The sequence below is a fragment of the Brachyistius frenatus genome, unplaced genomic scaffold (genome assembly GCF_029030835.1).
Source record: "Brachyistius frenatus isolate BFR_SWC_R1_liver_20210118 unplaced genomic scaffold, ASM2903083v1 Contig_108, whole genome shotgun sequence".
Lineage (NCBI taxonomy): Eukaryota > Metazoa > Chordata > Actinopteri > Embiotocidae > Brachyistius > Brachyistius frenatus.
The window spans coordinates 1,242,386-1,314,474 of NW_027210707.1; the positions used below are offsets into that span (position 1 = coordinate 1,242,386).

The following is a 72,089-nucleotide window of genomic DNA, read 5'->3' on the forward strand; positions in this document are numbered from 1 at the left end:
GATCAATGCAAAGAGGGCTTGATAATTCGTACAAAAGTCCTCTATTTTTGAAGTATTTATTTAATAAGAATGACATTTCCAGCCATGACGCTGGTAAACTCTCCGTTTTATTAACAAAAATGTTTTCCTGTTGTTTACATTTCAAATAGCATTTCATTTAAAAGATGCCATTATCATTTGTTCAGGAAATGACACCCAGAAATTAGGTTTTAATCTTGCCGTTTTTTACTTGAGACTTTGGTGTTAAAACTTGACATTTACTACTTGTCTTGTAAGACAGCTGATTTAACTCCGTGCACATCCACTGAGGTCTGATCAGAACTCTGCTTACGTTGATGTTTTGGAGGAACTATACAGGAATTATGTGAGGTCAACAAAAACCGTGCAGATTTCTCCAGACTAGTCTTTTACGCATAGTGCATAGCAAAGCAGATGCCACACTGCAGAAGGAAGGGATAGTAATAATAACGTAACATTAATTTGCTACACATGTATGTAAGTAAACTGATGTAACAAGGTTTTATATTGCACGTGTATATACTTGGATTTAAGTCTAATAATCTGCAAAGAAGAGCAAACATTGGTTTTCGTTCTTCTATGGTGTGGTGATCCAGTTGCACGTTTTTGTTCAACAAGTCTTAAAAAGGAACAATTCTTTTGCAGATCCTGCACATGTCTTTCACAAGTTTCCAGTCACAGTGCTGCACCATTAAGAACGTTTTAATTCACGTCATGGAAAAGAGCCCTGCATTTTCATTCCCTTGCCGACTTGATGTGAACATGCATGACTTCTGTCCACGTTTGCGGGGGTGACCATTTAAATGCAGCCTAAAAGTCGTGATATGTCTATGTCTACAGCTCTAAAGTGTCCAAAGTGAATTGCTGTATTGCACCTTTAAGATGTTTTCAAAGTGTTTTCAAGAAATACGACATCAAAATGTCACGGCCTGCATTTGTTTGCGCACAGTATTATATGGTTAACGCCCATTTGACACAGTTTGCTGTCCTTTTCAACACAGAGTGACTCATCTTGCTCGATAGAAGATCTTTGTTACTACCGCTTACTACCCCTCTCCCTCCTCCCCCCGACACACACACACACACCTCCCTCCCTCCCTCCCTCTCCTCTCTCCCCTCCTACTCCCTGCTCCTCTCTGAGCTCGAGCCGCTCTTCCCCCTGTGAGCCTTCGCGAGTTCTCCTCCCCGAAAACCTGCGCGAGGCGGTCAACTGAGGCGCGAGGCGAACTTACCCCCCTCTCTCCCCTTCACTTCAGTCAACATGGCTACAATTGTGACCTCGACCAGGTTCACAGACGAATATCAGCTGTACGAGGAACTCGGAAAGTAAGCGACCGTCAGCGGCGCCGCTGCTGCTCTTGTTGCGTTCAGTCTGTGTGCGTTGGTGTGTGCGTGTTTGCACGTTTTTCCCTCCTCTGCTGCTGCTGCTGCTGCTGCCATTGTGCGCGATTGCTTCAGTGTTGACAAGGCAGGAGAGGGGCTGTCAAAAGACGGGGAAGGGCAGGCAACCTCCTGAGCAACAATAAGCCGTCGGCAGGTTCACGCTGGCGGCTGCATAAAGGCTTGCGTTTAATCCCGAACGTGCGTTTGACAGGCGTACGGCGCCGCCACGGCTCGCTTTTGTAACCCCGAAGGTGGCAAACATCCGCCTGCAAGGAGCAACTTGTGGGTCAATTTATCCGCAGGTACTGTCGCGCGCGCGTCGAAAACTCGATTTTTTTTTTAATTTTTTTAAAAAAAAATTTACGCGTTGTCTGCTGGCATCTCCGGTGTCCTGTTCAGCTCTGCTTTTGTGCATTTCTGAGCAGGCTGCAGGGCTGCTGTGTATGACAGAAATATTAAAGAAGAATAAGACTGTGGCGGTTGCATTTTTTTTTTTTTTTTTTTTGGCAGAGGCGCAGCAGGCTTACAAACACGAAAGGGACGCATAGGTTAGATCCTGGCTACAAAGCCACTTTGTAATATCTAATCTCTGCGTGCGGCTAATGGAGCTGCTCCACCGACCAATACAGTCAGCAGCGTGACTTTTAAAGGAGGCGTCTGTGCCAAAATGCAGCCAGGCTCAGGAGATACATGTAAATTCAACCTTTCAGCTCTACTCGTGTTTCTCCCCGCCAGCTAATGACTGGGTCCTTTCACAATGAGCCGTCCCCCGTCACGGACTAGTAGCCAGGACCTCTTCTCATCCTCTAAAAAACATTAGGCTGTATTAATTATAAATTCACTTCCTTCACCCTCTCTTTAAGTGTATGTGATTCACACATGCCCTTAGTGTGTGTGTGTGTGTGTGTGTGACACAAAGTTCAGTGCACAGCCGCACACTTTCCTCTGTGACACACACCCAATGTTCGAAGAGCTTTCACTGATCTGTCATCTGTGTTGTCGATTTCTCCCTCTCCAGGGGTGCCTTCTCCATCGTCCGCCGATGTGTCAAGAAGTCCACCGGCCAGGAGTATGCTGCAAAAATCATCAACACCAAAAAGCTCTCGGCTAGAGGTGAGTGCAGCAGATATCCGCGGTGTAGCTCGGCGTTGCAGTCAGCATGAATCTATGCAAACTGAAGGCTGACAACCGTGGGCTGCTGGAGCTGCCCGGTGAAGTCAGTTTATTTCCTTAAGAGCGCAGCGAGCCAGGCGCCATGTCCTGCCCTTGTCAGTGGAGATTCCTGAAAAGCTGGAGGCCACTTGGCAGAGCTGGGCTGCTGCTGCTGCTGCTGCTGCTGCTGCAGTTTAAAGTCGTACAGAGAGCTTCAGCGGGCTTTGGCAGTCGTCTGCAACCATTTTTGGTTTGTTATAGTTACTGTTGGTCTCCAGCAAAGGTTTGCACGTGTGCCAGCTTGAGCCTAAAATATCCTGCGCTGTTCCTGCAGCTCGTAGGATGAGATGGAGGATAGCTCGGGGTTTCTTTTAATAGTTTTAACCTCTATCAGTTGTGATAACATTGCACTCGCACAGTTGATTGCTTGAAAGAAGTCAAAACAGAGCGCGAAACGTGAGCAGTCATATGACCAAACAGGTTTTAAACAAACCTGCAGGTTAACACGATTTACAGACTGACCTGGTTCGACTTCGACCTGTTGTACTTACACGGGTGTCATTAGCGCCGTGTCTGCACCTCTCCCGTATCATCGTACATTTAAGTCACAGAGCTAAACCTTCATTTTTCCAGCGGTGCGAGTAATATTCAGATCCTTAACTGAAGTAAAAGTACAAATACAGCATTGTGAGAATACTCCAATACAAGTAAAGGTCCAGCATGGTAATCCTTCTAAAGTAAAAGTGCACAAGTACAAGCAACAAACTGTCGTTAAAGTATGAAAGTAAACGTACTGGTTATGTCTGTCTGTCTGATATTGTTATATATGACATCTAAAACATCAGCAGCATGTTACTGTTTGAACTTCTTTGTGCACGGTTAGCCTGATTCGTCCAATGGTTCCCAAACTCGGGATCCGGCCGCTCCAAAGGGTCACTAGATAAATCTGAGGTGTCGTCAGATGATTATTGGGTGAGGAAGGAAGCAAATAAACAAAGTTTTGATGCACAAATCTGTTTTCAGTTTCTGGACTTTCCCTTCAATCTTTGCCTTTTGGGGAGATATTGGATCATTTGAACATTTATTAAAATGAAATCATGTTTGTAAACAAGTTATTAATAACTAAATATAAGTATCAGGTCGTACAAATCGAGCTAGTTATCCACCACAACCTGGGAAGAGGCTTTTAAATATTTCTTATCGGAAATTGGATTCAAAATGTTGAATCAGATGTATAGTCTTTGTCATTTTATTTGATATCTTTCTTAAATAAAAAAAAAAAAAAGTGGGTTTAAGAAATTATTACCAATCGCAGCCACAATCAAGTTTGATCGAATTGAAACCGATACATAATCCTTTCAGACTGCGACAGTTGAGCACATGTTGGAAATACCAACACCTTTCACCAGTGGATTTGTGGCAGATTTGTTGACATCGTGTCTGCCTGTTGCGCTTCGCGTGTGTCACAGCGTTTCATCTGCCATGTCGCTGAATCCCAGCATCTTTTTGTCTCTCGGTTGTTTTGGTCACCACATGCGTTTGTGTTTGCTCATGTATCTCCGTATGGCTCGGTGTGTGTGTGTGTGTGTGTGTGTGTGTGTGTGTGTGTGTGTGTGTGTGTGTGTGTGTGCGCGCACGCGCGTGCGTGTGCTTGTTGCAGACTGTTGTGTGTGCGTGCGTGCGTGCGCTGCATGTTTGTCCAAGTAAATGTCAGACCATGCCACCAGACGTTGAGTGATGATGTGAGCTGCAGATCAGGGCCGGTTCTGGACCGATTGGGCTGCTCTTTTCTCAGGGGATGCAGGCTGAATTGCTTTCTCTCTGTCTGTGTCTCTCTAACGCCCCCACCCATGTCATCATGTTCCTTCATTTTTATGTTTTTTTTTTTCCAGTCCCCTCCCTCACTTCTCTGTAAACAAAAGATTGATTTGAGCATAGATCTTAAAAACCCTTTTCACCAGCCGAATTGATGCAGTGTGTGTGTGTGTGTGTGTGTGTGTGTGTGTGTGTGTGTGTGTGTGTGTGTGTGTGTGTGTGTGTGTGTGTGTGTGTGTGTTGTGTGGAGGGCTGCGTTGGCAGTGGTCCAGAGCTAGTAACCCGGCAACAGCAGGGGTGAAACTCCTCATCCCATAGGCTGTCTGGCAGAGACCAATTTCTCTCTCTCTCTCTCTCTCTCTCTCTCTCTCTCTCTCTCTCTCTCTCTCTCTCTCTCTCTCTCTCTCTCTCTCTCTCTCTGTGTGTGTGTGTGTGTGTGTGTGTGTGTGTGTGTGCCTTTTCATCGTGGCCACGGTTACCACACAAACACACATACAGACGACTGCTCTTTTCTCACTTACAACACAAACACAGTTGCACACATTGTTTGTGTGCAACACTTTACTGCATGCACGACGAAGCCTGTCTGTTCACAGTGTCACGTTGTGAAACGCAAGCGCACATTAGTCTCTCCTTCAGTGCACAATGTCCCTAATCAGAGCTGAAATGTGCTGCGAGGGTGTTTTTCCACACAAGAACCCTGGTATGTGTGTGTCTGAACCTCACAAACAAAGTAAATTCCGGTTTGTTCTTACAACTTATTTTAATACTTTAGGCCACTTTTTTTTTTTTTAGGTCATTGCAACGTTGTACTCACCAAGGTAACTACCGAATTCTGGGAATGCAGAGAAGTTGCGGTCGGAAAGACGAGTAATCGGACAGCTTGTGAACAAACCCCGAGGTTCGCCAAATGGGTTTGAAATGTAAAACAAAGGCAAATGGTACAATTATCACTGAAACCATTGTTGTCGACACAATTTACAGACCGACTTCATGGTTCAACTTTGACCCGCCATGTTTCCCACCTTTAGTTATCTGCACATACTCAGGTTTTGTCAGTCGTCCTCAGTATGTTCCTCCATTACGTTTGAGACACCGAGATAAGCCTACAACATAATAGATGAACTGTCAGTTGCAAACATGCATGGCGGTCTCGTTGGTTAACGTCAGCCTCGTGTCTGAACAGCAGAGCGGTTGAGCTCTTTGCCTCGACATTCCCCAAAGGTGCAACAAGATCGCCGTGTGCTTCTCAATGGCAGAAATGTCATAACATTTGCATGCAACTCCTTTCTTGTTGTTTTTGACACCTTCACAGCTTCAAACCAAAACTAGCAATGTACTTGTGCACGAGCGTGCGCGAGCCCTCAAGAATTTGCGATTTTATCAACACTTTGCAAGCAACGATGATCTGTGAAATGGGAAGTTGCACATATGATCTTGAATTAAAGAAGAGCTAAGAAAAATTTCAGGCCCCTGAGCTATTATTTTGACCTGACCGATATTTCATCAGAATTGATGCACTTTGTCTCATTATCAATTCAGCTAAATGGCGGCATTTTAAATGATCACCTAAATCACTGACTCCGTGATGGTTGCTGTGTTCTGTCTCAGATGTTTTACCTCAAAATGAAATGGTTTACATGATGTGGCTTTTACTGTGCCCTTGTTTACAACATTGCCCAGTAATCTGATTGCTTGTCCCTTTCCCTATCAAACATAGTTTAAGCGATGTCCCCCGTGTTCTCAGACCTCAGCAGTATCTTTTAGCATAGTTTCCTAATGAATTCATGGCCAAAAACATGGAATCTAAAACTTGTCTGCATTTACAGTAAATCTTTCCACGCGCACAAACATCAAAACATCTACGTAGCCCTACACATACATCATCCTGATAGTAACTGCAGTGCCGCAGCTGGAGGTCCAGTAACTCGCTGTTTTCATCTCCCGGCAGCTGCAAATGAACTGTACATGTAGTCTGATGTCTGCTTGTGAGCTTGTTGTTGTTTACAACAGCACATCAGTTTTGGTGGTTTGATGTCAGGGAGACTTTGGAGTAACGTCTGTACTTACGAGGTGTGTGTGTGTGTGTGTGTGTGTGTGTGTGTGTGTGTGTGTGTGTGTGTGTGTGTGTGTGTGTGTGTGTGTGTGTGTGTGTGTGTGTGTGTGTGTGTGTGTGTGTGTGTGTGTGTGTGTGTGCGTGGGTGGGATTAATCCCCATTCTCTGTGGCTCAGGCAGGGCACGTTGGCGGTGAGGTCAGCGATTACAGCTAGGTCATGTGGCATCACTTGCGTGCGCACAGTCACTCAAGCGAAACAAATGAGCCGCCACGTGTGAATTAGTGAATTTAGAGGTGCTGGCAGGGGGATTTTTCTCACCCTTGGACAGAGCCAGACTAGCTGTTTCCCCTTCCTGTCTTCATTCTATCAAGATTTTTTCCATCAGCCCGGGTCGGTCCGCCGTAGCCACATTATGTTAAGCCAAACCGCAGTGACATGCGTTTCCACTACAGCCTGACAGCAGGGGACGCCTGCTGCCGCTGTGGCTGAGCCTGGTAGCGGTGCCGATGTGTGTTGTTGAGTAATGTTTGTCGAAGTGAAATTAGTGAAAACTTGCTCCACAGATGTGTAAATGCTGCTGCAGCCTGCGGCGCCTGATACTGAACGCTGCTATTACTGTATTTCTCAAGATAAGAGGTGGTCACTCGAGCATCAGTTTACAGAAGTAGATAACGGCGATTATTGTTAGCCCGAGGCGACTGTGACTACCTGATAAAAATCATAGGAAGCCGAAGCCAATACGGGAAGTGTGTTTATGCTTATGTTACTTTGAGTTTAATGGCGGAGGGCTCCCGCATGCTTTTGTGATGAAAGGGGGAGAAAGAGTGGTCTCATTTCTGCGGCTTTGTGACGAGCCATGATTTATGTGCATCATTTTGCACCATGATAAAGTACCAAAGGTCAGTGGGTAAACTTTAAAAGTACAACAGCAAGAACGATGACAAGATATTTCCATATCTCTTTTTTGACAGAGGCTTCGTTACAGTGTGAAAACCAAACCTTTCATATCTCAGTATTGCACACACAGTATGAGGAAGTGAGCATCTGCTTTAGCCTGCTTAACTTTCATCTGCAGCTTTCCATTTATGGAGCCCTCACGAGTCTCCTTTTTTTTTTTTTTTGTACTGCTATCAGGCTGTCTAATGTATTAATATGTTTATTACACTAAATCTCACTTTGATGATACATTTGTCATATCATAAATAGGGTTGTATACCGAATCTTGATACTCTGATAGCACAGACCAAAATGCTTCAATACTAAGTAGCATACGCTACAGTAACGGGGGATCAGAGGCTTCTTTGTGACCAGCTAGTGTCTACCAACAGCCGGCATGTGAGGCATTTAGGGAACATCTCCATATATTAAAAAACAAAAAAACAAACCTGTGTCACACTCTCCCCCTCTAAACTGCATGACAAGTCCAAATTTGAACTGTAATGTAATGTCATTTTCTTTTTGTAAAAATGGGTTTATAATATTGATATGAAAAAAAAAGTGTTGTTTTGGAGCTGGTGCCCAAGTCCAGGTATCGGTACAGGTTATCAAAAATTGTCGAGTGATATCCAGCCCTAATTGCGTAACACACTAAATGCGAGTCGCTCCTCACCCAGAGATGGCACCAACACCAGACCTGCACAGCAGCGCGTCAGAAGAGCAGTAGCTTCGTTGCTCTGTCCGTATCTACGCAGGATGCGTTCAGGAGCAGTGTTGAATGTAGGTCAACCACGTTTTAGCAGACCCCAACACAGCCACTGTAGCCGCACGCGTAGAACTGAAGAAAACAGATGTGGAGCGTAAAAAAAAAAAAAAAACTAGCCTCAGGTCGCATTCGTGCAACTGTTCAAAAGAGCGGCGGAGGTTTTCCATCAAATTAAACGTTTTCTGTGTTGACACGCTGAACCACACAAAGGAAACACTGTTCAGAGTTTAATCTATCTCGACAGTGTTTTATGTTATTTTTAGCTACAATTATGTGTCTCATATTGTGTGGAACTGTGAAGTGAGTGTATTTTTACACTGTTATTAGGTAAGGCCTTGTGATGTCAGGGAAAGAGGAGGGGGGTCGGGGGGGGGGGGACGAGGGAGAGGCTGGCGGCACTCGTCCTGCTGTTGAATTATTGAGGTACAAGGCTGCTCTGCTCCCGCTGAACACGGACCGGAGCTGAGGAGTGGACCCTCAGACTCCTTTTTCGGTGCTCCCTTTCTTCATCTGATTTCCTTTCATGTGTCTCATTTCTCCCTTCAGACACCATTTCCTTCTCCTTCTTTCCCCCTTTCGCGACTTCTTCCTCCCTTTTTCTAGTCATCTCCTCCCATCTCTCAAGGCTGCCGCATCGCGGGCCACGCAGGCAGACGACGTGTGTGCGTGCGTGTGCGTGCGTGCGTGCGTGCGTTTTAGTTTTCAGGCTTTTGGTGGGCTTCTGGTGCGCTCGCTGCAGGCTGATTGGCGCAGGGCAGATAAACGTAGCAGCGCTGCGTGGTGAATGTTTAATAGGACCAACTGTGAATATTTGATGAGACGGAGAGAGCGATAGAGTCATGTATGGAACGAGATGGATGTGGATATGGAAATAGCGAGTGAGACGGTGAGGGTTACACGCTCCAGAGCAGGAATAGTTCATGGTGTTAGTCTGCCCACAGCATGCAAACCTTCCTCTTGTCTTATCGAGGCTTTGACACCAGTGCTGTGTGTCCTGAGGTTCAGTGTGTTTTTCCAAGACTCTCCTTCTGTCATATTCATGTTGCCCTCTTTTTCCCTCTTATCTGCTCATCATTATCCCCCCTGTCCGAATGGCATATGGCATCATGTGGGAGCCAACGTGAATAAACATTTTATTTGCCATATAGTGCTGGACGCGGACACAGACGGAGGATGCTGACTGAGATTGTTACTTTTGAAGAGGTTGATTTCTCACCAGAAAGTAAATCTACAAGTTACTATTAAAGATATGAAGCTAATGACTGTTTTCACGATCTGTTATGCTGTACTTTGTTTTATTGTTTGGTCCATAAAATGCCAGAAGAAGTCAAGCAGGGGTGAGCTAGTAGCTGAGTGGTTAGTGTGCATACTGTATGGGTGCCAATGTGGTCCGATTCCTGGTTGGTTTAACTTTTACTGCATGTCATTACTCTCCTCAATTTCCCTACATTTCCCTCTACTGCTCCAATCTAATAAAGGCAAAATGCCAAAAGAATAATGGGAAGACAAAAAGCCCAGGCGGGCATTTTCAGATTTCTGGTTTCGTGTAACTATCCAAACTTGCAGTTTAATCGGTGTAATATCATATAAGCCAAACGTCATCTTATTTCCACTGAGAATTTGGTAATTTTTGCTTAAATTTTTTTAATTCAAATAGCAAAACTCTATGACTCAATCTGCAGCTATTTTGTAAACTGATTAACGGTTTTATAATTTTTCAAGAAAAAATGCCAAACAATGTCTGAATCCCAGTTTATTAAATGTGGCTATTTGTCGCTTTTTGTAGTCGTACGCCACAATTCTTGGAATGGAATTTGAAGACGACTATTGACGTCCTATACACTTATTCATCAATAAAATGAGCGAGCAAGCAGGAAATGAATTGAAAATAAAATGATTATTCATGGCAGCCCTACTGTGCTCATATCTGTTCTTCCTTTGGTCAGCTCTCCAGTGTGTTTCAAAGGCAACGCTCCCTGCCAACACTTCAGTAGATTACATTACAGTAGAGAATCTCGTGTGTGTGTGTGTGTGTGTGTGTGTGTGTGTGGGGTCACCTGCGTGCATGTGTGTGTGTGTGTGTGTGCCTGCCTCCTTGTCAGTTGCTGTCACGTCAGTGTGTGTGAGTCATGGAGGAGGTATTGTTCATAAGTCCCTGTTCCAACAGTGGCAGCAGATTTGTTCATATATGGAGGGTGGAGCAGGCCCTTGACTAAAAGCATTCCATATACATTTATACATATACCTCCAACGCTTGGTGATTTTTGTAAAAGATAGAAGCTTCTTAAGTAGATGAAGCACCAAAGTTTGTTGAATGTACTCTGTCTCTTGTCTGTTTATCACACACACACACACATACACGCACACGCACACATACATCTCTGACTTATGTTTAGTAGTGAGACGGGTGCAGTAATTGAACTTTATAGGTGAGCAAAGTTACCAACAGTGAAATAATGCTGTTTCCTAAATAGAGAGGTTTTTTATTGAGATTATTTACTGCGACAGTTGGAAGACTGCGAAGGCAATAAAGCAGGTTGCACACATGGGAGAGGCATCCAGCAATAATGTGTGTGTGACTGTGTTAGTGCGTGTGTCTCTGCATGTGTGTGACAATGAGATCACATCGTACTGGCAATGTTCTCTCATGCATTTGACTTTTCTTGTCTCTTTATTGCTTGTTTCTTCTTCTCTGCCTCTACAAATTCAGACCACGTTACCACGTTTCACAAAAATGTACTGCATACTGTGTTAGCGACGCATTTATGCAAGAAGTTTGTTCGTTGTTACCAACACAACTGAAATTCTGTTATTCTTGACACAAAATTAAATACAAATATTAATAAATCAATCAAATGAATGTACTTTAGCATCAGCTGCAGCATCTAAAATATACATGTTCTATTTTGACAGATAATGATAATTACAACACTATGGCATTATTTGTGTGTGTCTGTGTGTGTGCGTGTGTATACTGTAAGTGTGTCAACTTGTGTGTCCACGGCTCTCCAGGGATAATCCATTCCTGATCACACACTCGCTGTCAATCAAACGGCTTGTCGCCATGGTAACAGCTAGCTTACATTTCATACAATCCTTCACACCTGACAGCCAAGATTACATAATATTGGTCACCACATTCACAGGGAATAGTGACAGTGCAATCACATGAAAGTCTGAGCTCTTCAAGCGTGAGGAAGACGAATCAGAATCAGGCTATCAATCAGAAACATTGATGTTTTTTCTTTTTCTTTTATTAATCCGAGAGCAGCGATTGAAATAAATGCTTTTAAACTTCCACGTGAGGGGAAACAAAATCTTACCAGACCTCAAATCCTTAGACAATTAATTGAGACAGAGGATTAATCATCTACTTTGGTAATTGATTAATTATTAGAGTAAAATTTCAACCAAAGATGTAAAAAGTTTTCTGTTTTCCTGCTCGTCCAATGTGAGGACAGAACAAGACATTTGAAGGACTTCGACTTTGAGAAACTGTGATGCACATTATCCATCATTTCTGACATTTTAGAAACCGAGCAACCTTTTCAATTAGACCAGAAAATGATCAGCAGATGAATCAACAATGCAATGAAATTGTTAATTGAAGCCCTGTGTGAGTGTGATCAATAGGAAAACACAGCCAGCCTCGATGTGTGTCAGCTATCAATGTTTTGGCGAGCTACAATATGTTGTGTTTCAATTGCTACAAAATCTTTTGCCAAACTAGCAGCATCTGTCGGTCCACCAGCTTGGTCCAAACTGAAATATCTCAGCTGTTTAGTGCATTTTTATGACATTCATGGTCCGCAGAGGAATAATTTATATGAATTGAATCCTGAAATAAAAATGGTTAACAGTTATGCCTGCGTTAGCATTTATTCCTGTTAAAAATGACCATTAATCAGCTAAGCACTCTAGTTTTCAGTGAACATTATCCAAACAAAAATAAAATGGTTTCAGTCTTTTCATGGGACAATAAGAAAAAAGTAAAAGTCCCGACTGATAAACTGCACTGAAGAGGTTGGTAAGTGAGATTGGAGATGGTGTTAGACTGGTAATGATGAACATGGAAACCCTTTGCAGTGGTGGTATCAATTTAGGAATGAAGTCGACTCAGAAGTTTTTTAGATATGGCACAGAGTGGAGGTTTTAAATACTTCAGTCAGTTATGGTTGCCTTCATGTATTTATTTTAATGCGCTTATGCTCTGTAATGAGCTGCCTATTTCTAAACACTTGTTTCATTCATTCTCTTGCTTTCATTTTGCTTAGTCATCTCCTTTTTATAGTTTGTTATTATTTCTCCAGGCAACAGACAGTTCTGTCCACAACATGTCACTTTGCATGTCTGATTATTTTATTGGCGAATGCTTTTGACTGTTTACTTTACGAGACACAAACCAGGTTTAACCTGGAAACCACACCGACATCCCAATGTGGCTTTAAATGCAAAGGAACACTCTCTCTCTCTCTCTCTCTCTCTCTCTCTCTCTCTCTCTCTCTCTCTCTCTCTCTCTCTCTCTCTCTCTCTCTCTCACACACACACACACACACACACACACACACACACACACACACACACACACACACACACACACACACACACACACACACACACAGGGATCTGTGTAAATATTTGTTCACCTTTTGTTGTCGTTATCTCCATTTACACTAAAGGTTCTCTGCACAAGGCTGCTATTTTCCCAAGAGGAGGATGTTTGACCAGCCACACACACTCCCACAGTCGATCACGCATTCACACAGTTTATTGTTCTGTTTTCCCGGCGATACTTTCTCAGTGATGTCTGCTTAATAGCAACAAATGTCTGCTTAATAGCAACAAATGACACCAGCCCGTAGGCTCCTGGCCAACTTAAAATCATTTGATAATCACCACTTAAGTCTGCTCTGTAGTTTGTAGTACTCCAATGAATGCGTTTAGTGGAGTCGAGTGTGCGTTTGGTTGAAGTGCGTACTCCTGATGAATGCCACACCACCTGCACAGTTGGTGCATTTGTGTCTGCTTCCAAGGTTACAATCAAAACAGCCTTTCACAATAAAGGTCCTGCTGCCTTGACATACTTTTGTGCCAGCGTTAGCGATGCAGGCTTTGTTCAGACTTTTGTAGAATTGAGCACAACCTCCACTTGATCGACGGTGGATTATAATCACAAAATTAGTTGCCTCAATATCAGGGGAGTTTGATGTCAGGACTTTTTTTTACATTTATTCGATAAAACAGGCTACATTTAGATTAAAACATTGTAACTTCCATAATATTGTTCTTTTTAATGGGCTGAAATGAGACAAATTTTATAGTGAAGTTGGAATGCAAGTCTTTTACTTTTACCCCACAGTAAGTATTTGATATTTAAGTTTTTAATCATGGCAACAGGTTCAACAGCTGAGCAATAATTGTATATGGTAATACAAATAAACAATAATTATTTCAGTCACTGGGAAGAAGCCTTGATATACTGCGCATGTAAGCAGAATTATATTTTCCAACCTGTGCAGCTTTTAAAAACCCTACTCCCCCGCAGGGAAGTGTAAACTTATTGTTTACAGAACACATTTGAAGCCTGCAGTGTTGAGCGCATGCACTGTCTAATGGTTTGCATTAAAACCGGTCTCTCCAACATACAATGAACTGGACCTGTTCCACAAACTCCAACTTAAATATCTTAACACCTCAGTTTTTCCTTAATAGGAATAGTAGCACATTCATTTCCTTTGTACATGACCTATTTGAGCCATCAGTACTTACACAACTCTCCTGGTTGCGTTATATTATTGTGGAGGTGCTTTCATGTGTGTCCCTTCATGTGTTACGACATGCCAGCCTCAAGACTCAAAGAGGTCGTTATCCCTTCTCTCAGGGAATAACCAAAAGATAAGTCAGTGTCAGTCAGAGCTGGTCATTGTCAGGGTTGAAGTATGTCTCCTTGGAATAGCCTTTCATCAGTGATTTGTTATCACCAAGGCTACACATCAAGGCTGGAAACCTGCGTAGTGTTATTTATGCGCTGGAATAAAGGTGCCAGGATTTTGCCTCCAGATCTTTTCTTCGTCCTTATTTGGGTGCCGTCATGTTGCATTATTAAGCATTCGTCTAGTCAGTACGGTGTCCCAACTGCAACATTAAAGCGCAGCAAGCTGATATTCAAATATGGCTGGCTCAAACAAATAATGACTGCCTGTTAATAAAAACCAGATAAAGCAAACATTGACGAGGGTAAAGATGTCTGCACTAAAATAGCTCACATTTCCACTACACTAAAATAGCATTACATTCTTGTACCATTCGGACAACAGATGTCATTGTAACTGTTCACAACTTTGACCCCACGCATCATACAAATCATACAGTGTTTGGGAAATATTGAGCAGTTAATATTATGTCATTTAAACATTTTGCTTAAATAATCTTGTGTCTCTGGCTACAGTGAGAGGTTAATACTCAGCTTAAAGATAATATGCCACTTAATTTAGTGAAAAATGTATGAGCTCTGTGCCTGAAAGGTGTATTCACATTTTCTTGACCTCATGAATTCTGCATAGTCTCGCAGTAAGGTCGGGCTCTCAGCTCACACAACTCTAATGCTGATAAGCTTCAACATGTACTTATTGATATGTGGCATTGTGAGCTGGCAGAGTATTTGGGAGGAATCTAATTTACCTATTAATCTCTTGTTGTATTTGCTTAGCTACAGCACAGTGTTGTTGAGATAACAGGACTTGCCACTGTTTATATTTAGACGTGTCATTACTTTCGTGGATGACGAGGCGTTTATGTTTTCACTCCCACCATTGAAATGGACGGTCAAACTTTTACATGCTGGATAGCTTTTCTGCTCTCTTCTATTATTTTAAAAGACCAGTAAAATTACTTTTTGGACCTTTGACCCATTGGCTTGATGCATGAATTAATTTTGACATCCAGCAAGTACTTTACTTTGAAATGAGTAGGCATAGTGTGCCTTTACACATCTGTCAGTTCATACGTTTTCATACTTTTTGACACTGTGAGCCACATTTTACAGGATCTTAATTTTACGGAACCAACCAAATGTTCAGTGGAAGATAATAATGCTGTTTGCTGCTAGCCTTTGGTAAAAGGAAAGGTTTACCGCATATATTTGGATGAATGAGCCTCCTTCCCCCGCCGATGCGAACCCATTTTCATGTAACGGTGTTCCTTAGTATTTATGAGCTTGTCCTGACCTTTGCTTTGCATTTTGTCAAAGCTTTGTGCAGCTTCTTTATCTCCACTGCGAAATCTCTCACGCGTGCCTTGTCTTCAAAACATCATTCAAATTTAGATTGTTGTGGCCCTGTGACTGCGCACGTTGGTTTAAATTTTTCTCCTTACACAAGTCGTCTGTTTACATTTAGAAATATCCTTAAGCTGAAGTTAAACTTACATTTATGAGAACAGGACTTACTCAGTCTTTTCTGGCATCAAATTTAGGATTAAAAAACAACAACTGCAGTCGTCTTTATGTTGGTTTGTGTGTGGAGTGATCGGAGAGGAATCAGTAGCTCTGCCAAAACTTGCGGTGACACACTGTATATCTTTCTTTCACTCATTTTGTGTTTCACTACGATGTCTGTTCTGTATCATGTTCTTCTTGTGAATAAAAAAACATCTTAAGGGAGTGTGTGTGGCTTACTGGGTGTATTAAGTTGAGCCAACAAATGAAGCTTAAACCGACCTCAGCTGACCTGCTAGGAGAGACCATTACCATCAGGTTGGTGTGCAGCACTGTGAATAGAGTCTGTGTCTCCCTGCCAGGACCCTTTACAGCGTTCAGTTCAAAAAGTTCTCTCGGATCAACGGGATAACAAATATGACCACAGCTTCAACTCCTTTAAACTTCCTCCTGTGGGGAACTGGCAGAAGAAAGTGTAGACTCTCCTTTATGATCCGAAAAGCTGGAGGAGTTCAGCACCGTAGGAAGGGAGGCGGCACACTGATCGGACATACAGTAATACGCTGCGCTGCAAGAGTTTGAAAAAAAAAAAAACCTTTCAGACAAAGGTGACGACCCCACCTTTGTCTGAAAGGCTTTTTAAAAAAATTTTTTTATAGCAATTTTAAAGAACAACTTATATAAGCAAACGAAAAATATCTGTAAAGACCTTGCTAACTGTCAGTTGTCTTTTACTGAAGCGCTAAAAGTCAGTTTATGTCAGTTAGTGGAAAGCTGGCTAACCGTTAGTTAGCTTTAGCGAAGAGCTTCCTAATGGTCAGTTACTGTTTCCTCTGTTGTGTAAAGACCAAACGTGAAGGGAATTATTCCCGTGGAGCGATTACATACAAGTCAATGCAAAGAAAGATAATGAATGTCTGAAAATTTGCGCTGGGTGATGCAAAAGGATGCAAATATGTGTCTCCACAAGTTGAAAATGTTTAACTTAAGCGGCCGTACTTACAGGCAAAAAAATGTCTTTGCGTTCGGCCTGAACACAACATTAGTAGAACATTTGCCAACTTAATGGAAGACTGGCTAACTGTCAGTTTTCAAGCAAAACACTTCCTTATTGTTAGTTACTGTCCTGTAGTGAAGAGCTTGTTAATGGTCAGTTAATGTCCTGAGGTGAAGACCTAACTGTCCGTGACAGTCATTTAGTGAGAAACTTGCTGACTGTCAGGTAATGTCCTTCAGCACTTGGCCACTTAAGAGTGTTAAAAGTTGTTTTGAAATCATCAATTATCATAAAGACAATTGCACGTGCTGCTAATTAACAACAGTAATGACTTTAGACGTGAATTGGTTATTTTTAAGAAAAAGGTCGTTTCAGAGTATTTACTTGGAACAACAGAACCACGAATACTCATATTTAAGGTTAAAGTCTGATTAAAGCCTGCATGTTCAACAGTCTTGAACAGCCTTGCCATTGATCCATGCTAAATTTCTATTTTTTGGAAGGTAACACGCTGACATGAGCATTCATCCCAAAGCGCCTCTGTGCTTAAGTACAACATATCTGGAGCTACTTGCGTGGCTGTAAACTCGTATGCGTGTTTCTCTCTTCTCTTTTGGCCTTTTCTTCCCCTTGGCTGAGCTGTGACTGCACTAGGTCCGTCTCTGGGGTCCAGTAGAGCAGAACTGGTGTCTTGTCTCTTTCTCATTAGCATGCTGCAGGGGGGCGGATGAAAAAAAAAAAAGAAAAGTGGCTGGTCGTGGGTGGAGAAAATGAAGGGTTTTGAGGATTGGGTGTTAGTTCTGACTGCCCACGAGTAGTTGAAAAAGAGAAGAGCATCAAAGAAGTGCCAGATTGTTGTTTAATGGTGAAAGCCTCAAGTATCATATTTTAGGTTTCAGTGCCAGCATTGGCAACATCACCACTATTTCTACACCATCTTTCTTTCTCCATCACTGAGCTCCTTGTCATGTTTACATCATTACGCTGTTGAACAGCGACAAGATCCTTGGCGTTTGCCCACTGACCCAACTGTGACCTCTCACAGCGACGGGGGGGTCTGACTAGGCTCGGTTGTTGACGGGGAAGCGAAGAGAGATCTTCCAAAATCAGTGTCAGAAACTCGCCTCCGCCTTTCTCATTTCTCTCTCCGTCTCCATCTGTCAGTCTGCCTCTGTTTTTGTTTCTCTGTCTCTCACTTTATGTCTCATTGTGTTTCTGTCTCTCAAGCTAGGTGATGCAGAGCGGGCCAGGTCAGTGTGATTCAGGGCTGTAAGCCGGAGGAGGATTGGATCTATTTATAGTCTTGTCTGCTCTGGGCCACATTGACCTGAAGTCTTTGTCTGTTTTTCTTTCCTTTGCTTGTTTTGTTTCTGTCAATCTGACATTCATTCAGCCTATCGTCATGGGGGTCTTCATTTATCTCCTCTTACGCTCAAATATATCAAGACGCTACCTGCCGGTGTTTAGAAAGCTCAGTCTCTCTGCTTTGAGATGCTCACACTCTAATCTCTGTAAAATGTTGTTCCAGTTTTTTCTACTTTCTTTAGGATGAGATATTAACCACATTGGCCCATTTCCCTATGAATCTTAATTTTGCCATTAATCAGCTATTTGACATGTCTAAAAATGCAAAACATACAGACAAATCCCAGTCTCAAATTACTTGAGCTCAAGGTAATGACTTAATTATTCCTTAATTAGTCTGTTTAGCTGTCAAACATCTAACAAGTATTTAATGGTTTTCCTTGATGAATAAATTCATTAATTGGTTATCCAAGTTGTTTGCATTGTTGATTAGTCCTGAAATACTACATTTGATTAATTAGATCACTTTTTTTTTTTATTGCATTTATCAGAAAATGCATGTAAATGAATGTTTGGGCTTTTGACAGCTGGTTGGTTTGAAGACATCAACTAGGGAAGCTGTAATTGATACTCTTAGTACTTTCTGAAATGTTTACAAAGTGATTGATCAATGGAGGACACAAAACAAATTTTGATATCCTGTTTAAAACCGATTTTATTCATTTATTTATTACCATTTTTAAAACAACTTTTAAGTTTGTGTTACATAGTTTTTTTTAAATTTTATATCACATGGCTCTATTATTTTTTAAGAGGTTAGTTTGGTGATACCATCCTCCATGACAGCAGCTACATATCGCACATGAATAAATATGGGAGTTTTCTACCATTTTGAGCAACAAAGAATGCGTCTTTGGTTTGAGACACGCCCAGTATCATCCAGTTTGTTTGTTTCAGGAAGGGACCCGTGAACTCAAAGCACCCCAGAGTGGTCTGCGTGCATTTGGGTTGTGCTGTTTTGTGCGCGCGTGTGTTCGATGAGGCAACAGTGCTAAGAGCAAAGCTTTTAGTCATGCTCACAGCGCTGTTTTCATTGACTTGACTGCAACGTTGCTAAAGGCTTCCAACGGAACTGCTAAGTTATCTAATGGATTTTTCCAGTGAAAAAGATGTGAGGTACAACAGCGAACACACACACACACACACACACACACACACACACACACACACACACACACACACACACACACACACACACACACACACACACACACACACACACACACACACGCGCACACACACACACACACACACACACACACACACACACACACACACACACACACACACATACATACTGTAGGTGCACTGCAGCACAAAACACTACTTGAAGTGTAAGTACGTCAAAAAGCAAACGTTGAAAATCTGTCCGATGTTTTCCCATTAAGTTTTAGCTATTGTTACTCTCTGTGACAATAGTCGATATTCACTTGCATTACCTCTGAAGAGATCTATCCCTCCTTTCCTGCAGGCATGTTAAGGGCAACACTAGTCTGTTGGCGAGTCCCTAAATCATGTATACTTAAATGTTTGCCAGCGCATTAAGTTATTTATTCTGAAGTCCTGGGCAGAAATAGTTTTACACTCTTCGCTGTGCCGCATTAAAATCAGTTAGTATAGATTTGTTAATGTTAAATCCATCACAGCCAGCCGCACGTCTACATACACATTGGTCAGTTTTACATCAAGCTGAGTGATTTATGGAAAATATCTAATTGCAGCTTTTCTGACTACTATTGCATTTTGAATGAGGACATTGTTGACATTATATCATGATACACTGTGGACTTTATATATACTTGAATATAAAACCAGGGGAGTGTATCTCAACTATGTTGTACGTCTATTTGTCGTACATGCACTGACTTCAGAACAGTGTAGGAGTGTCTTCGTGATGAAGTTGGAGAAGCTGCTGCGTGTGTGCTGGTGGTGTCCAATCAGTGGCTCATCATGCTAACATCCAGCTCTGCTCAGGGAGCGGGTTGCCAGGTTCGCTCCAATCAGAAGATGAAGAACAGTTCATGGCAACCGTGATCTTTGTTGACTCAGGCTGCTCGGTCTCTGACAGTCTGGTCCCCGAGGAGAAGGGACCTCGGCAGAGCTGCAAACTCACGCTGCATATTTCAAGACTGGTCGTGACAGACCGGTTTGATGCTCAAACTTCTCACTCACTGTGATTAAATATTGGGATGCTACATGGATGATAGATTCGTTAACAGTCAGACAGACAGAGCAGAACAAAGAGTCAGAATCAAAGTGGTTCTTGGCTCTAGTTATTGTTTATTTGAAAGTATTATGTGTCTGCCTCCCTGCAGGCAGAAGTTAATTGATGCACATGGTGGATGTGGGCTGAAAGAAGCCATCTATCCATCCATCCATCCATCCATCTATCTATCCATCCATCCATCCATCCATTCATCCATTCATCCACTGCTCCAGTCTGTTCAGAGCTTCAAGATGAGATAGTAATAAGCAGAGGCTTGGATGGATAAATGAATACGATGATGTGCCACGCCGTTGGTCATCACTCAGTCCAATTGGGCTAAGTGCTGTGTGCTCTTCTCTTTGGAGCAGACACTATGATATCACAGAGTGTCTCTGGAAAGGAGTGTTTGTGTGTGTGTAGGAGGGTTTGACTCTTTCACTTCACTTCAGCTCAAATCCTACAAAGAAGAAGTTGCCCACCAGTTCGTCCCCCCCAGCCCGCCTCCCACCATTTAACATTGCAACTTTCGTATTCATATTGTAACTTTTCAATAAGAATATGTAATCTAACAGAATTGGACTATTTTCAGATCCCTACTTTAAAGTTGTTCAAATGTTTTTACATGGTAGTCTGAGTTTATGTTGTTATTAAAAACCCAACCCTCAGTCATTTTTGCTTGTTGAGTGTTGCACATTCAGTGAAGAGGCAGTCTAGTGCTTCTGTGAATAAAATGGATTCAGCAGCATTGTTGTACACCGGTGTTCACTGACTCGTTCTTGCGAGACTGTTATTAGCTCTAATTTAAAGTTTTGATTTGGAGAAAGTATGATGTTTCTGGGCTATACTTTCCATATTTTAATGCAGATCAGCAGAAATTCAATGATTACTTCACGTGCGCAGAACAAAACTACAGCTCTTGTTAAAAAAAAAAAAAAAGCATTGTAAACTTGTTTCCTTTGTTATTCTGCCTTTTTGTTTCATACGGCTGTGTCTGAAAGACTGCGTGAGAGCAGTGCAGGGGTGGCGAGTTGATTGCTCCTGTGAGATAAAATATAAGGAGATTGGTTTGTTGTTAGTTTTTTATTTTAATTTTATTTTTTTATCATCTTTCTTTTTATAGATTTGTTATTTTTGGCTTAATTCTCGCTCCATCAATTGAAAAATAAAGACAGTGACAGTCAATCCCATGATCCTTTTCTGTGTCTGTTTGGGACCTGGCATAGGTGGGTCACTTTCATGTTGTGTGACAGGACATGACTCTCTCCTTAAACCGTTTTTCCCTATTTAGCGATAAGCTCGGCTGTTTTAAAACATCTGCAGCGTTCAGTCCTCTCTGTTCTGCTGCTATTGCAGACCTGTCTGAATTAACCGCCACTCTGCGACTTGCTCATGGACTCCAGTTTAGGCTTGTAGGAACAAGTCTTTGTTTAAGGATATTTAAAAAAAATAAAATAATGATTAACACTGATATTAGATTGTTTTTCAAGCATATGGAGTGAAACACACAACATACTGTTGAGAGGGTTTCAGTTCCAAGCTGGATTTTTCAGTCACTCGTGCCACTAGGATTCTGAACCCCGGAACTTCCACTTTTACTTCAGCTCTCTGTTATCAAATAAGATTAAATGCCCGAGGCAAATGTGCAAAATAGAATACCAGCATTTTGAAAAACCTTAACACAGTCTAATTGTATAAAGGTTCACTGAAGAGCTGCAAGTGTCATGACTTTGTAGTTCTCTCAGTCTGTAAATGGCCTTTTCAACTTCTAATTACTCTCCGCTGGTTGTGTTGGTTCTTGAAACAGCCTGCAGTTACCTGCTGTGTTTGACAGTGATCAGCTTTTGTTCAGCTGCAGTCAGCGTCTCTTGTTTGAGTTCTTTTCGATACAATTTGTCCTTTTGAAGCCCGTACTTGTCTTTCAGCTGAAAACTCCTCAGTCAGTTTGTAGTGGTTCTTAGCAGCCAGCTGCCAAGACTGTCTGCCGTCACAAGCATAATAAACTCCGTCATCTCAGGCGAGCATTGAAAAATAGTCCTATTTTTACAGGCAGATCCAACTTCTAAGAATACAAGCAGCCAAAATAGCCCATTATGACTGTGAGAAGAAAGTTGTGGAATGTCTGCAGTGTGCTTTGATTTCTCATCCACTGAACACACTGCTCTGAACACGACCTGTGTGTGTCTGTGAGGCCTGAACAAAAGCGTGGATATTGAACGGGCTCACGTGTACACGCATCTGTAGACAGAAACATGCGGGAGAAAAGCTGCAGCTGATTGGTTAAGCGGGTCAGACTCAGGGTTCCATCTCATCCCTCCCTGTGTTTTCCTGCAGGAGCTTGTTTGTGGTGAGGACAACGGATTTAATAGGAAATCAATGGCCAGAACTTTATGCTACTCAGCAAGAAGTGACACGGGTCAAACCTTTAGATTATCAGCAGCTGGTGGTGAACATGGAACAACTGTTTCTTTTTCCCTTTCTCTTATCCAGGCAGATATGACCAAGCCTGCATGTATTGTGCTTTTCCAGCATGTTGATGAAGTTTAACTCATCACATTGATTCAGGAAGCACAGGGATAGTTGAAGAATCTAAAAAACTATTAGCATGGAAAAACAATTAATTGAAAAACATATGTGCATTAACAATTTAAAGTGTGTGGAAAGAGGACTCGCCTGGTCACCTTTTTGTCGAGACTTTATAGGTAGACTTAAAGGTTAAAGGTGATTTTAAGCTAAAGCAATTGAGTGATTTCAATTTTTCTCTTTTTTTCCCAGCTCCCTAAATATGATATGTTGCTTTTCTCTCTCGTTATATCTTGTTAGATTAAATATCATTTGGTTTTGGTCTGACTAATTGTTATTTGCAGCCCTCGTTGAGTTATTGCTTCACCATTTTTTTTTTTTTTTTGGTCTTTGAAATTTGGAATTACAAAACATTTTTGCTAGATGAATAATTTTTTTACATTTACTCAATTATCAGAATTCTCAACAACTTATGTTCCTTTTAATTCGGGTTTTTATTGGGTTTCTATATAATGTTGTAACGTTCTGTTGCAAAGACTTTACCATGTTACGTGCCCTACGATGAATTATGTTGTGATTTGGAACTATATAAATAGAATATAATTGAATTGATTTGTCAAATAATTGAGTAATCAATTTAGCACTGATTGACTTACCTCCTGTTCAGAAACAGTAGATTGTAGATTTTTTGATAAATACTGAGGTCTGGTGAATTAGGATACAGATATAGTATTAGCTGTGTGCATGTAACACTAGCTTTCAACAGTGACTACACTTTGAATAAAATAGGATTGAATCATTGCTGCTATCAGTCGTCTACTGCCGCAAGTGCCCAGTCAAATACAGATATGTAATTTAAGTGTCATAATATTTTGTATGCACACAAGACCACAAATTACATATTTACATGGTAGTCATGGAATTGCTTTTCCAATGCCTCTGCAGGCCCCTCGGGTGTTTGCTGTGGAGGAAGGAAGTATTTCCTATTCACTTTTGCTGACAGTGTTTTTCCAGCCACTTGGGTGATTCGAGCTGAAGCCCTCTCTACTTTCTTACTTACTTACTTAGAGGACAACTCCACGAGATGGACAGCTTTATCAGAACTGCTAATGACTGAAGTTTCTGTTCATAATTAACTCTCCCGATCAAGGAGTGATGCTTTCTTTAGTTGTCGGACTTTATCGGGGTTGAACTTGGTCACCATAAATATTTTCTCTATTTCTTCATATTTTTTTTATTTTTCTTCTTAGTTTTCTTCTTCATCTTCTTGGTCTCTTTGCTTCCTTTATTTTATTTTTTATTTCTCTTAGCTACATTTCTCATATCCAAAAAGTCATGGAAATAAAGTGCAAATTGGTGCTTGTTTCCATCGTCTACTGTTATGAGAATACATTCTTAATTTTCCTCATATTTTTCCAAGTTGTTTATCTTTCTGTTCTCTTGTTCGTCTTTTGTCTTTGCTACATCTCTTATTTACAAAAAGTAATAGAAATAAAATGTAAATCAGTGCTTGTTTCCATCAGGTGCTGTTATGATAATATGATCGAGGACATGACGAGATTAGATAATTCCTCAAGTAACAAAAACAATTACCTCCCATGGTGCTTTCCATCTTAGATATTTTAACTCGTGATTTGTCACCTTATTCACTTGTAACTGTGCATTTTTAATGCGTTGTGGATAAAGAAGGGTTTGAAGGGGTTTTGTGGTAAGGTGTGTGTCCCACGCTGCCGTGACAACCTGATGCAGTTGTTTTTCTTTTTTTCTTTCTGGTGCAGTGGTGTCATGTAACATCTTGGCAGCAAACTACTGGTTCTTTGTGCTGTACAGTAGAAAACGATGCAGGTGATGAAATGTTTGCATTCAAGCACCTGTCTATGCAGATGTGGTTACGCTGTGAATGAAGATACTGACGCATGAGGGTGCAAGAAACGGCAGGTATCTATACACTTGAGCACTGCCCAAAGCCTTGGATGGGATCGGGGATTAAAACAGCCCATTGGGACTAAAAAAAAATATTACAGTGAACCCTCGCTATAACGCGGTTCACCTTTCATGGTCTCGCTGCTTCACGGATTTGCATCGTGCATTGTGTTCTGCATTCTGATTGGCTAAACAGTCTCTCCGCTTCTTCCCTACCTGTTTGTCAATAACGTTGCGGTTTAATATATATATGAAGCCTTCAGTTCGTATCGATGATTAAAATTATTATTTTACAGTACAGTAGTTATTTGTAAAAAAACACATTTATACAGTACTTTTATTTGTTAAACAAATGCTTGGGCCTGTAAAAAGGTTTTGTTCTTTGGTTTCAATGTATTATGGAGTATTTCATTGTATAATAATTGTAAAAAAAAATAAAGGTTACTACTTCACGGATTTTGCCTATCACGGTTTCTATTTGGAACGTAACCCCCGCGAAAAACGAGGGTTCACTGTATATATAATATTATAAATATATTGGTCATATCAGTCCAATCCCCACATCCCATCATATACCTGTCAGTACATTTTTGGGGGCATTTTGCTTTATTGGTTAGTGAGTATAGATTTAAAGATAGGAAGGATGCGCAGACCAGAATTGAACAAGGAACAATGTAAATATAATATCTACGACTTAATCAAATTCACCAGTTTTCATAATTTTCATTGATAATAATTGAATAGTGTTGGAAAAAACAGGCAGTTTGAATGACAAAATTTTGCAAAATTTTCCACTTTATTCTGACATTTTATAAACTAATAACAAATAGATTAATCAAGAAAATGATCCCCAAGAACATATTTTGAAATTGGTCGCGGCACTAATGTTCTTGGTTATGTAGACACCATGATGAAGCCCAAAGCCTCGGCATGGGACAGGGGATTAGGGATGTCCAGTGTCTTTCCCCCTCTGTCACACACACACAAACAAACAAAACAAACAAACACACAAAGGCGTGGACACCCACGTAAGCAACCCATCTGTCCCCGGAGACCGGCAGCTGGTTGGTGGCAGGAAAACCCAGGATGAACTTGACCTCTGACACCCTGCAACAGGAGATGTCATCCACTGTATCTATATACTGTATCTGCCTTACAACCAATCTGTCTGTCCCACACACACACACACACACACACACACACACACACACACACACACACACACACACACACACACACACACACACACACACACACACACACACACACACACACACACACACACGGACATCCTCACCTCGCCATTAAAATCATTATCTGGACACTGATTATATTAAGGCCGGACCCAGAGACTAATTTCACTAAGTGCAAAAAGCTTGTGCTTATTTTGTATGTCTGCGAGTGTGTATACTATATAGCCCTCTGTCTGCTCTCTCTTATGACCTCTTACATGTATCAGCTCTTCTGCTAGGAACTATTTTGTTTTCTGTTACAGTTCAAGTCAGTTTGATTTTGGTGGTAAAAGGGCAGGTTCAAAAGAAAACTATTGTTCTGAGTGGAGGACGAGGAGGAGCAGAAGAGGATTTGGAAGGGAGTGTACGTTTGTGTGTTTACATTATACACACATTTACAGTTAAAAGAACATTTTTAATGAAGTCACAAAGGCGCAAGTGCAGGCGTCTCTGAAACACTCCCAATCAAGATATCAAGTTTTAATGGCTGCAAAAATCTTTGCCTTAGAAAAACTAAACAAATTATTCATTATTTATTATTTATCTTGAACATCTGTAGCAAAACTGTGCAGAAGCAGTCGTTGGTGTGCTGTTGCAAAAGTGATAATGAACTACATGAACTGCCGTCAGATTTAGTGACCGTAATTCTGCCTTTGTTGTACACTTGAACGGCTGGCCTTGTGCCCTTTTGTGTCCGCTCACTCAGTGGGTTTCCGAGAAGTGTTTCTTTTGTTGTTGGTGTTCTGGTCGCCGCAGCTCGTCCGCTGGACAAAAACAAAGACCCTCAATTGCTTCTCTTCCCGGTACCGATTGTGTGTCCTTACCGTTTCCTCTCTCTCTCCTCTTGTCTGCCCATAGATCACCAGAAACTGGAACGTGAGGCGAGGATCTGCCGTCTGCTGAAACATCCTAACATAGGTGAGTCACCTGTGAGAGCCAGCAGACTAAAGGATTCGTGGAACAGCTTTGATGATACAGATAAATTCTTTAAAGATGTTAAGAGGTAGAAATGTTCAGCCACTCCAACAGACTTCTTCAGTTTGGATTTCAGTCAGACAGGGAACTCAGATTATCGTAGATCCACAATGTCTGTGCCATCTTTTGTGTATCCTGTGTGTTTTGCTGAAATTGGAAACCCACAGCAGAACCACAGACCACACAGCTGTAGAAAAGAATGACAGTAACTGAAAAATCAATGCATATTTTCCTTCAAATACTTTTTTATTTTTTGTCTGACCCTAAAAAAAACAAGTATAAAAGAAGGTATTGAAGTGAGCGTTTGATAAATCAAATAAATCACTTAGGCCCTCGAGGTGGTATGACTCTCCGTCTGACAAATTTGTATTAAATCCAAATAACTCTAAATAAATCTTAAAAGGCTCATCTGGAATCTGGATGTTTTAATGCTCCATTAAAAACTGTCAACACCAATCAACTCCATTGTATTCAACCACATTTTGCAACTGAGTCAAGTCAAACAGAAGTAATGCATCGTTTTTTTCCCCAGACATCAGTTCAGGTCAAGTTTATAAGTATCTCTAATAAAATTAGGACAAGTCATCAAGTATCAAGCTTATAAAAGGATGTAGACAGTCTCCAGGACCCCAGAACACAAGGTTAGTGTTACCTTAACCTTTTTAAACCTATATCTGCACGATAAGGCAGATTCTGTAGGCAACAGGACCCGATTTTGGTGCCAGAAGTGTTCTGGTTTGGTAGTTTGAGCAGTTTTCGGGTGCGGGCGGGTAAACATTCCATGTGGAGAGTGAAAGAGCTGGAACGCATTGGCTGATATGCAATCTTATAACCGCTTCGGTTGTTCTCTGATGACAGTTTAGCATTTTTTTTTTTTTTTTTTTGTGTTTTTAAACTGTTAACTGAGTGTAAACTGCCTACTTCTATGACAATCTAGTTGTATATGTTGTTTCAATTGCATTCTCGCAATTTAAATTGCTAATCAGGCTGCAAACAACAAGCAGCGCACAGAAGAGGAAGTCTTGGGCTGGGTATCCGCTAGCGACACCGGGACTCCTGAAATAATGGCTGCTGTCCCCGGAGGCTAAATGTTGTCAGACTGAGAGCCGACGGGTTTACGAGATTGGTGTTCACTATACCTACACAAATGCAAGAGTGAAGTTCCTCCATCATATTTCTGAACTACAAATATTTAACCATTTAAAGAACCATTGTAGAAGAAAACCTACCTCCCTGCATTCATTCTGATCGAGCCCATTGGGACGTTAAATGCAAAGTCAGAGTACTGCAGTATTTCACTCAGCATTATTGCTTAGTTACAAGTTAAATAGGTACAACTATCCAAAACTAATGCAGCCAAATGCACCGGGCCTGCTATAAATTCTGTCTTTTTGAAGGTTGTAACAATCAGCTTTTGAAAAACAGGTTTTAGGGAGGTGTTAATTCAACTTTATGATCATCGTGGAGGCTGTAGTTTGTGATGCTGCAGAATTGCACTGTCATAATGACAGGTGTTTATATAATCTTATTGAGCCCATTTATATCGAGGAGGAGAGGCTTACAAAAACAGAAACAACTTTTACGTCTTTTACCACAGTTGCTAGCTTCTTTCTCAGCGATGCTCTGCCAGATCTAAATTGCAGCTACTTTCACTTTTGCATTCAATCTGCCTTTCGTGAAGTGAAACGCAGTCAGACAACAGACTTGTCTGTAAAGTCTCTTTGGTTGCCATTGTCCTGCTGCAGAACGGAGCTACACCGTTTTCCCAATATGGATGTGAAAACGCTCGGTTTCCCTTAAACTTAAGGTTTCATCTCAGTATTGTTCAGTTTAATAATAACTCCGAAGTAAAAGGCCTCAGACGATAGTCAAACCATCCAGTTACCGCATGTGTCACTGTGACATTTGCATGGTGCCTCCGGCTAGCAGCCAGGGAGGCGAAGTGAGTCTGAACACATGTACAGTCAGCCAGTCGCATTAACACGGTCAACACTGTGTTTACGCTGTGTGACTTTGTAGCTGTGTGACTCTGTGCGTGTGTGAAGCTGGATGATCAAAATTACAAGCATATCTAATGTCAGTTTAAGTAAGTGGAGAGCAGACAGACACTTTGATCATTTTTTTCTTCATTTCACCTTTACAAACAGCTGTATCAGCACTTTATTTCACATTTCAGATGATTGTCTGTAAGCCTGAAGGTCCTCATAATCAGCAACCTTGGAAATAAAGGAAATAAATAAATAGATAAATAAATCTTCAGCAGAAAAAAGATAGGGGTGGGGGACATATTTTCATTACAACAGGTTTTTATGACACTATTCATCAGCATGTCTGCTTGACAATCCTATTTTACCGCAATACAAATGACTGAAGTGAGACGAAGAGGCTGACAACTTTATTTAATTAAATAAAACAGATGTTGATTTTGAGGTTTCTTTCAGAAAAATGGTTTGCCGTTCAAAAAAAGATAGCTGCAACACATCACAATAGTTTAGTGCATATTGCAGAATGTTTGGAAATTGCAATATTATCTTATGTTGTGATTCCCACCCCGAGTGGCAAAAAGCCTCTGTCCCAAAGAGCCCAACTGCCATGTTTAATTTCTGTAGGAGAAAACTATTCGGTAGACAGGAAGATTATTGTGGCTGTAAATGTCTTTGAGCGTCGTGGATCTGTGTTAAGTCTCACACAACTTCATCACATCACACAAGAGTGACTGTGTGTCAAATCCAGACCAAAGGCAGCGGCCCCTTGGAAAGGAAGGAAATGGCAAGGAAATATCTCTGTGGCGGAACTGCCAAGTGTCTTATCATAACATGCCGTCCAGTGCAAACCACACACACACGCACACACACACGCACACGCACACGCTCACGCTCGCACGCAGAGTATGATAACAACTTAATAGGCCCGGTTTCATGGTCTCTCTCTCTCTTATTCCCACCTGATTTCTGCCTCCCCATCGTCCCACTCTTCCTTTCTTCCCCTCCCTCTGCTTCTCTTTTCTTGTCCCGTTCTCAAGGGGAGACCTTGTCAACTTTGCTTTTTTCAAAATATAACTTGTCTGAAAAAAGAAGAAAGAGAGTAAAATAACATATTTTAAGGCTTTATTCGGGAACTCAAGCACACTCACCCAGTTTGACACGAGCAGGTTTTTAATCAGCCTGTGAAAACCCAGTTAGCAGGTGCTGGATTTAAGACCTATTGATTCAAGTTGTTTTTTTGGCAACACCTCCTCCCTCTGCATAAGATCATGTTTCCTGTCTGGCTTTGTGCTTTTTTTTTTTTTCTTTTAAAAAACGGGAAAGCCAATAGTGAATTTTCCAGTATCAGATTAATTATAAAAGATTAAAATATGGTAACTGTTCTCTCAGTGTTTGTGTTCAAGAGCTTGTTCCTGGTTGCCAACCGGCCAGGTGGCATTCAGGCTTTAGAAACCTCCTGTCTGATCACTGCACATAGGAACTCAGTGATGCTGGAAACCCGAGAGCACCGTGTGTGTGTGTGTGTGTGTGTGTGTGTGTGTGTGTGTGTGTGTGTGTGTGTGTGTGTGTGTGTGTGTGTGTGTGTGTGTGTGTGTGTGTGTGTGTGTGTGTGTGTGTGTGTGTTTTTGTGGTCAGTGATTCATTATTATTATTATTATTATTATTATTAGGGATGCAACAATTGTCTTCAGCATCATTGATAAATAAAGCTCATCCTTTAAGTAAATCTTGGTGATGATGAAAACTTTGTGATAAAAAGAAGCAGCAGTGAAGTAGTTGTGACGTGACGCGTGCTTCAACATGTCATCACGGTAAACGGCATCTTTCCACCGAGCCCTTCCTGTCATATGAAACTGACGATGGTTGCTCGTATTACTCGAAGGTATCAAGCCGATGGGTTTGAAATCTTGGATTGCGTAAATAATGTCCTACCAACTTTGTAATTTCTCCTTTTAAGAAATTCTTAAACAATCAAATGATCAGGAGTGTTTAGTTTCTTTTTGCTAGGCATGCGGTCTCCCTGAGGTGGCGAGCTGCCGTCCCACTCATACTCAGGCTCGGGGTGTCTCAGTATGTTACTTGAACAAAAGGTTTCTAATGGTGTTGGCACCTTTCCTGACATGCTTCAATCTAAAGGTCAATTCCGCTCACCTCCTTCTTCTTTGTTTCTTTGCATTTGTTTCCGTCACAAATGGCAATAAATATTCTGACTTTAGCACTTTAACATGTTAGTAATTTAAATAAAATAAGTAAAAAGAAAAGACACACCTAACACACCCACATTCTTACGAAGAAACGTGGAGTTTCCGTATCAAAGATAATTTACATCAACAAAGTCATCTAACCTCGTGGGCTGATTTCTAACAAAAACTGTCTCTCCGTTTCCTTCCCCTTCACTAGTGCGGCTCCATGACAGCATCTCAGAGGAAGGCTTCCATTACCTGGTCTTTGACCTGTAAGTAAATCACATTAACACACACATACACTTTGCAGGTTCAGGCCAGAGTATTCCTGCAGGATGAATAGCTTCACCAAAGCAACAAGCTGACAATCATTTTCCCTTTTTATTTTCCGTGACTGTCCCCATTCAGTCATTACAGAACAGTATATCAGCTTTCTCTCTCAGCTGCCACGATTTAAAGGGTCAGGCTACTCTGGAAGGGCCATTTTAAGAATAACTTTTTATGCTTTTGTCTTTTTTTGAGTTTATGACTGCAGCTTGACAACAATAGTTATTATTATGTGTCATGGAAATGTCCCTCAATTTATGTCATTTTTATCCCACAAATAAAAATAACAGGAATCAGTAATCTTCTTTTTAATATTACTATATATCTGCCACTTGTGTCCTGTACTATATCTTTTAATGTCATATCTTCCATGCCAACTTTATATACCCCAATGTATTGAAAAACAGTCATTTCAGCCAAATAATAAAAATAAAGCATGTCTCTCAGTTAGTTACAACCACCTTGCTGCCCATTTGTCTTTGTGCCACTTAGTATACTTAGTGTTTCACCTGTTCAAATGTGATTGCGTTAGACAGTGTCAGACTTTGTCGGGTAGAATTCAACACATTGAATGTTTGTGTTAAAAAATTGAGGTGAATTAGGAGTACTGAAACTGAAGTTTACTTCCATTTGTTCAAACAGTTTGTCAGTTTTGTATCTGAGCTCCAGATAAACCAGACATAACAGTCAGTCTTGTAGAGGCTTGTATTATCAGCAACCAGTCAAGTGGCCTCTTAAAGCACCACAGCACATCTTACACTAGAACACAGGGTGTGCCACCACGAAGATAAATCACCAAAGAAACCATTAGAACAACCACTAAGAGGTATTTTCTGTAGTTTTTCATCTGTGATAGAAGTACCATCAGAGCTTTTTAGTAAAGAGAAATAACCAAGTGTCTGTTTTGTGTCTGTCTGCAGTGTCACTGGAGGAGAGCTGTTTGAGGACATTGTTGCTCGAGAGTACTACAGCGAGGCAGATGCCAGGTACAGTATGTAAACATGCCAACAAGATGTGACCAGTTTTTTTCTGCATATTAAGTTTTTGGTTGCAGCAAAGTTGGGTGACAAAACCACAAAATATTTGGCCATTTTAATCTGTGTTAATGCACTTTGTGCTTCGGTAGCAGAAGCGGTGCTTGTGGTTTCTGACAGTACCAGGATACACTTTATTTTTGTCAGGGCTTTTAGATTTAATTTTATTAATAAATAATGACAAAGCTGTCCTCACTGTTGAAACCTTGTTTTGAGTTTGTTCTCAGAAGTTGCAGTTGGTTTTTGCCCTGCCACACATTAACCCTTGTTGTAGCAGTTTTTAGTCAGCCGTGTGGCCGTTACTTAGGCTAAGGACTTAAATGTGACAATACAGCTGGATGAAAATAACTCTACACGATCAAATAAAAAAATCAAGACAATACAATTCTCTCAGTATGTTAAAATATATTTATACAGAATCTATGATTCTTTGATTTGGATTGTGTGTGTTTTATTCTGTATGCTGGTGCCAGGTGCAGAGGTGTGGGTCAGGTGGAGTATGACCCTGTCTTACCTAGTTCGCTACACAATCTGTGTGTCATAGTCATAGTGTCGTATGTAATTTGGTGAAAAGGGCGAATAGAAAACAAGTCAGGGCTGCGAGGCTTATTTCATTTTTGTTTTCTCGTGGATGAACGCAAAGATTTTTGATTATCTGTCCTCCAGCTTCAGGCTGTGCAGGTGATCCTCTGAGAAAGACTTAATTTTGAACCATAAAAAATGCAGGCAAGATGAAGGCAGTGCAATATAGAAAATGAAAGGGGATGTTTATTGTTAAAGTGAGTAAGGACAGTGCCAACATGGTCTGATGGGCATTATAGTAGCTGCCAAAACAAGGAGGTGGAAGATAAAATGGACGTAGTTACAAATTGAAATGAGTTTAAGGTGTATGAATGAGTTGAAGTGGGGAGATACTCCCTGGTACGCGATACCAGCACTTCTACATTTTACTGTTTGTTGAACTGTGACTTTTTCTTGGGTATCGTGACTTATCACAAGCTGCTTGTAGTCTGATGCCATAGACTCTATTTAAAAAGATGAATATGAGAAAGGCTGAAGTCATCCTTTGTGGATCTGTTTCAAATTAAAAGCCCTCCAGCGTTTCATACACAGTCCAGCTTTATACCATATTTTGAAATAGTCTTGTTTTTCTAAATATTGAAATGTTTGTCTCTTTGATGAGATAAATTTATGTTGTGAGCATCAGCAATATTTCCTTGTAGCTTTTATTCATTGTAGAAATTCAGAATGTAATACATTGTGCTTGATTTTCTGGTACTGACCAATACACACAGCACCATGGGAATAAGGAGAGTACTGGAACTTTTCCACTTGAAGCACTGGGAATGCTGAATAACATTTGGAGGCCATTTTATGCCTAATTTGGACACAACACCAAGAGCTTTCTTTTTATTCCGTCTAGCAGAGAAAGGCCACCACTCTCCCCAAAAAAATCTGTCTCTGCTCACCCTCCTTCTGCTGACCTCGATTTCACCCTTACTATTGTCAAGCTCAATTTATAAAAAATAAAATACTTCAGCTGAGCATCAGACCAGCAAAAATGCAGATCTGCAAGAATAGAACAGGCTTACATAAGACGCCCCCCACACACCCGACCCGCTCCACTTCCTTCCTCACATTCATTCACTTAAAAATGCACCAAATTCTTTTTCCACACACCCCCTTTGGTACAAGTACTCACAAATCGCGAAGGACGTTTTGCAAATGATTGTTGCTCGTAAATTGTTGGTACACTTACAAGGCTTTCGGGCTTATGCATGTGCCATACATTTATCAGTGCAATGTGTCAAAATGAGCGAGAGTAATTTATTTCATGTTGCAAATACCAATTATGCTGTATTTTTTTTAAAATAGTAGAAAATCCTCACTTGAAGTTTGTTCTTCCTCTACAACAGTCTCGCCATTGTCATCTAGCTCCTGTGGACTGACAGATGTGTCTGCCTTCTGTTTCTCATCCTTCTCTGTCTCCTCTAGCCACTGCATCAATCAGATCCTGGAGAGCGTCAGTCACATCCACCAGCATGATATTGTGCACAGGGACCTCAAGGTGAGCTGTCATACAGCAGTGGAGAAAATGGGAGGACCTCTTACATGTTAGCTGTACAAAAATCGATTACACAGTTTACTGCATAGCACCGTGTTGGGACTGAAAGATGAAAGACTTGTGTGGAGATTCACAACAGGTCTAAGCACACATGGACAAACTTGCACAGACGTCACGCTGTGACGTTTAAAACAACTTAAGGGATGAACGTCAGTCCTCTCCTCACCGGCTTTCTTCCCTCCTTATTTCTACATTGACATCTTTGTGTCTGCACCCCTCCTCTTTTTCATCTGCCCCCCCTCTCTTTCGTCTCCATCCTTCCCTGCTCTGTCCCTCTCCCCTCCCTCCCGCACTGCCGAGGAGTGACGAAAGCAGACCAGCTGCTATTAATAGCAGGTCGGTGGGTGAGATGACGGCCAGTGACGACTTCCCTTGCAGCAAGCTCGTTCACCCCAAGCAGAAACCAGCAGCTCTCCTCAGCTGTGTGATTTTAAATTAAATCAATTTTGATTATACAGTTAACAAACACAGCAAATCCACCTGAGATTTAAACACCTGGATAATTGCACCATATTTCTTTTAGCCGGCACTGAGTTCAGAGCCCCAAACTTTAAATGGTTTACTTAACAATCTGATCTGTTACTTTTATGTGACGGTGCAAAATCAAGCCATTACTCATTGGGAAAGTGGAGAAACATAACTGGAAAACAAACACCCGGTTTGTGGTGTAAGTGGATTTGTGTTGCTTTTCATTGATTTTTCAGCTTGCACATAGACGTTGGTATCAAAAACACTTGGAGAGGGAATACTTTTAGAGACGACAATGAGGATGGATGTCCAGTGTGGTAGACATAATTATATTACATTAGTTGTTAATGTGCAACTCTGTTATCCAAACTCCAGCTACCATTATTGAAAACACGTTTTTCTTAAATGGTTTACTCAACAACAACAACAACAAGGAATCAATATTTTTCAGATTAACCTTCTAAGCTTCATTTACCTGCTGGTGGGTCAGTTATTACAAATCTATTCTGTGCAGCCAAATACTGTTTCAAAAGCACTCAATATGTCAAGATGAATTTGGGGGAAAAAGTGTCTAAAATGATGCACAAGACCATTCCAATCAATATAAACATCATTATACATGGTATTAAATGCATTCAGCATGCTTTTGCCCAAAGCAATTTACAACAAGTGCATTGTTCCCATTGTTCCCGGACTGTCAGACAGTATACATTCTGCATCAGTTATTAAACTGATCATTCATCAGTTATTAAACTGATGCAGAATGTATACTGTCTGACAGAGTCCAGGAACAATGGGAACAATAAGATGATTTTTCCAACCACAAACCATTTTTATGCCACTTGGGCTCAAATATGATCACAATATTTATATAATATCAACTTTTAGGTTGATATGGTGTATTTGTTAGCAAATAGTTACTAATTTCCACATTTAGCAGTTACAGAGCAACATTATCATTAATTTAGAGTAATTTTTTTGGCCACCTAATAAATGTAAATCCAAAAATCTCTCTTTTAGATTTGTTTGTAATCTCCCTAAATCATCCGAAATGCTCCACTGTTTTCTCCAGCTGGTTGTTTACCGTGTCGTTTGTTGCAGAGCAGGAAGTAGACAGTGGCTTTTTAGAGCATTTTCACTGAAAAAATGAGGCTAGGAGAGCAGTGAGAGAGGACCAAACATTCAGTGACAGCTGACCTATGCACTCCTCACTTTTTCATACTGTCACATTGTTTTAATGTCATTGGACACTTTCTTCTAATGTTAATCAAAGCGGCTGCATAGCAACTTAAAAAAAAATTGATAAACTGTTTTTACTGTTGTTTGTTAGTTCACTCATCGACCTTATGGTGCTCAGCAAAACAACTCTCAAATAAACTTCCATTATACATCTTGCCTAGTACCAGAGAGACAAAATCGCCGACTACCTGGTGAACGTAGTGGAACAATTAGCAAAGCAAAGCTAAAAGGAGAGTGAATATTGGACTGCGACTCTAATTTGTCTGCTGTATATGTAAAAGGGGAACTGTTTACAAACATGTTTGCCACCACAACATTCTGAATAATAGTTTGTTCTGCTGCTCCCAAGTGGCCAAAAACATCTATCAACGTTGCTTTAAGGCATGATTTTCTATGAGAAAGATTCTTGGTAGAACAATCCCTGCAATCATCAGTCAGAATAAAACATCAGATTATATTTGATTTATAAAAATAATGCCAACAGAGTGTGCCATGGAGACGTGTGACCTCACACATGCACACACATCACATTTTTCCTGTCATCTTGGGAGGGCCACTCGCTGAAGGGAAAATAAGAATTAAAGAGAAAGAGTTGTGTGCCGGTGGCTGGTGGCAGGCTGGGTTGCCATGGTAACTATAGGGTGAGGTCACCCGGCTGCTGCAGCGCCAGTGTAGGGACTCATTATGCCACCTCCCATCTATCTGTCTGTATCTGTCCGTCTCTCTCTGTTCTCCCGTTGCTTTCTCCCCTGCTCTCTGTGCCCCCTGTTCGCTCTCTTGCCGGTTGTTTCAGCTCCGCCTGGTAGAGGGCAAAATGGTGGGAGCAAGGAGGGACGGATAACTAGGGATGGACAGAGAGGGAGACTGACAAATGACAAGAAACAGAGTAACAGCGCAAAGACAGTTTGTACAAGCAGCTGACATCCATCCGTCCGTCTGCATTCGAGGCAATGAGAACCGCTTACCAATACAAAGACTTTTGCCCTCAAACACACACACACAAACACACACTAGGTCTGCCAGTCGGGACTTGTAGTTGAGAAGGTAGAGCCACTGCACTTTGGAAGAAAAACATCCGTTTTTTTTAAACTGTTTCTCCTGTTCAAGGTCACCTGTCTGTCAGGGTTCAGTCAGACCTCAGTAACACCTGGTGTTAGCCTTCTGTTATCATTGGCCCTTGTGTTTACACATGGCTTGTTCACCTGGAGACCTGGATATGACCCTCACCTCAACAGTATTTGCATATTAAGTTCCAACCTCACTCAAGATAGATGACAAGAACCTTTGACGTGAAGGTCATGTGACAGATGGAAGACGGCTGAAGGCATCTGTTGGCTACTTTTTGGTGGCCCTACTCTCAAGGCAAACTATGCTTGTACAGTAGTAATGGATTTATTCAGGGTTTTTTCTACCATGACGAAGCTTAAGTGCACCATCCGAGCCATTTTGGGCACCACCAAAACCAAATAAATGTAGAATAATTGTGGAGAGCATCAACACTAACTCAATTTCCCAGATGTGGCTTTTCCCAGATCAAATGGATGTTAGTTGTTGCCCAGTAAACATCTTTAGCAAGTTTATCTTCAAGCTTTTGGAATGTTGTTTATTTATCATTTGCTCTTGCTTGTTCGAATTTTGGAAAATTAATACAGATGTGCTCATAATTATGGAAATTGAATATTTCGAATTGAAAAACACTGAATTTCCTTGAGGGAGGACTCCCAAAACGTCCACCAAACACATGTGCGCAAATCTTCCACAAATTTAGGGAAAAGGCTGAATTTATTACAAATGAAGAAGCGTGCACACTGTCCCTCAATAGAGAGGAGTCATCTGAGGTTTTTTGGCAGGCTAGTAGAGATAGCAGGGATTGGTGGCGTTAGTTGACCTTTCAGTTTATGAATCAGATTTCTGAGGGACAGAATCACACTGTAAAATTTGCTTTTACACCTGGCTGAAATGTAATCACAGTACAAACCAGACCATATCCAAATTACACTTTGCCTGCATTTAGACCACTATTATGGTATTATTATTATATGAGGTGATATAAAATATTGACACTCTCTTTAAAGGACAACCAAGATTCAAATGAGGAGAACGAGGAAGCAACTAAAAAGGTTAAAATGTCCTGACCTTTGCCAAGTCCTGACTTTGTGCAGAGTCCAAATGTTTTGTTAAATCCTGTGACAGCTGACTGAAAAGGTCTTTCCTTTGGGGGAAGTCTTTGTAGATGGTTTGACCACATCATGCCTCATTACTATTGTAGATGTCATCGTGCTCCTGCAGCTCGTCCAGTCATGCAGACAGAAGCAAAGGGTACATGCTTATCTCTTTGCCCTTAATTAAATGTATTTTTGTTTTCCTGTTGTTGCTGCAATTTATTTTGTGCCATGCAAAACTAAAAAACAAAAAACTAATTGACAAAGCAATTTTGTCAACCTCTCCCTGGTTTCAGCCTGAAAAATATTTAATCCCGACAAATGATTTGTCTCTGTGCGTTACAGCCAGAGAACCTACTCCTGGCCAGTAAGATGAAGGGAGCGGCGGTGAAGCTTGCAGATTTCGGTCTTGCCATCGAGGTGCAAGGCGAACAGCAGGCATGGTTTGGTAAGAAATAACACGTTTTCTTTTTTTTTTTTTTTACCTCAGTCGCTGCATGTCTTCCACCGTGTTGACATTCAGCAGCAGTATTTGCTTCTGTAAGAGAAACATCACTGCCTGAGAAAATAGGAAATGTTATTGAATTAAAGAATTAGAGTAGAGAATTGAATTAGAAAAAAATATTATGTATAATATATAGAGCATACGTTTAGGACAACGTACTAAATAATCAACATTTGTCTCAAGGGGAAAAGATCATTTAGTTTGTGCATGTGTTGAGATGTATTGAAGTATTGTTGCGGTTTAAACAATCCTTTGTTGGTATTTCTGTGGTGAATACTAACGTATCGTTGTGAATATTAGTTTTACATTAAAAACAGCTATAAATAAGGAGGCGCTGAACTCTTGTGTCAAGTTTAAAAAAAAAAAATGTATAGCAGAAGAACAAGAGAAAGGGGAGCAGAAAGGTTGATTTACATCCAGTGTGCTTATTTGTCTGTCTAAAACACACATTGAAAATATATATCTATGTTTTTGTAGTGCTGATACATAAACATAAGAAAGGCTTATGAATCCATAATCTTGCTCAAATCACGTGGTGATCAGAAGGAGTATTGTATATTATTATTGCTTCATTAGTTTTATTGTGTTTTGGACAAATTTGACACAACTATATTTGTGTTTTTGCAGGTTTTGCTGGAACTCCAGGATATCTGTCCCCAGAGGTGTTGAGAAAGGACCCGTATGGCAAGCCAGTGGACATATGGGCATGTGGTCAGTTATGCAGCTTTCGTACTGCAGACACAACCTGTTCATATTAGACTGTTGTATGTTAGTCAAACCTTAGTTTTGGGTCCAGTCTGGGTCTGCCTCAGTGTTTCCATAAAAATCACTGCCCAGCCGGGCGTCACATCTGACGTCAGCACTGTAGAGGACATATTTTGTCCTCTGGGAAATGAACATCTGTCTCATCTGTTAATTAAGATTTATGTCTATCATGCAACCACCTTATGAAGCATTGCTGCAACAAGTAAAGCTCTAAAATCGGTTTCAATCAAAGATATAATTGAGCGGTTACATCATATTTGTTTTTGTCAGTTTCCTGAATGGTAACCTGCCTCAAGGACCCGTCGGTTTGACGCAGGGTCTCGTGTTTGCCATTTATTTAGCCCCTTAGCAGGATTAACTTGCGTCACTGTGTCTGTCTGAGTGGACTGTTACCCATAATTCGCCTGTAGGTGTGTCTGCTCCTGAATTTATATTCTCACTTGTGTTACTTGAAAAACGTGAAACTATATTTTGCATACTTTTTGTACATGTCTGAATGTACAGTATGTTGATTTTGTTTTTGTGTATGTCAGGTGTGATCCTGTACATCTTGTTGGTGGGCTACCCTCCCTTCTGGGACGAGGACCAACACAAACTGTACCAACAAATCAAAGCTGGTGCATATGACGTAAGCACTTCATTCCTTTCCTCTTCTTCTCTACTCATTAGCTACAAATCTGTTGCTTGCAGCAATTTAATGCATTTGGTCCCGAAGTAAATAATAAGTTCAAGTAAAAGTTCAAATAATGACTGAATGTCAAATAATAGCCGGGTGCACGGGCGCCACAAACAACTAGAGGGAGATCCCGAATAAAGCTTCGATAAACAGACATCAAGGGGGGTGAAGTAATCTGTAACCTGCAGCACACACAGTGTTAAAGGAAAGCTGCAAGACCTTTTTTGTTATGTATCAGGACGGCAGGTAAACATGGAGGATGTTTTAAGTAGGAAATAACTCGTGAACAGGGGAATTTACAAATACACGCCTGGTTCCTCTGCCCATGTGATAAATAAAAGCCATTTAAGAAATAACATTAGTCATTTGATCCATTATCAACCTAAAAATATTCATCAGTGGAGCCTTAATAACAGCTTTATATGTATGGACTTGTCCGAGGTTTGCTCACTAAGTGTCCAATTTGCAAATTTTAGTAACTGGTCCATGAAGATGAGAACTAAGGTCCGTAAAAAAACTCCGCCCGCGTCCATGAAACTTGAACTCTAAAACAGGATGTTAATTTCCTGTTTAAAATGTAATTCATGTGAACAATGAAAGAAAATCCCAGAGTCCAGAGACGAGCCCTGCAGGACACCCTCTCTTCAAGTCGCGTCAAATAACACACCCTGAATTCTGTTGTGCAAGTAATTTAGAAATTTAATTTTAGTTTTTAATTGCTTGCTGCTTGTTATTGGATAATTTTCATTTTGCTGAAAAAAGAAGGGATATACTACGAGAGAGCAATAGGCTTATTTATCAGATCTTGTCATAGTCCTCTGGGAGATAGGAATTTATCACCCCTATTAATTTCCATAAATGGAAGCAGCCACATTTAATGAATGTGCATAATAAGAGCAATGAGATGAAGTGACTGTGACAAGCACTTGTAATATTGTGCACTTCTTGAATATCATCTTTGTCATGCAGATACTTTGCATATCATTTTTTTCTTTTTGTCAGTAATTGACAGCTGATACTTTAATGTTTTAAGTGAATGTCCGTTGACAGCTTGCCTTGATTTTTAGTTGTAAACATGTTTACTGGCACTTGGTTGGAGGGATGAGGGCGGCGGATGTGAATGACCAGGAGAGACCACACTGACTTTGGAAACTCCACTACTGTCATATCATCGAAATGGCCCATCGAATGTAGATAAATAGTTTCTCAATTTCCCATATGATTTATGTTCCAAAGCAAAATAAAAGAAAGTTAAATATCTTATAGAAAAAAAAGAACAATATAGCAATGATGAAGCTAATACACTTGAGGAGCTCTCGTCACAACTTTCTCTTAGCATCCATGCATTGTCGTGGTAATCTGACATTATGATTAAAAAAAACTTTAGCATAAATATGAATACATTAAGAAGCATTAAACACGTTCATACAAAGTTCAAATAGAGATGATGTGGTACAAGAAGATGAATCAAAGAAGCACAATTATTCACAAGCCATTCAGAAGAGACAGAGTGAGAGTTATGGATGTTATACTGTGGTAATGTCAGTCAAACGCTTGTAAATGACTTCATGAAAGAAAGAAAAGTTCATTTTCAAGTGATTTTACAGATGGTTTAATAGTCATGTTTAATTAACACAAACCAAAACTCCCGGTCTACGAATCGCTTAGTTATCAAATGTTGTGTTCGTTAATAAAAACAATTTATAATAAACTGTCATCTACAAATCCTTATGTAATGCATATTTCTCTGATCTTCAGAGGTAGAGATTATGGAGTACATAACCAACCTCTGTTGACATGTCCACACTCCCCAGAACACAGACAGTGCCGCTCTAGCATGTTAAATGTGTGGTGATGAATACAAGCTCAAAACCTGTCGTAAATCTGCTCCAGAAGCGTGACTATCGGCTACATCCTCCCTATTTGTGCACATGCATGTGTTATGAACCAGTTTTTCAGTCATAGTATGTATGTACATTCTTCCTCTTTCAGTTTCCTTCTCCAGAGTGGGACACAGTGACCCCCGAGGCCAAGAATCTGATCAATCAGATGTTAACGATTAACCCTGCCAAAAGAATCACCGCCGACCAGGCCATCAAGCATCCCTGGGTCTGCGTAAGTCACACTTGTCTTCTTCTTTGGTTTTCACATCAAGAGAAATCGTGTCCAGCATGTAAAACACTGGAGTGGCTGTTCATACCAGCTTTGGGAAAATATTGCCACATTATTGTCTGTTTTTACTTTATTAAGCAGTCATACATTGACTTAATAACTTGGCAGGACACCATGAGTAGAAGCTCTTAAACACACTCCCAGAGTTACATTGTAAAATATGTTACGCAGTTTTGATGCAGCTGTTTAAAACAAGAACACAATTCGGTCCCATAGCCGAGTTTTAAAACTATGCACACACCGACTTCAGATACCAGAGTATCTTTTTTCTACTTTTGGATCAAATAAAACCCATTCAAAGATATTTGTTCTTTTCTGTTACACTTGACTGCATTTAAGAGCTTCAAAAAACATTTGGCAACACTGAAGCTAACTCCCACTAGTTGAAAAGAACTGTGTGGGCACAATACTATATTGTCCTAACATGAAGAATAATGGACTTTGGTGAAGAAAAAGGACAATACCTAGAGTTCTTTGCCTCCATCCTGTACATTATTTAGAATCGGACAATAGGAGTGACAGCTGTGCCTTCTCGTCCACATTCAAAGGGGACTACACTGAAGTTGGGTTTATTTCTAATGTTGTTTCCTCTCTACGTACAGCAACGCTCCACCGTGGCCTCCATGATGCACCGTCAAGAGACTGTGGAATGTCTGCGCAAGTTCAATGCCAGGAGGAAACTTAAAGTGAGTGAGGACAGTTAAAGGCACACACACACACACGTAACACATATCCTTGTAATGATCGTAATGCTTAATTATTCTTTTTTTGTCCTTGTCTGTAGGGAGCTATCCTCACAACGATGCTGGTGTCCAGGAACTTTTCAGGTGAGTTTTGGCACATAGTTTAAAATTGTATACGTTTAGTAGGTAATCAGTTTGTCCTAATCTGATGTGTCTGATCAAATCAGTGTTGTTGTGCTACTCTACCTCCAGTCTGTGAACTTCTTCCTTTAACCATAAAGTTTTGATTTCGCTCGTCAGAGTTTGGCTTGGGTGGACCTCCCAATTTCTGGGCTGGACGATGGGTTTGCAAGCTAATGCGTTAATGCTATTGGGCCTGTGTTTATAGTCTTTAATGGAAGCAAGGCCATCCCCGTGGAATACGGCCAATTACTGCCTCCAGGTCAAGACTGAAGAAAGCAGACGGGCCATACCTCTGAATTGCTTTTGAACATAACCGAGTTACGTCCATGGAAATGTGATCAATATTTTGACTTGCAGGTATTTTAGTGCCATGAAGATTTTCCAGCTACAGGTTCACTAGGTATTACAGGAAATCTTGTCTTTAAAATTAAATGTCTGGTGAGCAGCTCTTCTGGTGACACTGGATCTGCAGTCTTGATCCGAATCCCTCATGTTTTGTCGTTTCTTTCTAAAAGAGATTATATCCTTAAAAAATTTGAACGAAAAAGGCTGTCAGACTTTAGTGAGGCTCTTGTCCCACCTCCGGTGCCACACTGTATCCCTCTCTGTCCAATAGTGGGACGGCAGCATACCAGCCCTGCCGCTACCACCAGCACGGCCGCAATGGCACAGGAAGGTACGTTTGCTGGAGGGGGTGTTGGAGTCGGGCACTGCCAACTTCGTACTCAGGCTATTGGCATGTGGCCTGGGCTGCTTGAACCCCTCCCCCACCCCCCCCCAACCTGCTGTCTGCACACTGATGGACCACTTTTAAATGGTCATCATTGCACTGGGGCATCTTACACAAACACACAAACATATAAAAGGCAACCACAGATGAGGCTCAGCTCTCATGACCTTTCAGTACTGCTGCGCTTCTTGATGCTCTAATGAACAGACCTCCTCTCCAGGACTGGCTGTTTAATTCCCTGTGTCGAACACAACAGCCATTTAACTGACAACCAGCATGACCCTCTGACCTCTTTCCAACTACAACGGCTGCCACCGAGCAAAGCTCTGCTTACGCATCTCTGCATTAACACAACTGTTGTAGGTCTTTTCCTCTGCATCAAAACCATTTAACCTTTTATATCACAAATACAATACAATATTCCAGCATTCAACCTCAGTAACATTCCCAGTTTTGCTTTTTTTAAATTGGTTTGTATCTACAGTCAATGCCTGCCTGTGCTCGCTGCAACCTTCCCTCCGCATGGCTCTGGCACTAACAGCCAGCCAAGCATGTTTATGAGCGTACAGTACAGTGCAGTATGCCAACCTGCATGGGAAGCTGGATAACCAGAAGGCACAGTGTCCTGTGTGAACTATTTTTCTGTGTTTCCTCTCTTCTGCTTGCCCTGTTGGTTTTGTGTGAACATACAAAAACACAAAAAAATTACGGAAGGCGTCGGTGTGCTTCAGACAGTGTTCATACGTATAATCAGTAAATACCAATTTGTGTCACTTTCTGAAACCAATGTTTGAGGTTTAAAAAAAAACGTACGAGACCAAAAGAAAAAAAGAGATTTTAGAAAGTAAAAAAATAAATAAATAAATAACATTTCATCCAATAGATTTGCATGTAATAGTTTTGTACGTAATTAAATCCTTAATTCTGATGGAGTTCCAATCAGTCGATCTGTTCAAGGACTTTTTTGTGTATTGGTGAGAATATTTGTACCTATGGTTATTCGCAACAATAACCAATAATGCAACAAGCATGCCCACTTTTCATTGTCTGAAAACCTGTACGCATGTCTCGGTTTTATGGCTTTAAGCGCCACTTTTGAGTGTGGTGATTCAGGACACTTGGCCTTGGTAAAGGGGAAGAAATTGGTCCTGAATTTGCTCAGATGTCGACCTGGATCTCAGTTTCATAACGGTTGGGAATGCACTCCTCCGCACTGTTTAAGATGAAGACTTTGTTGCTGCATGCCAAACATGTTGATGAGCCACCATCACCGCATGAATCCCCATCACCTCTGTGAAAATGATTTAAGAATGCCTTTGAAGACGCAGTAGAAGCCTGACAGGTGTTTGTTCCTGCAGTTGTCATCTGCAGTTTTCAGTTCAGATGCAGATATTAAATACGTTACTGTTTTCTTGCCTTCCTCATTGCCCTCCTTCCTTCTTTATAAATGGAAGGTAAGGGTAGATCATTGGAACATCAGACAAATATATGTGTGTTTATTTTTAGTAAGTGTTTGTGTCTGTATGCATGTGACTGTTTTTAGTGAGTTTCCTGTTAGTTGTGTGTTGGTGTTATTTCTATTTAAGTCTGCTTATGGTCAGGTTTTTCCCGATTCATGCACACTGACATTATGTCAGTGTGGCTAACAGTCAGTTTCACTTAACTTTCTTTTTTAAACCTTTATTTAAGCAGGAAAAATCTATATCAATATCAACCATTTTAAATGAACTTATTGTAGTCGGTGGAGTCCAAAGTTTCCAGACACTTTTTACAAAGTTGTTCCAGCAGTATTGCTGAAGTTGACATTCATTAGCTGTAATCAAATAAACTAAATTTTCCTGATTTCAACAAGGCGATTTTGGATAGTAGCACTTCATAGGTTCTAGAAGTAGCTCATTCACCCATCCATTTCATTCATTAGTTAGTTATTCTTTCATTCATATTTTCTCCCTGAAAGCCTTCAGAAAGGAGGAAGGTTGTCTGCAGATTAAACACTGAACCAGGATCTGTGTATCTTTTTATAGTAGTACTGCAGAACTGTGTTCTGCACTTTTTGACACTGAGCTGGAACTGATGTTAGTGTTTTTTTTTTCAAATTTATTTGTTTTACCTGCTTTTTAATGTTGATTATTTTAATTGCTTGACTGTATGAAGGATGATTTCACCCAAAAAGAATATTCAAATAGAAATGTTAACTCATTTATTGCTCTACAACCACAGATACACACTGAGTAATAGTTGTTCAAAAGAAGTTAATGGAAAGGGAAATTTGATCAAATGAAAATTAAACGTAATACCCGAACTAAAATTAAATTAGCTTAAATTTTAAATTGCAGGATAAATAGACAAAAAATGGTAAAAACATAACTTGAAAAGATTAAAGATAAAAGTCCTAATTATTATTACTTGTATTTTTGGGTCAACTAAGCAATAATGCCTCTAAATCCTCAAATGGTTTTGCGGAAAAAAAGGGAAAAAAATTGTAGATATTACAAACAGACACAGTTATGTGTAATTAAAGTACTTACGGTAAGTCAGCTTTTTTTTGTGTGTATAATTTTTACCTACTAACATAATTTTGTTACAATTCTGACATTTCACTATTTTATGAATTTGACTATCTAATTTTTTTGGGGTAACTGTATGACTTGCCATGTTATAAATAATTACTTACAATTTTCACTTAATATCCAAATTTTAAAATTCGCTCATTTTTATTTTCAATTGTTTTTAGTTTTTTTTTTAGATATTTCTTGTCTTGGCATACATGTTCCATAGAAACATCAACGAAGGAAATTGAGCCGCTCAAAAAGTTTATATTAAAAGATAATGTAGTAAAAATGCAAAAAAAATAAATAGAAAGTTCATTCTCCATGCTCACTTTTCAATTTCAGATTTCTATTTCTGTATTAATGTCAAATATTCCTTTAAACAGTCCTTTTGTTTTACCTGATTTTCCTCAGTGATGCAGAAAATATACTTTTTGGTGGGATTGTCGTTCATACAACAGTTCTGCTGTTAAATGTTGATGTGAAATCAGGTTTACTCGACCTGATACACCTCTTTTGGCCTACCTTTTTAGTTTGGCCTGCTGACTGTGTGATCTCGATCACTCCTCTATTTGTTAGACAAACGCTTCTCAGACTGCGTCCTCACCATCTTCTCTTACTTTCTTTCAGCATGCAAAACCTTACTAAACAAAAAGTCGGACGGTGTGAAGGTAAGTTCTCTGACCCATGAGGGTTTTATTGACGCTCCTGTCTTACTTAATCTTCCTATCTTCTGTTATCTCCCTTTCAATCTGTCACCCTAACTACTGTCTTAATAACATGTATCTGTGATATTATGAGTTTAAGGAAAAGCAGTATGTCCTTTAAATTAGATTACCTTTGTGCTCTGGTGCTCGATATTTCGTTTTTCTAAGGGCTGTTAAATGTGATTTAAGGATTTTTCTGGTTTAGGGTAAAGGATTCATTTTAAAGATAAAGTAGGTGCTTGATCATGTTTATGACTTCACAGTTAAAGGTTACACAGATTTCAGATTAAAGTGAAACTAAGGGACATAATAAACAGCAATAAGCCTTTTTTTTTTTTTTTTACCACCATCTTTTTTCTTTGGCTCGTAGCAATTTTGCTTTGATCAACAGTCAGCGTCAATGCATGCAGTGAAGCGCCACGACCAACAAGGGCCAAAACAAAATTCCAATTACATACAGTAACCTAAACAATAACTAAATCCCCTTCAAAACATTAAAACATTCTACAACTAAACTGCACAACCAATGATTTAACTCTTTCGGTTCTTCTTTACAAATTAACTCCCCATATTTTTTGCAGCTGACTCTTTTTCTTACGAAGCCTTCTCGGCATTCCTTTGTCTCGTATTTGTTCCTGTTTAAGCTTTTTGCAGCCGTTTTGTTTTTCCTCTCTCTTTCGGGATCATTCTGGCAGCTTCACTTTTTTGCTGTTTCAATTAGTTCCTTGTTTCCTGATGACCCCTTATTTTTTCCTCCTCCTTTCCATTGCTGTCTGTCAGAAAAGGAAGTCCAGCTCGAGTGTTTGTTTGATGGTGAGATCGGCTCTGTCGTTTTCGTTCGTTTTTCATTCTTTGTCTCTCTCCTTTTCAAGTATTTTTCCCCTACAGTCCCCCCCCCCCCTTTTTTTATTATTTCGAGCAAAGGTACTCTAGATGTCGTTTCCCAACTTCATCTAACATCCCTGCATCCCCTTCTACCATAAGCGCCACCAAAACCATATAAACTCCTGACAAATAACACACATACACACTCTGACTAAACTGCCCATGGACAAGATCAGGACTTTTTGCCTCATCCCAGACCATCACAGGAGTGAGGGACATTTTAATCACTGCAAACATCGATATTCAACCATCTTCCCTTTTTTTTATTTTTTTTTTTTTTAACATATTTATTGTACCCTCATTATTTTTCATTTGAGTGAATTCTGCTTTCCCATTCCCCCTTAAATAAAACAGCTGTCTTGGTCACCTGCAGATAATCTTCACCACTGAAATAGAGATAGTTCAGACCTAGAAGGGATTTTTGTAGAAAGTAATCAAGTAGAAAACAAACATTTGTTTCAGTATTCTTCAGGAATTTGGTCTGTTGATGTTTTTGGTTCGTTGCACATTTACTTCAATGCATTTTCAAAGTAGAACTTGTATATTGTTCATTACTTGTTCAAAAAAAAAAAAAAAAAACTCTTGTTAAAATTACAGTATAGGAACATTTGGGTATCTATCCAATACTTTAGTTACCAGAAGGGTTTTTATAATTTTTTCAGATTAAACTTTTTATTTTATTTTTAAATTACAAGACCTAACAATAGTGGCTTTACAGTGCTTATGGATTTTAATGATTGTGGGTAATATCATTGTAATATACTGTATTTCTCCATCCTCAGGGTTCAAACATTTCTCATTAATTGAAAACATTTCATAACCAGCCCTGAAATACAGTAAAAGATGGGAGAACTGTTGATGCCAGTGTTGCACATGAGTTTTTCTGTTAGATGTTCTTAGTCGGCCGTGGAGACTGCCAGAATACTGTTTAAAGTCACACTAGGGTGTTTGCTCATCTCAGATTTGTAGCAAAAAAACACCCGAAACCTCCCCAGCACTTTGCTCTTAACCTTTCACTGACCCAACCCATTCATCCACACCTCTTAACTTTCCTGTGGGAATATTTGCATTCTGCTCTCTGTCCAGTTAGCCTGAGGCTGAAGGAAGAATTCAGCTCAAACTCTTGTTTTCTTGTTCACGTCACACATTCCAGCTATAATCTGCAGCTACGATACAAACTGCACTTTTGTTATACAGCTGAAACACAACTGCAGCTCTCAGGCTTCAAAACAAAACAGCATCAAAATACGTGTTTGAGTAAGAAAGTAATACAAAAATTAATAGGATTCTAACTTTCATTAAATTTGGAGACTCTTAAAGTACAGATGAAAAAACACTGAAGCATTAGAGGCCAAAATATTCTGACTCAATACAAGATCACATTTCTCATGATGTTCAGTGCAGTCAATGAATTTGACAATAAAAAAACGTAACGGCATATATAGCTCATCAGATGTTAATTGAGAAAACTATATTATGAATAAGCTCTGCAGGGGACCATTAAGATTTTGATTCAGTCTGAAATGCAAGTTTTTCTTCCATCCAACGAGCCAACGTTGGATGGTTCAGTTTAAAAAAAATCTGTAAAAGCAATAAAACATTGGGTGACGTAAGCAGTTACAATAATGCTAAAGTAGTTTTGCGGGTAAAATAAACCTGAGTATTGTCTTTGGTGAGGAATGACAACATACAGTACAAACCTCCACACACACACACACACACACACACACACACACACACACACACACACACACACACACACACACACACACACACACACACACACACACACACACACACACACACACACACACACACACACACACACACACACACACCGCTCTCCACAATTAGGTCAAATCCTTTCATCAAGGCCTTTCACTGCATGCACAGACCTGGACTGGTAACCATAATAAACTTATTTTATGATATATTTTGCCTTTGTTGCTGCCAGAAATTGGCCACCAATTGCCAGAACTTGTTTTAGATGCGAACGTAAAATTTCTTTTTTTTACCGCAGCAAATGCTGATTTACCTTTTTCTGGAAAAGAAACAACAACTTTTGAAACATCCAGTCTGTTTATTGTTTTAAAAAATGCATGCGCTGACTAACTGCTCTCTATTTTTTTCCTTCTTTTATTATTGTACAATGTCTGCAAACATGTTAGACATTTTTTGCAGACACACTGTTTTATAATGGAGACAAAAAACTAGTCATGTCACTTAAAGGTGGTAGAAAGTGTCTACGCTCACACTATCACCTTCATCTGTTTCTGATGAGCAAAAAAAGGGTCCTGTTATGGATTCAGTATTTAATTTTTAAGCTACAACAGACATAAGAATACAGCAAAAAAAAAAAAAAAAAAAAAAAGCTATTTAAAATGTATAAGGCAGTGAGATTGAGAAGGTTGATACAGATATTCAGATCAATGTGTTAAGCATTTAAGTCCTGCACATGCACCCCACTCACAAGTGTGCAGCTTTAAATCCTACTCACCTACAGTATGTGGATTATTTATATTGGCCGTGTAATGGCGCTATTCCTGTTTTCCACCTGCAATTCCCATCGGAGGGTTTATGGTTTAGACCCGGCGGGAGCAGAGGGAGTCACTCTGTGTTGTGTTTCTTTGCCCCAGTCGCAGGGAAACAACAGTAAAAACAGTGTAGTAAGCAGCAGCAGCACCAAAGACAGCAGCATGTCATCTTCAGCACCAATGGTACCTCATCTCTATTTGGTTTCTCTCACATTGCTTTTTATGGCATCATTTCGCTGTTTCCATCTTTTTAATGTTTACTCCTGTGTCCTTATGTTTTTGTCACATCCCATGTTAAGTAAACATTTTTCTGTACTTGGTCCGGTCTCATCTATCACCCTCTGCCTCTTTGCTTCTGGTTTGAACACAAATTGTGATGTTGGCAGTGAATTTGACGACTTTAAAATTGAACGACTGGTCTGTGCATTTGAGTGTCACTCCCGGCCCGTGTTTTACCCATATCTCCTGTGGACACACTCATATATATATATATATATATATAAAATGGTGCACAACACTGACAGGTAGACAAATGACTTTCATTTTGTGGTACAACAGCAGACACTTCAATCAAGTTCTGCCCAGCCGCATCCTGGTGACTCCTTTGTGCGTTCAACTGTGTCACCTGAGCTTTGTTGATGGTTGCAATTTCTTGGAAAGCAGAGCTTGAACCTCTGCTACATCAAAACAATTTCCTTTTACAAATTGCTCTGCAATATGTCGATGGTAAACGATGAGGACTTCTGGGTAAAACAGGAGGTCGAGTGGACGAGTGACAGATCAGAATTGCAGGAGGATGCAGCCCCCATGTTCATATATGTGACAATAAATAGCCATATGTATAAAACATACAGTGGCGCTTGAGTGAGACTTGCCCCAGGTTCAAAATGTGGAAAATATGGCAGCTTAAACATGCAAACAAAATCTTAATGAAAGCCAAACCTTCCTTTCACCAGTTAGTTCAAGTCCGTCCTGTGTAAAATGACCGGAGACAGTTCACCCAGTGAGACCATGTCATTGAAATGTGAGTTTTAACAACTGAAGTGATTAAGATACTTAATGAAAATGATGCTCTTACAGCTGTCTACAGAAAATGTGGCTAAATCTATAAAATGATTGAATAGCTGTTAATCCAGTCTGATAGAACAGCCATGGAAGTGACTATATTTATACAAGTTACTGGATATATATATATAAAACATTGTTCCAACGGTTTTAAAGAATAATTATTAGTTTCAGGAAATTTGGAGACTGCAAGATGAGAGGAGTAACACCACTCTTATATTCAAAATGCTAAACTTGTGCCAGAAGGCGATTAGCTTAGCTTAGCATAAGACTGGAGGCAGGGGAAAACAGCTGAGTAACAAAATCCACGTACCATCATTTCTAAGCCCTCTGATTAGCTCATTGGAGTCACTGTTCTGCCAAATTGAGTCCTGCAAAACCTCAGTGTGTCACTTTTATACTCCAGGTTTTTGTAGAGAATAAAGAGATATTGCGTGTTAATCGGTGAGCTTTAGGGATGCTGGAGGCAGATTTTCTTCGTAAACTAGCGCCTTTCCCTCAGTGTTCAGTACTTGTGGTAGGTTTAGCTAACCGGCTGCTTGCGATGGCTTCAAATTTACCGTACAGACATGACATGGCAGTGGTGTCCGTCTTCTCATTTGAATCTCCAAGAAAGTTTTTAATGTTACAATTTTATTTACATGTTAAGAGTTCTGCACACTAGCAAATGCAACTGAGCATCTCTCCCCTGTCTGCAGTAAAGATTTAAAATGCCCCAACGTTACTTGCCAGATTTAAAAAATCTCCATCATCCCATATGTAACTGAAGGGGCTGCATGTTCTCAGGTTGGTTCCAGCGTTGATCGAGATCAGGAGAGAGTGACTGACTGACGAAACCAGGAAACTGTGGGCTTGTTTGACAAAACTATGCGGTACTTGGAGCCCTTGAGTTGCTTTGCGCTGAATGTCTCGGTGGCAGGGTCGAGGCTGAGGATGAGGAGTGGTTACACAAACACGCATGTGCTGATTTTCTTTATTCTGACTGATGATGAAATTGTTAAATAAACTGATAAATGACACAGTGTCTTTATTGACAATTTCAGCCCAAGGTCGCAGAAGGAAATCGCAGATGATTTGTTTAGGGACTATAAATCATTTTTTTAGTGACTGTGAATGAGAAACTTTAGCGACAGTGCACTATTCAGGGGCTCTGCTAGATTGACAACATTTTATCAACTGGGATAGCAGCACTCCCAAAAACAAACCAAACAAATGTCAAGATTATTGGTTACAATTTTGTTTCATAGTGCCGACATATTTCAGTGGGGCCTGATAATGAATAGTTATTCTCTATAAAAGGAGGAAGATGTTAGTCTTGTGGTGCGTTTACAAAGCACAAGTGATAAAACGGTAAATGGTGTCCATATTATTGAGAATCCTTTGTGGTTTGAGAGTGCTTGCTACCCAAGGTTACTATTCTATCAATGTGTTGGCATCAAGTTGGATAAATCAGAGCTTCTCAGCTGTAACTTTCACTTTGATGTTGATTCAAACTGCAATATGTTGAAACTGCAAATACATCCAGGTGACATGAATGCACCATGACATCTGCGCCCGCACTTCCATGCACACACTGCAAAAGCCTCCTCCTCAGTCACGTCCCTGCCTGGTGAATACGTGTTTAACTGTGTTCAAGCCTGGTTTTCGTTCATTTTGGAGACTCTGAAACGATCCTGTAGGCCGCAGTGCTGGTGAATGGGGAACGGACTGACACTGAGCGCCCTGACATCTACAGTTAATCACCATAAATGCTCCGCAGCTTCTGTTCTGTTGCTACTGTGCTTCGTCTTTGGTGTGCGCACCACGCGTCCGTTTTGTATGTTTGTCGTGGTGGAATATGTCGTTATTCCCTGGTGCCCCCCCCCCCCCCCACCACCACCACCACCCACCCAGCCATCCATCCCCTCCCTGCATGGTAAAGTGTCTCCTACCTCCCCCCAGGAAGCCCAGACAACTGTCGTACACAACCCAGCTGACGGCACCAAGGTAAGCCACTCCTCCTCCAACCTCCAGCCACCAGCTACTACTAACACATGTGGAGAACCTGTGGAGGATTTTCTCTCAATCTGTCCTCAAACATTACTGTTAAAACAACCATAACAACAATCTACCACTTCATTTCAGGTTGCATACTGCCTATCCAGGAAACAGAAGAACTTGGCTATTGAAATCTAAGATTTAAACAAATTCAAAATATATGAAAAAAAAATTTTTCATTTAATTTCATTTTACTTTATCTCACTTTTTGGTAATTTAAATGCATTTAATTAAAAATACCTTTTTAAGATGACAGTTCACCCAGATTTGTTGACTGGTCAAAACTTGATCCAGGTTAAATGTTTTTCTCAGACGTCAGCACTTGATTTTGACTGATGGGGCTGGTTCTACTCAGATTAATTACTGCTAAATGCCACCCTTTGAGATTATGGCAAATTTAAAATTTATATGAAAGAGAAAATCCTACAGCGGCACATGCACCCTGAAAACTACAATCTTCAACATTCATATACAACTTTTTACAAAAGTAGGAAAAAATTGCTGCTCTGCTTGCACTGTCATTTTATACAAGCTTGCAAAATACTAGTGTGACTAGATATCTAAATGCCAGTGCTGTTACACTATTGTTCCTTAAACTGACACTTTTCTCACTTTGCCACACAGACATGCTTCCTCTCGAGGAGCAGTTGCACACTAACATACACTCCTACACTAATTCCTGATTAATTAGCTGAACAATTGCAACGTGCTCACACACATTCTTGCTTTGTGGCTCTTTGCGCTTCCCCTCGCTGCTGTCTTGGCTGGTTTGTGCTCCTGGGAGGGAGGCATCCACCCGTCCATCTGTCCGTCAGGTTGTCTGTGTGTCTTTAAGTGTCCAAAGCTTCCCAAGCCTGTCTCAGTTACAAATAAAAATATATATATATTTTGTCTTGTTTTTTTCTCTTCTCCCCCAACTGTTCTCTTTCCGCACACTCCCTCTCTGTCCGACAATCTCTTTGTCGCAACCCTTTCTGTTGGACAGGGCTCCACAGAGAGCTGCAACAACACAGAAGAGGAGGAGATGAAAGGTAGGAAAGGTACTTGTCCAACTTTCACCTACTCTGCATGCCTCTTTTTATTCACTGTATATCTTCTCCAGATCAGATGTATAAACATGACAAAACATCTATTCATCGCTTTATATTGATGCATGTCTGCTGGGTAAATGTTTCGGGCAACTGTCAACTCTGTTGTTCCACAACAAAGAGCTTCAGTCAGGGTGGCGGAGGCTTGAAGATCCAGTGCCTGTTGCAGTTGGATGAGCATCACCAGAGAGATAAAAGTGACATCTAAACACAGCGCAGCGCAGTGCATGTGGAGGTGTTGAAACAGACACTGCTATCCTGGATAATACACTTTTGATGTTATCTCTGTTTACATCTCCTGTAAAAACTGATGAATAGATGGTGCTTTGCTTATTTGAGGAGCTTTGTAACCAAAGTGCAGGTCACAGCTGCTTTGTCCATCCTGTTCAAGTGTTTTAACTTCTTTATACTCACCTTTCCAAAAGGGGTTTGTCAATTCACAGGACGGAGTATTTCCAGTCTTAAACTTGTACATATGTGGTCCACTGAGAACCAGGGGATAATCCAGTAACGTCCTTTAGTGATTGTCTAATGAAGCCGATCAGCAAACTGTAAGATAAGCATGTCAACAAAGTTCAGTTGGATTATTTAGGTGAGTTTAATGTGTGAAAAGCAGAGCTGAAACTATTACTTAATTCATCAGCTTTTCACTTGATAGAAAATGACTCAACTTCAATTATTATTTTTTTCGATCAGTTGTTTCAGTAGTTCACTGCTTACAGCTCCTATATTTAAAAAAAAAAAAATGCTGGTATTCCAGGTTTTTCTGTGATAGCACAGAAAATATATTTAGGTTTTGTCCTGCTTGGTTTACATGGGGACAAAACAATTAGTTGATTGATAAAGAAAATGGTAGAACCTAAGAGAGTGACTGATAGTGACCATATGTAGATACCTTTACCACATTGGTTGGAGTGTCTGCATGCCAGCATCACAAGCCACCTTAAGCCTTTAATTGGCCGTCTTCAGCTCAGGATGACCCTTTAAAGTTTTCCAGATGATTGAAGTAGGACAGAGCATCCTGCACCGTTCCAGAAAAGAGTTAATCCTGTTACTTCAGGCAGCAGTCCATGGATTTACCAGCACTTGATCTTACAGTGCTGTTACGAGGCTGTTCCTCCTCCTCTGTCGGTCCGTTTTTTGATGAATTGTTCAACTCTAATGCTTATTTCAAACTGTCTGAGCTTACACAAAGCTGCTGCAACAGGCTTCTGATCTCCATGTGCCTCTGACAAATGACTGCACTTTATAAATTCCTAATATGTTGGAGGAACGTTTTCTCAGGCTTCCTGTCCGTGTGCATCTGTGTGTTTGTCTTGGGATGAGGACAGTGGCTGCCGGTGAGTCCACTAGTACAGACAGTGCAGGGTTAACACAGTGCAGCACCATTGAGGAACAGACCCCGGCCCCGTCTCCTCATTGCCCACCGCCCACCTGTAAGTTGGCAGCAGTTTACCTGATTCAACTCTTCGCTCTGACTTTTCCGCCCTGGCCTTCCTCTTTACACCCAACAACAGTCCTTCAGCAAAAATAATCTACCCTATAAGCCGACAAGACGGTATATAAATAAGATAAAATGAAAAATGTCACCCTTTCTCCTTTCTTTCCACCAATTTACTGCACCAACTCCCCTCTTCCCTCCTGTGCTGCCATCTACTGGCACCCTGATGTTACTGCTCCCTTTCCTAATTATCATCCGAGTGTCTGGAGTCTATTTTCTGACTATCACTGTTTGATATACTTTGTTTGGAGTAAAATAAATCGTTAAGTTTAACATATTTGACAAGCTATGTGTTTACTGGGATGACTGTGCCTGCCTGCAGCCGGTCCCCATCAGGAGGCTGTTAGCAGCCCTCCTGTTCCTGTTGCTCAGACCAGTCCGGCTCAGAGCTCCTGGCCTGAACCGGAGTCCGCTCTGTCGCCCCCTGCAGGTAGCAGCAACCTGCAGCAGAGTAAGTGTCGGGGCAGGTTGTGCAGTGCTTGTGCAAAGCGGTTTTCATTGGGTTTGTTCTAACTTTCTGTGCCACTTGTTGGCAGAAGGTTGGAGCAACTGCATGTTAGCTTACATGATTTATAACATCCATAAAGTCTGGCGTGTGGTGGTTCTCTGCTGGATTATTCTGTCCCCAGCACAAACTCCAGTTCATTCAGAGTGCATCCATGGAGTTTGTGCTTTTGTGATACGATGTACCACAGTTTCATACGGTTTATGTCTCACTCTTAATATCTGAACTTTGGTCACGATGCTCCTTCTTCTACAGAATTTAATATAATTCATTTTAAGAACTGCACTGGATGGTGTTAGCTTGTGTGTGCAAAGTTAGTTTTAGTGTTTGTTTGGAGATATTTTTGGGGTTCAGTGGCTCATGGACTCTTGAGCATTACGTACTGTGTGTGGTGTGTTTTGTACAGGGTGACTTCAAATGTCACTGTCATTTTTGCCAGAGGCGGTGCCCATGTGAGGAATTAATAACAAATGTCAGGCAGTAAGTTGAGGGAAAGCATGGAGTGTGGGATGTGCATGTTCAACCTTTAAATCATTCCTGACTGTCTGTTACCTCTTCTGGTCTTCTCCTCCTCCTACTCCTCCTTTTCTATCTGTTTTCAGCTCGTAAACAGGAGATAATAAAGATGACCGAGCAGCTGATTGAGGCCATCAACAATGGTGATTTTGAGGCTTACACGTAAGTAAATACATTTATTTGTGTACAAGTCATCATTGTTTCAGCGACTTGTTAAAAAACATTTTGTCAACTTTAACACAAAGAAACTCTTCATTGATTTTTATGTGAAATACACACCTTACAGTGTAGAGAATTTCCTGGATTCATTACACGTCCGTTCTGCTGATTTTAGTCCCTCACACTCTCCACTGCAGGATTATTTATGGTTGTGTTTTCCTCTGACAGGAGAATCTGTGACCCTGGACTGACTTCTTTTGAGCCAGAGGCCCTTGGAAACCTGGTGGAGGGGATGGACTTTCACAAGTTCTACTTTGAGAATCGTAAGTTACTCATCGTGGTAGATTTGTTCCACAGTCTACTGTAGTGTTCGATCTTTTTGAATCTACTGGCAGGTAGTTGGTCTAAAATCAGTCTGTAATTATTTATTGGAGCAAAAGAAATTTGCACTCTAAAATCTGCATTAACACAGATTATTGCGGAGAAATACATATCAGTTGTCGACCAGTATATATATATATATATATATGCATTATATGTAAATGTGAAGCGACGTGCACAGGTTTAACAGTGTGCCCCTCTATCTGTTTGAAGCAGCCAACATGTAGTATGATGCAGCTCCAACATGCTAAATGCTCACAAACATGGTTACTTGGCTGCACACTGCACACATCGGTTACACACAGCTGACTGGCACATTTCTATCCCCCTTAGTTCTGAGTAAAAACAGCAAACCGGTGCACACCACCATCCTGAACCCCCACGTCCATCTGATCGGTGAGGATGCTGCCTGCATCGCCTACATCCGCCTGACGCAGTACCTCGACAGCCAGGGACGGCCGCGCTCCTGCCAGTCGGAGGAGACCCGCGTTTGGCATCGCCGCGACGCCAAATGGCTCAACGTGCACTTCCACTGCTCAGGAGCACCGGCCGCACCCCTGCAGTGAACTGACAACCCAGGCCCAGGTGAGGCGATAACACCCTCGCTGTGACGACAGTGCGAACGGCGCGGTGACAGATTCAGGCTCCGTTCAAGGACGGTGGCCGACTGTAAAAGCCCTTCGGCTCCTCAAGGTTCTTTGCTGTTTAAATCTACAATATGAAGCTCATAGCCTTAAGGTAGCAAATCTTTTATTTGTTTTTGTTTTTTTGCACGTGTCCTTGTCATCACTCTGAGGTCTCTCATCAGTCTCGTCCCTGCCCCGGAACTCATCAGGACTTCGGGGCAGGGACGAGCCTGATTAGAGACTTTCAGTGAATGTTGGTAATTTTCACAAACATCATTAATAATAACTTTGAAACTCATTTTGAATTCTAATTATTTGAATTCCAGCTATTAATCTACTGTTATTCAGAATTAGTTACAAATTTTGTGAAAGAATAAAATCTCAAAAATGCACTTCAAGAACAAGTGAAAGGTGCAGTGAAAAACTGTTTGGGATGAAAAACAGAGAGCTTGAAAACGCTCAGTCCTTCCAGAAATGCACACAGCTCATATTCAGCACGGTCCACGGCCCGTCCTTTTGTGAGGAAGAAGAAACAGAGCGGTCACAAAACAGTGGTAGTGGTAGAGCTCCAGAGAGAAGCTGAAGAGGAGATATAAAACTACACTGAGATGTACTTAGAACAAAAAGAAATCTTCTTATGGAGATCAATAATGTGAATACAACCTTTAATAGTGAAATTAAGATCTTATATTCTTGCCTCCTCACGGTAGGCCAGTCACAGAAAAAAGGGGTCGTGAATGTTGTATTCAACAAGCAGTTCTGATGTAGCACCCTGGCAGCTTAACCTGGACATCGATTCTGGAAAGATAAAAACACAGTTCATTTTACTTTACATTGAGCTTTAGGCAGAAATGTCTGAGGTAGAAATATTAAAACCTGAATATGTCGGATAAACGATAATTAAGATAAAGATAAACGATAATAACATAAATAAAATATAGATAAACTATCTGCAGCAGGACTAATGTTTTCCTGACAACAGCTTCCTCACTCACCATTGTGTTCTCTCCTCTCCAGGTTTGCCTGAACTTTAAAGCTATTTGGAGCATTTCTTCTCCGTAGTCGGAGTGGTGCCTGGATCCTGACCGGGAAGAGGCTGCTTGGAAAACACATAAGTGGGAAAAAAATATATTACAATTCAATAAAAAAATAAAAAATAACCATCAACCAAAAAAAAACCAAACAAAAAGCAAATTTCAAAAGCCTGACTGAAATAGCGACCAACACCAATCCAGTCCAACCCTAGCTAGATGACATCGGGGCCCGGCAGACGTCAGCCCCTTCTTGCAGATGGTGCATGCTTCTGGCGGCAACACAGGGGTGATGCTGTCCTGGTCCTGGTCTCCCATGGCCTTTATTCCCCCGTCTTTGTTTTTTGTCTGCCGTGTGGAAAAGTATTAACATGTTACAAATATATATATATATATATAAAACAACTGAAAAACAAGTACACTTCACACACTTAGTGAGTCTGAGTGGGGCAGCAAGTGGAAAAATGTGATTTATTTTTGTCTTGACGGAGCAGCAGAACGTTGACTTTATTAAAAGTATTGTTTGTTTTGCAGTTAACAGGTTTATGTGGGTGGAAGAGCAACTAATATCTACTTAATATCAGAGTTTCACGTCGATTTTTAGTGTCAGGTTTGAGCATCTGTACACAATGTTTTTAAGGGGTTTAGGCGTCGTAATGTTACTGAAGGGACCTTTATTTTTATTTTGTCTTTTTGTATCGTGTTGAGCATTTTGTTTTTATCTCCTGAATGCGGGATATTTTAAAGTATTTTGTGTTGAAAATAAATTTTTATTGGAAAAGGGCAGTTTTATTTATCAGAATTGTGTATAAATAGATATTTATATAGGAGAGCCGGGGAAACGATGTAGGGAGGGGAGTTTGGCATTAGAGAGTGGGTGTTGTTTTTTTTTCCGGCTTTGAGGTCCCGAGGTGTAAATACAAACAAACATATTCGCACACAACATGCATGCACACACACACACACACACACACACACACACACACACACACACACACACACACACACACACAAACAATCAAGATCCCTGCGCTCTAGCCTTTGAGGTGGAGCCTCTCTTGAGCTTTAGACAACAACGTCCAGGCCTGCTCATCCTGAAGTTGCAGAAGGCCTCCCTGTCCGTCTGCTCTGCAGTGTTTGAAGTCCGACACTAGGTGGCGAGATCGGTCAAAGTCTAAAGCTCCTCACGTCTGAACTACCTAATCTGAAAGCACGGACACCCTCACGCCAACTTCTTCCTTTTCCTTCGACCTGTTTTTGTGTGATTTGACGTGACGCATGATTTATTGGAACTATCTAATGGCCTGTACTGTTTTTGCACAGACACTTACGACTCGATGCTGTTGTGTCCGCTCTTCCGAGGGAGTGAACCTTTCTGCAACTTCAGGTTACGCTTGCCAAAATCCTTCCCTTCCACCCTACCTCTGCCCCTCTACTTCCATCATTCCTGCCTCTGATACTCTTCACATCTGTCGTGACCCGACCAGCCCCATCACTGTCTTAGTAGCACCACGCCGTGTGATGATGATGATGTCACCCTTTACCGCCAGTCTCTTGTTCTGATTGTGTTTTTAAAATTTGTATATCGTCCGTCTTGGCTTGCTGTACTTCTGTGTGAAGTCCTGGCACTATAAAAAAAAAAAAAAAGCATGTTCAAAAGGAATGCAGCTGATGGTTGGACAACAAAAACAAAAAAAAAGGCATGATGGGAAGAGGGCTGCGCCAACTAGAGGGCTGCGGGACCTTTGCTGATGGCAATCAATGGATTTGGTCCCTTTGGTCAGTTTCTGTTGTAAATGTTGTAGTTGTTCGTGTTTTGATGTTGATATTTTTATCAGTTGTTTTAACCAGAGCTTAAAAGAAAATATGATGGGTTGAAGGGTCAACCCTTTTTTAATATTTTAAATATGTGCCCGTTGTCCCCTCACACACACTGATCAACACACACTAATCAACGCACACTGATCAACACACACCGAATGGTGAAATCTTGAGACAAAAAACCCCTCCTGTTGCTAATCATGTTGGAAAAAGCACATGAGATCAGAGATTCTCTCTTTAAAGAGGACAAAACATATGTGTTCAGCGTGGCAGCACTGTTTTTTCACTGTCGTAGAAACTTTGTGTGTGTGTGTGTGTGTGTGTGTGTGTGTGTGTGTGTGTGTGTGTGTGTGTGTGTGTGTGTGTGTGTGTGTGTGTGTGTGTGTGTGTGTGACGTCGTATACCAGCGGAGGGGTGAGGCTCGTCGTCTGTCCCGTCTCTGCGCCGCTCCATAGTAACTTGTGCACTATGTAGGCTGTTGCTGGTGGTCACCTACAAGCAGAAACCAGGATGAAGCTTCAAACCGTCGCGCATCATGTCCGTGTACCAACACAGTCACACAGACTTTAAAAAAAACAAAACAATGTTGTGAATCATACGTGAGCCCCGTCCTACCGTATCAACCGCCTGTGCTGTGACATATCTGACATGAGAACTGTGGCCCCTCCCTTCTCTCTGCACCATGACAACGCGTTGTAAAACCAGTACTGAAACTGTGTGATGTTTTTTATGGTTCAGAGTAGTGCTGTTTGTGCTGTGGGCTCCGGCCCAGTTGTCTGTCGATGCCACCAATCTGAAGAGATGCTTTTCTTTCATTGTGTGTGTGTGTGTGTGTGTGTGTGTGTGTGTGTGTGTGTGTGTGTGTGTGTGTGTGTGTGTGTGTGTGTGTGTGTGTGTTTCCTCACAGTCATGGGAATGTTTCAATGGAAAGTGAGATGCGGATCAACTTTACAGGTTATTGAAAAAGGAGGGGGAAAAAACAGTTTGCCAAAGTATTTGAACAACTTACATTTTTGTTTTTCATCGATAGATATGAAAGTTCACAGCTGACATTTTGATGTGTTGCAGCGGGGAAGCACAGATGTGAACAGGAACATTAATAAAGGCTGCATCCCATTCAGGTTGCCCACTTCCTGGGTCCTGGTCCCTCTCTCTGGGGCACTTCATGGATCTGAGCCATCATTAATGTTATTAGTTACACTTGTGCTTTTCCTGCTCACAGTTTTATCTTTTTTATAGTCGCTTGTAAAACAGTGTTTTCCGACTGTTGTGACCCCTTAAAAGGAATCGGTTTCTACTTGTGGCCCCTCGTCACACCTAATTGATTTTCTCTTCTGTTTGTTGGATTTGGATCATGATTAGAGGTCGGAGGAAGTGAAACTACCACAAAAACAAAAATAACAAGATTTTACATTCTAGTCTGTTAAAAGTTTTGGACCAATCGCAGAACTTACGAAGCGGTTTATTCTTTCAGTGGAGTGTGTGCACGTGCACACAGGAGACACAACACACACAGTGTTGCTAATGGTTTCACGTTATTCCACAACAAGCCACCATATGTGGTGGTAAACTGCAAAGGCTGCTTGTAAGTAAATAAGGATGTAAACAAAGCAGGTTTTAGACTTAAGACAATTGGCTTTGCAGATGTTTCATAAGGAAGGAAATCTTATCAAGAATACAAAGTGTTTAGAGATACTAAACTCTACAGGACACCTTTAATCAACCAGTTAAACCTCACCAGATTTATCCGACTCCAGGTTGGGAACCACTGTTTCATACTTTTATGTCATTTGACCCCTTTTTTTTTGTGTGTCAGTTGAAATGAGACATGTTGATATGGTTAACAGTAGCTTAATTACACATCTAGCTCTTAATAAAGCAACATGATTAATTGTTGGGGATCGTGTTTCTGGTGGCCTGAAAAATGTCAAGTAATTTTTCGATTACCTTTTCTGAATTTGTTATTCTGGCTGGAAAAAAAAACACAAATCTTGAATTACATTTTTTAAATTGCAACGCTACAGCTTCAAAGAGGTGATTTCAAACTACATACATTCAGATAAATGAGTTCAGTAATGAAGTATTTCCATGCTAGAAATTCAGCGGTATCTAAATTTCAATAATCAGTAGTAACTATGTCACAATTTGAAGTGACTTTGAGATTTTTGCTTTAAAATGCTAATTTGTGCAAAGCTAAACTCCACTGTTCAGATACTTTGGCAAACATCTAACATGCGTTGATTAAAACTGCACGTGACTGAAACGAGGGGCCGAAAAGATTCTTGAGGGCTCAAAACAGATGATGAAAAAGGAGAATTTAAAAACCACAATCTTTAACAGCAACACTATATATGCAGTTTTACAGATGGAAGAAATATGCATGTCTACTTTCTGGTAATTTTTCACTGTTTACTTGATAACGAAAATGGAAGTCTGTGTTATTTGCATCCTCGAGGTTATGAAATGGCTGTCTGAGATATCGAAATCAAGTGATGTTATCTCGTATTAAAATGCATAAAAGATTAGCAAAAGCCTTAGCTTGAAAGTAAATTCATTGCATTGTAACCTTACAACAAAAAGGGGCTACATATGTCTATAGTCTGAGTTTCAATTGGATGCCGGATTTTTGCATGACCATACAGTTAATAAAAATCATACATTAAAAACTTGTTTTGTTTGGATGGTTGTTTTTCATAGCTTTGTTATTATTGGAAAATGAAAGAGTATTTAATAATTTAAAAAAAAAAATAGCATTTCAATATTGATTTCTTGTTCAGCATAAAACAATCTTGTGTGGTGAGGCAAGGTTTGTTGGTTGCAGCAATTCATACACACAAAAACTATATATATATATTTTTATTTGCCTGATCAAAGTGTATGTACATCACTGGAATGTGGTAAATTGCATTCAATAATGCTGTATGCACCTGTTTTATGTTACCCGCCCAGTCCAGAAAATACATTTTATATAAAAGTAAAACAAATTTAAAAATATTTTCAAATGCATTTGTCATTGGTTAAATGAAACTTGCCCCGACACAAGGGCAAATTTCAGACAAACCAAGAAGTATCTCTGTTTTAGGTGCAGTACTAACAGTGGCCAGTAGAGAGCACCAAACGCCCAACAAATCAACGTAAAGCAATTCAGGTGTAGGCGGTTGGGGGCAAAATCCACAGTCTTCCTTTTATGAAATATAGAATAAGTATTCAAACGTAAATTAAATTAGAGCCACCTTTAATGGTACAAAATCCTCTTTTTGCATTTTTTTTTTTATCTGACCAAGACAGAGAACACAAAAACTCATAATGGGATTTTACACTAAAAAGATTAGTTAATTACTTTATTCTTGTTTCAATTTTAATTGAACTTCAGATGTCGTTTTTACATATAACAAAGATAAATGTCTGGGAAGGATCTTTTAACAGCCAGCATATAAGAAAATGTTTTTAGACAATCAACCTTTCCCTGAATGTCTTATCAGTCTAGATTTAATCGCATTTGACTGAACATGTAATTAGATTGTTTGGCACTTTGAATCTCAACCACACCCACACAGTCCTGATTAAAAAAAAGTTAGTTGTTACGGCCCCATGTTTGCCAAGGCTGTGACCCGGGCGCATTATGTTTTTTAGGTTGCCCGTACTTATGTACACACAGTGTCAAAGGTTAAAGGTCATTAGAACGTCACATTTTTGGAGAACGTGACATCTTCTGCACTTTTTGGGGGGAATTTCTTCAAATTTGTATTAACCGTTCACTTGGACTCAGGGATGACCCGATACGATGTTTTAGGTCAGTGTGACCTCACATCTGTCCCCTGCTTGTGAAAGTGATACCTCAGGAATGCCTTCAGCCTCGACAAACATGGACGGAAACTACAACTTGACTGGTTAATGCCAGCATGTAACCCAAGATTATTGTAGTTTTAAACTCTAAACATACTTTCCCTCCCAAACTTTTATTTCAAGTTTTGCACATTCAGAAATTACTTTGTAATTCTTCTTCTTCTGTCCTCCCTGTTAAGTTTCATGGCTACGGCCTCACTCGGTGTGGTATGACCACAGGTTTATGGTGGCTATTGTTAGATAATGCTGGCAAACTTCATTACTGTTGCTTGTGGCCACAATGACTGCTGTTCAGAAAATATGGCATCGGCTTACTTTAAGATTTGAAAGAATATTCTCACAGGCTTTAAATACATTTAAATATTATACCAAAAAAAAAAAAATTGAGCATGATGTGGGACACAGTGGAAGTTCTACAAAAACATGTATTATTTTTAAAGAAAGTCTCCCAACTGTCACTTTTGCAGCTCAAATACAATCAGACAAAATACTTTGAATACATTTGGGACTTTACTGAAGTCACTCCTCGATGTTAAATCTACTTTATACCTTGAACTGAGCCCATCTGTTCAAAGCAAAGCCTTATAACTGATGCAATGTCCAGAGTCAAATGTAGACGTTGGTGTAAGTAGCTCACAAATTAAACCTTTTTTGAATTTTACAAAAAAAAAAAAATAATTTAAGGGCGGTTTTAGTTTTCATTGGATTTTCAAAAAGCTGCACTTTATGCCACTTTATGGCACTGAGGTGCACTCACTTGGCTCACATCCCCCCGGTCAAACAAGTTTTTCAGAAAACAAGACAACAGGTCGACTCAGGACCTGCAGTCTCATTTAAAGCAGCAACAACAGCGACCGTTATTCTAAATGCAAATGAGACGCTCTGTTTGTCCAAGAGGGAATGTGCTTACTACAAGTTGTAAGGGGAAACCTACAATAATCCTTTCATTCTAACAGGTTCCTGAGAGGTAACCCTGGTCCCCAGTTCCCAAACCGGTGATTGTCTTTTAATTGGTTATTTGGCCACACGGCCTTCGCTCCCTATTCACACCGTCAGAGCCATTCATCAATTGTTGATTAGGTGTCTCCTTCCTCTGTGGTGAGAGACTGCATCTCTGGACTTATCTTTCAGTCATTACCTTACTGCTGATACAGCAGAGAAACACAGTGTAGTTCAAATAACTGGTTAACTTCTTTCAAATGTGTAGCGATGAGCCGCATATATCACAGTGACTCCTCATTACAGAACTTCATTCAGCAAGCACAAGTTCAGTTTGATTTGAATTAATCCGCCAATTGTATTATTTACTGCAACTTTTAAACACGGCTGCCAATTTCATTGAATTATTCTTTGGTCAATAAAATGAAAGGAAATAGTGGAAGATGGTGATTACAGTTTCCTGAAACCCAAACTAACGTTTTGAATGTCTTGACTTTCACTCTAAAACCAGATAGTCAGTTCACTGTGATATAAAAACAGAAAAAAGCAACGAAGCTTCACATTGGAAAGGTGGAGCTGGTTAACGTGAGGCATTTTTGTTTGGAAAATGACTTGAAGTATTCATCATTTATCAAAAAGTAACAAATCTTCTGTCTTTAACTTAACCCTGAGTAATCATTTGTGTGTCACGTTATTTTGATAATCAGGTCATGGGTCAAAGTCTTTTTTTTCATCCCCCCCCCCAAAAAAAAAAAACTTGTATTACAGTTAATTGAATATTTTGGATTTTAGTCTCCCGGTCAGACAAACAAGACATTTTCAGATGCAACCTTTCACGCTATATTATGATGCGTATTATTATTATTATTATTATTTATTTTTTTACAGTTTTCTGATATCTAATCTATCCAGAAATGATCAAAGAAATAACGGAAAGATTGATTGATTGTGGAGATAATTGTTAGTTGCAGCCCAAATGCGATGCGTTCACAAGAAGAGTGCATCATGTGAGTGTGATGTCACTAATTTCTCTGACTTGACAAAAGCTGTTTTTTAACCTCCTCTAAAGTACATTTACAGCCATCTGTTCGCCACCCACCAGGTGTCAGTAGCCCACCTGCCTCGCTGCCTCTAATGTACTGCATGCTGTAAACGCAGACAATGGATCACCTGCATTTCTACCTGCCAATGAAGAAGAAGAAGAAAAAAAAAGCTTCAACGTGCCAGAACAAAGATACAAATGTGTCTATCAACATTAAAGCTGCAAACAAACGTATTCCTCTTAAAACAACAAAAAAACAACAACAACAACAACAAAACTTTGCTTCTTTCCCAAAATGGTGATAAATTAATTTAACTGAGGCTGCGTGACAAAACGTTTTCTAAGAAACATTACTCAGACTCGGAACAAAACAAAAACAAAAAAAACGTGAGCAGGAAGGGATGCTTTGATCGGTGCCCTACTTTTCAGTTGGAGGAGAGGAGGCGGAGGGAGATGCGGAGGGGAGAGGCAGGGAGGCGGGACTCCGTGTCCTCCAGTCATCCTCTCAACTGCTGCTCTCAGTAGTGTGCGGCGTTTGAACGCAGGCAGACGGGAGGAGGAAGAGGAGTCACCGGCTCAGGAATGACTCCCCCATAAATAAGAGGAGGAAACCGAGCATTTCAAAAGCAGGAGCTGAAACCTCTGGATTTTTTGTTTGTTTGTTTGTTTTGTTCCCCCGCTCCCCGCCGCCGCACACGCTGGATATTTTTTCCTTTGATTTAGGCGCGTCGGAGGTTATATTTTGGTGAGAGTCCTCTCCTCTGAAATCTTCGCTCCTTCAGCGTTAACCCATACCTGGCTCAGGGCTCATGTAGTCTTACCTTTTTAACGCGTTTGTAGATAGACAGAGAAAACCTTTAACTGAGGTTTATTTTTTTATTATTATTATTATTATTATTATTTATAAACAAAAAATGTGACTCCGTGCCCTCCCCATGAGGTAGCCGAGCCCCGGTCGTTGACATCTGCAACATCTGGGTCGTGTCGAGAAGATTGTGGATTAACCTTTTTTTTTTTTTTTTTTTTTTCCCTTTTTTCTTCTTCTTCTTCTTCCTTCCTCCTTTCAGTGGCCTTTAGCCAAAATGAGCGTCGATTTAATTGAATTAACTACATGAGTGGAGTCTGAACAAACAGATATTTCTCCCTCGGAGTGCAAATACTCTCTTTTTTTTTTTTCTTCCCATATCTGCGGAAATAAACGGCGCCAGGAAAAAAAAAAAAAAAAAAAAAAAATATGGAAAGCGAGGTTTTCACGCCTGTGCTGGAGCAGTTCATGCTCACGCCTCTGGTCTGCTGGGTAAGCTCCCTAATTAATCATTCACGTGGGCCTCCAGCTCCCCTAAATTAATCACCTCTTGCGTTTTCTTTAGTGTTTATTGATTCTCTTAACACCTATTTGCATTGTTTTTGTTTTCAGGTGAAGACGGTGGGCCAGCCGACGGTGACCGATGGCACCCAGTTAGCGGAATATATTGAACTCGTGGACGGGATTTACCTGAACGAGATCATGCTGGAGATGTAAGTAATCTAGACACGCATTCAGAAATATGTGTTTCCTGCGTCGGGCAGCGTTGCAGCCAGATAAAAGGCAGGTGACACCTTCTAAATGTATAAGATATAGCATCCGTTTACACTAGTTAGACGGTCATATGTGCAGTTTGCTTCGTAATATAGGCTCCATAGGTGTGGAGGAGGGTTGAAATGATACGGGGTGTGTGTGTGTGTGTGGGGGGGGGGGGGGCTCTCGGTGGGGTCATCCCCTCAGGAGTAAATGAAGCCGCTGCAGCCTCTGTGTCCAGCACTTGGAATTGTCTGCTGAAGTGAATGTAGGCTGCACACAAAGGGACCCTGTATTGGGGGCAATGACAGGGCTGCACTGTCAGAAGTCTTTGCAGACAGTTATTGTCAGAGTCCACCATCAATCCTTGGTGCACGGATGCAGCGTGCTGCTCCACAACCTCCAGTTGCTCCGGTTATTTTTTTTATTTATTTATTTATTTATTTATTTATTTAGTGCGGTCACACTGCACACACACACACACCGTCATCTGCAGCAGGCTGGAAGACACCCCACCCCGCCCCTGGAAGCTGCAGCACGTTTCCTGCTGTGCTGTAGATTAAACTGGAAATAGTCGCCTTAAGCAGAGGCACGCTGGTTGCAGCAGAGTCAGGATGTAGATTACACAGCGGCGCCGCACAGATGCACCTTTTTTTTTAAATTATTATTATTTTTTTTTTTTATTATTCAATTAAAAGGGAAGTAGATGCTTTGGTAGAGTTAGACAGGTTGTATACAGGAGGAAGCAGAGGCAGTGTGTGTTAAATCCGTCTCGTCTTTCCAGTCACCTACTAGTACGTGCGCATCATGCCAGGAGACGGCTTTCCACTCCTTTGTCTGACTCCAGGCTGCTACTTCCCGCTAGCGGGACAATTTTTCACATTTTCCGCTAATGCTCCGCTCTACACTGTCAGCATTTACTCCCCTGTGTAAGGAGCGTTCAACCCAGGCGCCTCCCGCTGGAATTGATTTGCACTTCTCAAGAGATTATGTGTTGCACTCTCGGAAGATAAATGATCACGTCACCTCACATCAGTGTCTCGTATCCCAACGGTTAGATTGTCAGAATTGTACTGATAAAAGAAAGAAGAAGAAAAAAAAAAAAATCCAAATCCTCCACCCAGATGCTTCTTTGCGTTTCAGATTTGAATGTGGTAACCAGTGTGGGTTGTTTTAGAGGGATCGAGCTGTAGCTGCGTCGCACGAGGAACTGATTAACCCCACTGGCTGTTTCCTGTCTCTGGATGGTGATTCTCTTCTTCTTCCACTGTCCTCGACCTGTCAGTCTAACGAAGCCGCCTATAGCTTCGGGTTCAAACAACCGCCTCCACACCTCTTTCTCCTGCTTGTTTACCTCCTCCAGCTCACGACGCAGAGGTATCGAAACAGAAAGGTGTTTAAGGAAGGCTGTTCTGGGTTCATTTGGTTCCGGGGCCGTCTTTTTCCGTTTCCACACGCAGCCTCCTCAAAATAGTGAACAAGTCGGCGGTATTTTCAGAGCGTTTTTTTTCCCCCTGTGGGACCTTGTGTAGTGGAAAGAAACCGGAAAGGATGTGGATAGGGAGGGAGAGAAGAGGAGTGAGTGATGCAGAAAATGATATGCCAAATACCAAAGATTAAAAAACACTTTCGACTCGAGGGGGGGGGGGGGGGGGATACCCAAAGACACAGCAAGTGTGTGGAGAAGACTAATTAAAGCCCCGGTTTGACGTGCCGCACGGCAACTCCTCAGCTGCACACGTTAGGACGAAGATGTTTGTCCAGGCACTCGGTGGGATTTCTGTCTGCAAATAAATGGAAAGAGCTGGATGTGAATGTCTTTTTATGGCCGGTTGAACGCTACGAGAGAGAACAGCCAGCTCTGAGCTAAAATGAACGGTGACTGGCTTGGTGATCGCCTGACAGGATGTCGGGGATTGCCAGTCACACACACAGCCCTGTGTGTTTATGTGTGTGTGTGTGTGTGTGTGTGTGCGTGAGCGTGTGTGTGTGTTCTTTTTTTCTTTCTGTGCATTTGGTTTTGGACTGAGGCAGCTGTTGGTAGTCATCTTGCCCCAGCCGCCCTCCCACACAAAAGGGCTACAGTACTGGTCAGATGTGATGTTGGTGAGGCTGCTCTTTGTCTGCCTTCTGTGCGTTTAAACTCCACGAGTCTCGGCTAAACTGGAATATCATGGTAGTAAAAATGCGTGTCACAATTGTACATCTACCCTCTGCAGCTGCCGCTGCAGACTTCTGGATAATTGCATTGATCAAAGATGAATGTTTTTTGTTTTTGTTTTTTGTATTTAAAAAAAAAATGTATCTACCGTATTTTTCGGACTATAAGGCGCACTTAAAATCCTTAAATTTTCTCAAAAAATGGACAGTGCGCCTTATAATCCAGCGCGCCTTATGTATGGTTACTTGTTGTGCTTATTGATCGATTTGTATGCGGTACAATGCGCTCAAAAATCTGTCGAAATGTGTAAGTACGACTTTGGTAAGGCAACGGAGCCGCTCCGCTCAATGGGTATTCGGAGCGTTACGGTACGCCGAGTCGCGACCTGATCGGCCCTGTAACAGGAATGTAAATGTCTAAACTAAAAGTGCATTCATGTAAGGCAGCCCGCGCCCGGAGTATGCGTTAGCCACAATAAACCAATCAGAGAACAGTATTTAGTACGCTTACCCCCTCCACTTTTTATACATAATACTTACTGTGCTTCAACTTTATATTGCAGTACATTTGTGTGTATGTAAAAGGACTCCAAAAATGGCACCTGTTAAGAGGCATGCTTACGAAGCGGGTTTCAAACTCCAAGCAATTAGCTGCGCAGCGGAACGTGGGAATAGAGCAGCCGCCAAAGAATTCAACATCGATGGATTTTGTGGAAGAGGAATGAATCGATAAGTGAGTGTATTTTTCTGTACCGGTATTTGTTGTTACAACTGAGTTGAATAAAGTTTGATTTACCGGACTGTGTTGTTTTGCTTAATGCGCCTTATAATCCGCTGCGCCTTATAGTCTGAAAACTACGGTAGTTGAAATGGGACATCGGTGTGGAGTAAACGCCCCCTCCCCCCTCTCCTCCCTCCTCCTCCTCCCCCTCTCTCTTATTAAAAGTAGCTTCGAAACCACAGGTGAGTTTCCCCAACCTCTTTTGAAGGGCCGCAGGCGATAACGAACAGCGACTGTATTTGTTTGGCTCCCACAAAATCGCTCTTTGTCTCACTTGTACGCATTTTAGTTTTCTCCCCCCCCCCCCCCCCTCCCCGACGCCTTACAATATAGTGTAGAA

General features: G+C 40.8%; 2 protein-coding genes across 39 annotated transcripts in view; both read left to right on the forward strand.

Moving 5' to 3' along the window:
* The first annotated feature begins 1,134 nt into the window (after positions 1–1,134).
* On the forward strand, positions 1,135–59,731 carry camk2g2 (calcium/calmodulin-dependent protein kinase (CaM kinase) II gamma 2). 32 transcript variants are annotated; one of them, XM_069712223.1, is made up of 23 exons: positions 1,135–1,344; positions 2,420–2,514; positions 26,665–26,724; positions 31,167–31,221; positions 32,197–32,262; positions 34,306–34,378; positions 38,650–38,752; positions 39,437–39,520; positions 40,108–40,202; positions 42,243–42,365; positions 43,025–43,108; positions 43,207–43,249; positions 43,905–43,964; positions 47,198–47,238; positions 48,055–48,087; positions 50,796–50,876; positions 53,700–53,744; positions 54,781–54,835; positions 56,215–56,319; positions 57,492–57,567; positions 57,793–57,887; positions 58,279–58,530; positions 59,589–59,731. In XM_069712223.1, the coding sequence occupies exons 1-22, from the start codon at positions 1,280–1,282 to the stop codon at positions 58,509–58,511; spliced, it is 1,770 nt and encodes a 589-aa protein (XP_069568324.1). In that variant the 5' UTR covers positions 1,135–1,279; the 3' UTR covers positions 58,512–58,530; positions 59,589–59,731. The 32 variants fall into 32 exon arrangements, with proteins under 32 accessions (XP_069568324.1, XP_069568327.1, XP_069568333.1 ...); XM_069712226.1 differs by having other exon boundaries at positions 54,781–54,826; XM_069712232.1 differs by lacking the exon at positions 56,215–56,319 and having other exon boundaries at positions 1,136–1,344.
* Positions 59,732–67,785: 8,054 nt separating this feature from the next.
* Positions 67,786–72,089, forward strand: part of ccdc88ab (coiled-coil domain containing 88Ab) — a 65,114-nt gene continuing 60,810 nt past the window's right edge. For all 7 annotated transcript variants that reach the window (XR_011311498.1, XR_011311499.1, XM_069712222.1 and 4 more), the window contains exons 1-2: positions 67,786–68,547; positions 68,668–68,768. Coding sequence is in view for 5 of the 7 variants with exons in the window: in XM_069712222.1 (XP_069568323.1) it covers positions 68,485–68,547; positions 68,668–68,768 (164 nt within the window). In the remaining 2 variants the exon portion in view is untranslated. The remainder of the gene's footprint in view (positions 68,548–68,667; positions 68,769–72,089) is intronic.

What these genes read in the sequence shown, in the direction of transcription:
- camk2g2 (XM_069712223.1), top strand. Translation starts at nt 1,280, where the DNA reads ATGGCTACAATTGTGACCTCGACCAGGTTCACAGACGAATATCAGCTG. An exon ending in CAAAAAGCTCTCGGCTAGAG is followed by an intron (nt 2,515 to 26,664) that starts GTGAGTGCAGCA and finishes GTCTGCCCATAG; the next exon opens with ATCACCAGAAACTGGAACGT. An exon ending in TGTCATCTTCAGCACCAATG is followed by an intron (nt 50,877 to 53,699) that starts GTACCTCATCTC and finishes ACCTCCCCCCAG; the next exon opens with GAAGCCCAGACAACTGTCGT.